General features: G+C 31.5%; 5 protein-coding genes across 5 annotated transcripts in view; 4 read left to right on the top strand and 1 right to left on the bottom strand.

Annotated features, from left to right (window-relative positions):
- The first annotated feature begins 301 nt into the window (after positions 1-301).
- Positions 302-2,990, top strand: LOC116129197. The gene is made up of 2 exons (XM_031414944.1): positions 302-1,126; positions 2,737-2,990. The coding sequence occupies exons 1-2, from the start codon at positions 332-334 to the stop codon at positions 2,758-2,760; spliced, it is 819 nt and encodes a 272-aa protein (XP_031270804.1). The 5' UTR covers positions 302-331; the 3' UTR covers positions 2,761-2,990.
- Positions 2,991-9,420: 6,430 nt separating this feature from the next.
- LOC116129190 (solanesyl diphosphate synthase 3, chloroplastic/mitochondrial) lies at positions 9,421-38,651 on the top strand. Its single transcript, XM_031414934.1, is given in 13 exon segments — positions 9,421-9,704; positions 10,799-10,891; positions 11,383-11,463; positions 11,606-11,677; positions 11,814-11,945; positions 12,075-12,161; positions 13,689-13,728; positions 13,731-13,759; positions 14,474-14,559; positions 37,024-37,156; positions 37,702-37,791; positions 37,997-38,095; positions 38,299-38,651. Coding segments are annotated over 13 exon segments (1,263 nt in total). The 5' UTR covers positions 9,421-9,563; the 3' UTR covers positions 38,479-38,651.
- Positions 23,578-26,382, top strand: LOC116129191 (plant cysteine oxidase 2-like). The gene is made up of 5 exons (XM_031414935.1): positions 23,578-24,141; positions 25,286-25,437; positions 25,622-25,778; positions 25,907-26,110; positions 26,221-26,382. The coding sequence occupies exons 1-5, from the start codon at positions 23,904-23,906 to the stop codon at positions 26,343-26,345; spliced, it is 876 nt and encodes a 291-aa protein (XP_031270795.1). The 5' UTR covers positions 23,578-23,903; the 3' UTR covers positions 26,346-26,382.
- A 7,797-nt stretch (positions 38,652-46,448) lies between the features above and the next one.
- Positions 46,449-47,450, top strand: LOC116129183 (plant cysteine oxidase 2-like). Its single transcript, XM_031414929.1, has 4 exons — positions 46,449-46,467; positions 46,575-46,802; positions 47,033-47,154; positions 47,310-47,450. The coding sequence occupies exons 1-4, from the start codon at positions 46,449-46,451 to the stop codon at positions 47,448-47,450; spliced, it is 510 nt and encodes a 169-aa protein (XP_031270789.1).
- A 17,593-nt stretch (positions 47,451-65,043) lies between these two features.
- The window catches only part of LOC116129182, an 8,389-nt gene continuing 3,470 nt past the window's right edge, over positions 65,044-69,962 (bottom strand). Inside the window, exons 4-6 of the mRNA XM_031414928.1 lie at positions 67,540-68,239; positions 66,779-67,265; positions 65,044-65,188 (exon numbers count right to left, since the gene is read on the bottom strand). Of these exons, the coding sequence (XP_031270788.1) occupies positions 65,044-65,188; positions 66,779-67,265; positions 67,540-68,239 (1,332 nt within the window). The remainder of the gene's footprint in view (positions 65,189-66,778; positions 67,266-67,539; positions 68,240-69,962) is intronic.

The raw sequence follows: 69,962 nt of genomic DNA, 5'->3' as shown, positions 1-69,962 counted from the left end.
ACTTCGGAAAATAAGCCTTCTTTTTTCCCAAAAACGATGAAAATGTTTGAATTTTATAAAGAAGAATAATTTTAAGTTTATGCAATATTGTTTAAGAGAGTTAAATTAACAAACTCTTTTTAACACATGTGAAAGAAACATGAGTTGTCAGATCAAAGTTTTTTGTTGTGCAACTTGTCATGAAAGCCCAAGCCCAATCAGTAATGCCAGACTCTTGTAAATTAATTTATTTTTTATTTTTTTTCTTGGTTTCAATTAGATTGAAATTTCAACTTGAATTTGACTTTGTTTGATTGATTTGTAGTTTAACGTCGATTGGGAGGAATTGCTAATGAGATCAGACAACGTGATGATATGGCAGTGTCTATTTCTAGAACACTTCTCTTTCAAAGGTACAATTGAGATCAAAGGTGATAAAGCAACAAATATTCTACTCGACATCCTTCAGAGATCCATTCATATAGAAAATCTCATATTAAGTGGAAGTTTATGCAAAGAAATATTCTCATGTGGTGAGAAAGACAAACATGCAGGGATATTGATGCAGATAAAAAGTTTAAAGTTGAGCCAGCTTTCTAAATTGAAGTGCATGTGGAAACAAGACTCCAAATTGGACTTTGTTCTTCAAAATCTTGGAGTTCTAAAAGTAACTGATTGTGACAGTTTGATTAGCTTGCTGCCATCCCATGCATCTTTCACAAACCTTACCGTTTTGAGAGTAGATCGGTGCTGGGGACTGATAAACTTATTTGTACCCTCAACAGTCAAAAGTCTGGTGCAATTGATGGAAATGAAAATAGAATACTGCAAATTGATAACTGAAATAATCTCTAACGAGGATGATGAAGATTTAAGAGTAGAAGATGAAATTGTTTTCAACAAACTAAAGTTGTTGTCTCTTAAAGATTTAGAAAGTCTCACATGTTTCTGCTTTGGGCGTTATAATTTTGAATTCCCAGTTTTGAAAGAATTAATTGTGAATGAATGCCCCAATATGAAGACTTTCTCTGAAACAGTCGTAAGTGTACCAAGTTTAAGGAAAGTAAAGTTTATTCAGGATGACAATGAAGAAGGGTGTTGGAAGGGTGACCTTAATACAACCATAAAACATCTACACAAAAATAAGGTATGTGTTCAATTAACAATTTCATTTCTCTAGATTTTTCTTTTCCTTTTATATTTTTTGAACTCTTCCTAATATTATTCTAAATACTTGGGGGGTAAAAAAAAGCAAGAACCCAAATATTATGTATAAAGAAATGCATAAAATATAGAAAGATAGAAGTTTAACTTTTAAAAGGAAAATTTATTGAAAATAATGAATATTAAATTCTTAAAATAACAAATATTCAACGCATTACCATTAAATGGATATCTTTTAGGATGACTGACATATACAACCTTAGAGGTTTCGCTTAATAACATAATGAAATTATAGGATCAAAGAAATAGAAATCTCTGGAAGCACTCAGCCAAGGTAGTCCAAGTATACCATTTTAGGTTGTAGAGACATTTTTACCCTAAAAAAATCTTTAAAATAATAGTTAAATATATTCCAAATATTGATGGAATCTGGGTTCCATTAACATAATGAATTATGTATTTACAATAAAGGAATTAACTGAAACATAGTTACATTAAAATAAATAAAAAAATTATAGTTAATATTAATTAAAAGGAAATTATCAAATTAGGGATAATGTTTTATTGAAATGCTAACAAAAAAAATACAAATTTCAAATCCTTTAATTCATGCAAGTTAATGGTTCAAGTTTATAGAAGTAACAGAACTGAAGCTTTTCTCATCCATAATAAAAGAAGCACTTTAGCCCCTTCACGACAAAAGCTGACGCAGACCCACAACTAAAGATGACAAACCCACAACTCACACCTCGCTCTGCATGACTCACCACTCACTCAGCACAACTCACCTCTCTCTACTTCATGAACGCCACTTGCACCTTAACTAGATACGATTGGGATAACAAGCTCCTCACACGTGTCATCATCAAATTAAAGAATGATTTTCTGTCGCAATCACAGCCGCCATTCTTGAGCATCCCAAAGTTATAGCTGCTAATAGCCTCTTAACAGTAAACAAAAAGATAGGTAGATTTAAAATAATAAATCAACAGAAAATCTTTGGCAAATCTAAGAGTTCTAAAGAGTATCTTGCTGCGGATTGATAAACTTATTCACACACTCAATCGCCAAAGCTTGATCAATTGGAAGAGATGAAAATAGAGTATTGCGTATTGCTGGTGCGGGATGATGATAGCAGTAGAAGATGAAATTGTTTTGAGCAAATTGTAAGTTGTTGTCCTTCTATATTTAGAAGATCTCACATGTTTTTGCCCATGGGATGAGGATGAAGGATATAAAGTATTACATCAAAGGCATGCAATTCCCTTGTTGCCTCCCCTGTAGCTGGCCCTGCTTGTTGCTTATTGAACCTTCATGGTATCTTTAATAGATAGAGGAATTAACTAGAGCTACACAAAGTTATACCAGTAATAGCCTCTTAACAGTAAAACCAAGACTGGGTGCGTAGATTTTAAGAACAAATAACAGAAATCTTAATTACAGCCACATTAGGATGACTCCTTAGTTTTTCTACAATAACAAATTTATGATTCTGTCTTTCTCTTTGTTCCTGTCAAGAATATATCTATTGCTACGATTGTGTAAACTTGTTTAAGGGAATATCTATTTTGACATGATTTATATGATTATCAGGTAAACTCCAATTCAGAAGAATGACGTAAGTGGAAAGGACTCCTGCCTCTGTGGCAAGACCCATACCAGAACATCATCAGTTTTGCCAAGTTAAGTTCTTGAGGTCATTAGGATGAATCAGCACACATTCCATTGAAATCTTCAAAGATTAGAATCTCAAAAAATTCATATTGAAGTAAGTTCATACGAAGAGATATTCTCGTGTGGAAAGGCTGAAAAACATGTTGGAATGCTCACACGATAAAAGTTAGAGCTTGGGGACTTTGATTTGAAGTACATGTGGAAACAAGACTCTCATTTGGACTCCATTCTTCAAATCTTGAAATGTCTAGACGTAAATTTTTGCCACAATTTGATTAATTAGCACCATCGTCAGCGACTTTTGAAAATCTAAACACTCTGGACTATGGCAGTGTCAGGGATTGATAACTTAGTATCATCCTCAACAGCCAAAGTCTGGTGGGACTTGAAACAATGTCAATTAGCCGATGTGAAATGATGATAGAAGTAGTATCAAATGAAGGAGATAAAAAAACGATGACATTGTTTTTGAAAAATTGAGTCTTTAAGACTTAAAGACTTAGAAAGTCTCATAACTTCTGCTCTGGGAATTACACTTTAATTCCCAACTTTGAAAGAATTAGTTTGTATGAATGCCCTAAGATGAAGACTTTTTCCGAAGGAGTATTAAGCGTACCAGTTTACAAAAGTAATGCAAGATTGGATGACGAAGAAGGGTACTGGAGGTGATCTTACTACTACTATCACATCGACACAAAAATCTGGTACGTATTCAGTTAAGATTACTCTCTGGATTTCTCATTTCCCTTGATATAAGTTTGTAAAAATACTTGTAACCATTGTTGTCGAAGCGAGTCAATGCATCCTCAGTCCTCGGGAAATTGTAACTTAGACAAAAGCTTTCATTGCTAAACTATCATCATTTGTAGATCAAAGTACTTTCCTTGCACTTCCATTTTTCAGTTTCAACGTGTTGTGCTTTATATTTACAGAAATTCAGATTTCTGAAAAGGTTCAGGTCAAACTTCAAGGAATCTCCAGAATAAGGGCAAGGGCACTTTTGTTGTAGTTGTGAGGCATTATTGCGGTTCCAATTCCCTATGTGGAGTGAGAAGTGGGAGGGCTTTTAATTCTCTAATATTCCAGTGTTCCACAACTTATTGTTGCGCTCGTGGAAATTATGCAGGCGATTTTTATGTATGGAAACGGTCAATATTATCTTTGATGTATTAAAGAAGTTTATAAACATTTGATTTTCTGTATATTGTGGCAATCGATTGATCTTGTCAAGTATTGTACCATCTATGTTCTTCAAAATTATGAGGCTGCAAAGAAACAGAGTTGTCTTGAAGTCATTTGAGCAAACGATCAAAATGTAAGTATTCATCTTGCATTTAAATGAAGTGATGCAACTATGTGAAAATAGCAATGATTTGTTTTTGTCAAACATATATTTTTTGAAACTAGTCCTTTGAATGTTTCTAGTTATGCCTCTCTATTGAGATTAGTTCATTATCTGAATGTGAAAATTCACAAATTAATTGTGAGAACAATTTGCTAATATTTGATAACTCATAATTAAACCGATTACCACATTGTTTAGATCTTGATATTGTTATCATTAAGTAATTGCATAGTATGTATTATATTATATAATGTTATTTGAATGTTGTATATATATATATAACATTGTATATTATTTTTTATATTATGTTATGCTTGGATTATAAATTATACAGTATAGTATTATTATTGTTCTTTAACAAAATATATATTTTCAATTATTATTCAACTTAAGTCACGTTCGGCTCATTGGAGCTACTGACCTCTCTAAACCCAACGTGTCTTTACAAAATTCCTTATGTGAAACTGTTTTACAAAGCATTATAGGTTTATAACAGTAGATTGCTCTGACCCCATTAACCATAATGGCACAAAAATATTCTTCTATATGTAATAGTTTAATCAATAAAAATTTACAAATAAATATTATTTCAAAAGTAAATGTTATAAAATTTATAAGAACCTAAAAATATAACTATATAATTATGAAAAAAATCAAAAACGCCTACGTTTTGGAAAGTCAGTTGGAGGCTAAATGTGACAATTTAATCCAGTTGCCCCCAGCAGTTTCGCAAATGCATCAAAATGCCCCTAAATTGTTACGGGTGAGCTGTTCGGGTACCCTGCATTTTCCGAGAACCAGAACCGGAACCGCACAGTGCAGGTTCTCAAAAAAAGGAACCGGAACTAGAACCGCACAGTGCAAGTTCTTCAATTCAAGAACCGGAACCTAAATGCAGGTTCCATTCCTTTCCGGGTACCCTGTAAAAATCAATTACCCCCTATTAGTTTAAAAAATAACAAAACACCTTATAATTTACAAATACACCCCTAACAAATTTTCATTATTCATTCATTTGTGTCCAATGTAACTCTAACCTGTATCTCTAACAACACTTGAATTGTTAATTATTTAATTAATATTGTAATATTGTTTATAATAGAATGTTATAATTATTAAATAATCATACCATAAATTTTAATATAATGTTATAATAATTTGATTAAGTATTGTGTAAATAGTAAATTACTAATGTTTAAATATAATGTCATATCAATTAAGTATCATTTAATTATGTAATGTTTATTAATTATATGACATACTATAATATATAATGTAATGTTATAATAATTAAGTAATCATATAAATCTATAATTTAATATTATAATTAATTAAATTTCAAATCATTTGATTATATACTATATTTATAATGAAATGTTATAATTGATTAAGTAATCATATTATAATATATAAGTAATGTTATATTAATTAAATTTTTAATCGTTTAATTAAGTAATGTAATAATAAGTAATTTAATACTAATGTTTATAATGTAATGTTATAAATTCATAACAATTATGTAATTATGTAATCATTTAACTATATACTATAATTAAGTAAGGTATCATATATATATGTAAATATAATATTATATTTTAATTGAGTAATTATTTACTTAATGTAATGCTTAATTAATGTTTATATGAAATGTTTATAAGGTAATGTTATGTTAATTAAATTTCTTATCATTTAATTAAGTATTATGTAATGTTTAGTAGTAAATTATTAATTACTATATTTATAATAGAATGATATAATCAATTAAGTAATTATTTAATTATGTAATGTTATAATTATTATAAATCATACTATAATGTAATGTTTAAGTGAATTAACTATTAAGTAATTATACTATAAATTTTTAATGTAAATTATAATTAATTAAATTTTTAATCATTTAATTAAGTTTGTACTATGTTTATAATAAAATGTTTAATGATTAAGTAATTATACTATAAACTATAACGTAATGCTATAATTAATTAAATTTCTAATTATAGTCAATTAATTAACTATTTAATTATGTTATAACTTATAAGTCAATTAATTAAGTAGTAATCAATTAATGTAATGCTATAATTAATTATACTAAAATCAATTAAGTAATGTTATAAATTATAATTAATTAAGTAATCATTTAATTATAATGTAATGTTATAATTGATTAAGTATGATATTTACTAGTAATTAAATTTATAATGTTTATCAATTTATCATATATTAATTAATACTAATTTATTATAGATATACTTAGAACTTGATAATTGAAGTAAATAACTAATATATTATTACTCAATTAAATATACTATTTTATTCAAAAATAATTTTTTTAATAACATTAAATGTAAAACACTTTTATTGGATCATAATTCTAATTATTTACTTAATTGATCAAAACTTTAATATTAATGTATTATAATATATTAAAGCTTTTAATATGGTGTAATTTATATGTAATAAGTATAATTGTATTCGTATATTTATTTAATTAGGTTATTCTAAAAATTTAACTTTTTCTATTTTAATTTTTTTTATATGTAAAATAATGAAACTCCCCCATTATTTACATTTCACAAATATTTCATTATAGTCCAGGTTCCAAAATAGGTTCTAAACAGGTTCAAAAACAGGTTCCAAACAGGTTCCAAAGCAGGTTCCAAATAGGTTCCAAAACAGATTCCAAACAGGTTCCCAAACAGGTTCCAAAACAGGTTCCAAAACAGGTTCCAAAACAGGTTCCAAACCGGGTACCCCCTACAGGTTCCAAATAGGGTACCCTTTTTACAGGTTCCAGTTCCTCCATATGCAAGAACCAGAACCGGAACCGGAACCGTACAGTAGCGGTTCCAAAAAATTGGAACCAGAACCTACCCGCATAGTGCAGGTTCTAAGTAGGTTCCAGTTTTGGTTCCAGTTCTTATCCCCCGTTCCGATTCTACCCGCTACCTGTGCTCACCCCTATAAATTGGTTACAGCTTTAACAAATGGTTTGGTCAAAATTCAAAAAGTGTAAAATTGTCCGGTTGACTTTTTGCATTGACCAAAAATATGAAGTTGTCCCCGAAATTCTTTTCGTCCCCCTCCTCTTTTCTTTTTCTCTTTCGCCCCTAAGTCTTTCTTTTTCCTCTCTTCCTCCCCCATTTATTTTTTTCTATTTTCCATTTCAGTTTCTTTTCTTCTCCTTTTTGCAGTTCATTTTATTTTCTCTTACATTCTTTATTTCTTCAAGTCAGTTTAATTGCTTCATCTCCCAACTTAATAATTCTTTAACTCAAACAACAAATACAAAAGTTACTTAAATTTTTTCTTTGATCCCAACTTAACTGGAAATTTTGTTTTCTAGAGCAACAAACATACTCTTTGCTTCCTTCACCTCCAACTTTATGATCCCCAAATCCTTCTTTCTTTTTACCATTCAGTTTCTGGAAAAAAAATAAAAGAATCCTTAAATCCTCAACTCAAAACTTAAAGGCAAACTTAAATTTACTGCACAAACCTCACCAATTCCACACATTCAGTTTCATATTTACTTAACATTCAAGCAACCCACATACGAACTCATAAACAACAAACTTATCTATGTAAACTTTGCAAACATTAGTTGATATGAATCCCAAATATTAGTTGATATGAATCCATTATAAATCATCTTATATTTTACTTCTCCTCCGAAAAAACAATGCCCATAAGAATAGATTGTAGTTTAGAGTAGAGGTTCTTCTTGTTCAACTGTATCAAACCTTTATGACAATTTTTTTTTTTCTTTTTAACAATAGTTATGGTATTTTCCAAAGTATTTGATAGTTTCCAAATAACGGTAAGGAACATTTTATTCAAAAAATGTTATATTATTGTGAATGTTATATTAATGGGAAGATATATTACCTTGAAAATTACTGACAATGTTATATTAAATATGTTTGGTTATATTGTAATAAATTGGTGGGTATGTTATATAAATTACTAAATTGTCCTTCCTTTTTAATATTATATAATAGTATTATTATTATTATTTGGATTATCTCTTTTAACCTCCTACTCTTGAGATTTTGCTAAAACACCCCAACCATAATAAAAGCTTAAAAATTAGCCAAAAACACCCCCAACCACCCAAGACGATTGCCGGCCACCACCACTGGCCACGATCGACAATCATTGAAAAAACGCGTGATCGATCGTATTTGGCCGGTCGTGTGTCAATCTGGCCGTTTTAGGCTAGATCCATGATTGTTAATGGCCAGATCCCCATAGATTTTGTCAGAAAGAAACAACCAGATCCATTCTTTAATATTGTATGATAGTATAAATTTTGTTTCTTGTTCTATTGCCCCATCAAAAGGTTTTATTAAAGAAAGTCATAAGAAAATCCTAGTGGATCTTCTACGTAACTATGTTAATTAAAGTTAGGAGTTGGGTATATTACCAAATGTGCAATCTTGATAACATTCTAAAATAAAAATGGAATAATTAGGAAATAATGGCTTAACTGCGATCAATAATTCAATTTTGTGCATGTAAATTAGTATGGGGTTTGTTTGTAATAATTAAAGTCCTTTTGGTTTAGTTGAAAAATTCATTGACAAGGAATCATTGTTAGGTTACAACAAAATCTATTGGTTGTGATTGATTCCACGTCAACAACCCGAACACCCCATGATTTTGGAAAGCCACCGCCACCGCCACCTTTTTCAATTTGGTACTGAACCCTAATTGCAAATTTAAAACACTGTTACTACTTCACTCTTTTTTAAAACACTCTTGCAAATTTAAAAATTTTATATTTTCTTAACCAAATTATTAACAATTTTTTCATAAAAATATATCTATTTTAATATATTTACTTTAATAAGCTCAACTTAAATATAACATATTTACCTCTCTTTTTATTGTCGATGACAATCCCGTTAATCACTAAATATGTTCTATGTTCAACTTTCAAGAGAAATAATAATCGGGTTTACTTAAAAAAAAAATAACATATCTAAAGAAGCCTTTTATTATATTAAATTTCATTTTCTTTGAAAATTCATGTCATAATTATCATTTTTTTTTTTTTAGTTTTTATCAGGGTCATAATTTTTTTAACATGAAATTATAAAAAAGCATTTAATTTTAAAAAATATTAAAACTTTAGAAAAAGAAAAAGAAAAGGAGGAGGCAGAGAAGGGAAAGTAGTTATAATAAGGTGCATCCTCTCACACCGTAACGCAAAATACGGGTAAGCATTAAACATTGACAAATCAAATCAAACCCAATACCAAACAGTCATTTGGTTCATCTTCTGTTTACGTCTGTTCTTCCACCTCTTTGCCGCCCCCCAACTCTCAACTCAACGCTCTCTCTCTCTCAAATCTCCTTTTCTCTCCACCCATTTAAATTATATAATCTTTATACCCAAATCATGTTATTTTCTCATGGACTTTCTCGGATTCAAAGAAATCCTAGAGCCTCCATGTTGACTTGCCGTTGGCTTCTCTCGCATTTAACCGACTCCCACAACTCTTCCACTTCTTCACACTCTCTCAGAGACTCTGCTCATAAGGTAAAAATCTTAACTTTAATCATATTTTTCTAAGTTTTCAATTTGTGAGTGAAATGAGTGTCGTTGGTTTCATCCTAATGTTGTATGCTTCTGGAAATAGAATGTGTTTGATTGGTTTTAAGATTTGGGTTTAATGAGCTTCATTTGCTGCTGAAGTTTCCTCCTTCCCAAGTTTGTGGGGTCAGTAGCCCCAGCTTAGTAGAGTTGCAGTTTTAATTTGGGCTTTTATTTTAAGTTTGCAAAGAATGATTGTTGAGTCAAATTAAGATGTTCTCATGTGAATTGAAGAGTTATTGTGGTGAGAAACGATTCCTGATGCAGAAGGTTCGGTAGTATTACTTTTTGAGGTAGCTCTGAGGTCTGTTTTGTGCTTCTTTAATGGAGATTGCTTAAGTGTTTAGATGGGAAGATTGTGAGTGGCGCAAGGCAAGTGAGTGCATTGAAGTTTTCTAAAATGATACCTAATCAAGGAGTAATGGATTATCCCTTGTTGTGATAGTTGTGTAAGTGTGAGTGTGATTTGTATGGTACTTTATCATTATGAACTTTCAGAAATATGAAGAAGTGACTAGGCTTTTTGAGCAGCAGTTGTCTTTTAAAGGAGATGGAAAGCCGAGATTTTCTGATACAGTGACTTTTCTAAGTGAGAATTTGTAGTAATTGGTAGGTTCGGTATTTTGTCCTCTGATAAATATTCCTGCATTAGCTTTAAAAAATGGAGGGAATCCTCTACAGTATATATATATATTTGGTTTCTGAAATTGAATAATACTTCTGTGAGTACACCACCATAACAGATAACATACTTTAGGGAAATGAGTAGGGGCAGTAACGTTTGAAATCCTATTGTCCTTATATTAGTTTAAAGTCGGAGGGACTGATAGCTTGTCCTAATATGGAAGGGTAAGAGATGTGTGTGAATTCAAATTGCTCTAGTTAACAAGTTTATAAACAATTTATAATATGGTACTACATATATATATATGGTGTACACATGCATGCATTTGACTTTGATTCTTGTATTGCTTTCAGTTTTGGTGATTAGTAGGTTTACCAAGTGTATTCTACTTGCTATTTTTTATGGTGATTGGTAGGTTTGGGGTTGCAGGGAAGCTTATACATGGAGTGTTCCTGCCTTGCATGGCTTTAGACATCAAATTCATCACCAGAGTAGCTCCATAATTGAGGTTAGGTGTACTGTCTTATTTTGTTGTCGATCTTCCCCACATACCTTTATCTTTAATTTGCTGAAATTTTCACATGCTAGTTTTCCATGAGATATATTGAGTGCCCTAGTCCAAGGGCCACTCGGTTTTAGTATTCTGCCTAATTTTCCTCACACTAGTGTATGGTCCTCTTTGTATGAAGCATAAATTTGATTCAATTGATGAATTTTTTATATTTGTGACTGTATTCTGACTTCATGATATGGTGTGGGTTGTCTAGGAAATGTTTTCACTAAAATTTAGGATTGTTGTGGGCTTCTTTTTGATTTTGTCATAACATATAGTAGTTTCTGTTTGAAATATCAATATTACTGATTGGCGCCAATCTCATTGCTCATTTGTTCCTGTTCATAATCCCTCACATACTTGCCTATTTAGTAATGATTTGGTTTTTTTCTTGTTATCTTGTGCTTGTTTATTGATTATACTGAGATAGGGTAATATTGTTTCAGGAGCAACTTGACCCATTTTCCCTTGTTGCTGATGAACTATCACTACTTGCCAACAAGCTTCGCTCCATGGTAGTTGCTGAGGTATCTTATAGTATTTCTTTTTGCATCTGTACTACTTGAGTAAGGAATACGGATGCTTTGAAGGATAGCAGAGTGATGTTTCTTTTATGATAGAGGTCCAATTGATGTCATGTGACCAAAGTTGGATTTACATATTATTTAGGTCCCTAAGCTTGCCTCAGCTGCTGAATATTTCTTCAAAATGGGAGTGGAAGGAAAGAGGTTCCGTCCCACGGTAATAACAATAATTTTATTTGTTTTGGATGGTTGCATTATTTTCTTCATAATTAGTTAGTCTTGCTTTGGCTAACTAGTCATTCTTTATTGCATATGAATTGCCCTGTATATTATAATGGACATCTTCTATGCAGGTTTTATTGTTGATGGCAACAGCCTTGAATGTGCGTGTACTTGAGCCACTTCCTGAAGGGGCAGGAGATGCTTTGATGACTGAGCTACGTACAAGACAACAATGTATTGCTGAGATTACTGAGATGATCCATGTCAGTTCTTAAGAATTTTGTATTTGTTTTAATAAAGTTTTTATTTGCCAGATATTCAATCTTTCTTCTCCTTCGAGAAACTTCTTCATAGCGCACATATTGACCAATGCATTAATTTCTTTTTCTTAGGTAGCAAGCCTTCTTCACGATGACGTTTTGGATGATGCAGATACTAGGCGTGGAATTGGTTCATTAAATTTAGTAATGGGAAATAAGGTGCTTGTGTTTTCTTATTCCTCTATAGTTGAGCTAATTTAATATGTCCTTGTCATTTATCTAAATTTTGGGATAAAAAGCTCTTTCTATAGTCTCTGAGGTTTTTATACTTATGTTATGGTTTTAATTTGTCTGAGTTGTGGGATCTGAAGCTAGTTTTGGGTTGGGAGGCATGGAAAATTCTTTCTTTATACTGTAACTTGTGTAATGAATTTTGGTAAAGGTATATCCACTAAGTTGGAAATTTTATCTATTCCGTTGCAAAGTTCTGAGGTGATTAAATTGTGATTAAGCTTTCCCTTAAGATAGGATAGTCAGGCATGTTATTTTCCTAATATTGTCTTGCTCCTTCTTAATGTCTTCTTTCTTTTCTTTTTTTTTTTTTTTTTTTTTTTAACCAAGTTTTCCAATTGATCATATATTTCAAATCTGCAAAATTGCTTCATCTATTTGGGCAGAGTTATGTAAACAGCAAGTATTTGCTGGCCAGCTCCTATCAGTTGTGATAATTTACTGATGGAGAACATTGTTGCATTTACAGAAATGAAAAAGGCCAAAACATTATGGGTCGTGTGCAACGTTGGCTTATTTTTGTGTGATTTGGCAAGAGAGAATGATTTTATTTTGAAGGAGTAATTGACGAGAGGTTAAGGGCAATGAGACTGAATTCATTTCTTGTGTTTTTGGACTTTTGAGATCAGGTGTTTGAAGAAATTCCTTTTCTTCATTAACTTGAAGAGAAAAGGGGTATTGGCTAATCTGTTTTTTGGAATTGTAATCTTTTAATTTTATTTAGGGGTGGTATAGTTGATACCGTGTAGTTTTTATTTTCTACACTGAGATTGCTTTTCGTGTGTGACCTCTCATGACGTTACCCTCCTAAATCCCTCTCAAGGGGACTAGTTAGACTAATTAGATTAGTTATTTTGGTATTTCCTTTTGTTCTTTATAAGTGGCATTCTTTTTAAAAGAATAATAACGGCATGAATATCCTTGTGGATCATATTGAGTCAAAATGTTAGTTATGTCCATGCGTGTGCACACATATATTGCTGGATATATACAACATTATGTATAATAGAAGCTGCCGATGTCATTTGTGAAATTATGAAACATGGTAGAAGAGATCCCATATTTGTTAATTTTTGTTTAAAAATGCCCTCATAGCCGTTTCATTCTTTCGTCTTTTATTTATTTTGGCCTTGCTTGGGTTTTGATATTTAAATTTTTTTGTCAATTTAATTGATTGATTATTTCCTAGGTTAGATCTTTTGGATACTGGTAAAAACATGTTTAGCCGTGCATTTTGGCATAAAAATCAATGACTTTATCCATATTTAATTAGGATCTGATGTTACCTACCACACCAGTACAGGATTTGAATCTCTTTTGTGAATTTATTTTAATTATTTATATTAATCAAATTGGTTACGTCTTCTGTAATGCTTAGAAGAGTCAAAGACTTGGACAATTGTAACTAAGGATCCTTCCTTGTCTTGCTGTTTTTTTTTTTTTTTTTTTTTGCAGTTAGCTGTATTAGCAGGAGATTTTCTTCTTTCTCGAGCTTGTTTGCCCTTGCTTCTTTGAAAAACACAGAGGTATAATTTTTTTTGGTGTTTTTAAATTGTGAAGTTGTAGATTTTTAATATTTGTTGGTTGTACTGAGGTCAAAGCTTTGTTTATGTATTTTCTTGGAAAAACAAGGATCTAATATAGGTTCTCAGTTATTTGCAATGAGAATGGTCGTTTAGAAACAATCCAGACTTTTAAAAACCTCTTTATTGTTCAAGTTTCTTCTTTTTTAATGTAATACATGGTGAGGTAATCTGCATCATGTATAGATACTTATAGTTTCTTGGGGTTTTTTGTACAGTCACTTGGGGGAGATCTAATCACTAGGATTTCTGATCCACTCTTTTATTTTTCTTTTTGCTCTTAATATATTCTCTTCCATTGCTATATATATATGCACTTAAATACTGTTGGATTCTTATGCCAATAATGCCTTGTTGCTTTAGCAATTATGTGACAGCTGATCAACTGAACTGTATGCTCTTCAGCATACTAAATTGGCTAATCATGGTGCCTAATGGATAATAACTTGTTATCAGTCAGGTAATTTAACACGCCATGGGATTGATACAATGAACTTAGAGCTAATAGCCACATCAATTCCTAAGTGTACTTTGCTCAAGTTTTTGAGATTATCAATTAATTTTCCTTTTCGCTGCTTGTTATGTGGTTTTGAGATTTGTGTAGAATCTATTACATTCTCTCTCCACTCATTGTCTGCATGTCTCTCGTGTTTGTAGGTTGTAACATTGCTGGCAACAGTGTAGAGCATCTTGTTACCGTGTGAAACAATGCAAATGACTACTTCATCTGACCAACGGTGTAGGTATGCTGTTTTTTCTTTTTCTGTATCATTTGAATAATGTTTCTTATGGGGTGATTTGCTCTTCATGAGTTTTTGGTACTGGATTACAAGTCTGTCATCACTCTTCTATTGCCTCTCATTAAATTGATTGTTTTATTAGGATGTCCTATAAAAATCCATTGGATGTCGTTTGCTATTATGCTGATAAGGTTTTTGTTCTAAACAAATATCTGATGGCCTTTACATACCTGCTGTGACAAGAAACTATTTGAGGTCACATGTGTGGTTGGTTGAGCACTGGAAGTCTCTTCCTACAAGTCCTTGTTCCCTATCTCTCAGTGGTGTAGCCATGCCCCATACTTGGCTCAGTTGCTGAAAACTAGTTTGTTGTTCAATCTAGGCATCTTGAAGAGAGTTGATGTTCCCACCCTGTGGTTTTCTGTGATTTCATTTAACCCTGTGGGATTTTTAGAAATCCATCAAACACTGCTCTGTTACTTTCCATCTAATAGAGTTAGGTCTGACACAAGCATTAACAATGTACAACATATGTATACACACAACACACCACACACACACAATATATATATTCAACTTGGTAGTGAAGTCAGCTATCTTACCATCAGCTTAAGTTTCTTAGTCATGTTACTTTCGGGATATATCAAGAATGAAAGTTTTTATGCAACCTTCCCCAGCATGAAATCCTGTTATTACTGGAAAATTTGTGGAAAAAAGTACAATTGTCGTAGAATATAACGATTGAAGCCCATACATATACTGGAATGCTTACCTTTGCCAGTCTTTTGAAATGGTGAAGGTATTTGTTTCAGAGAAAATCAGGTGGACAGATGGTCTGACAGAGTAATATCAGTCTCCTATAGTCAAATTAAAGAGTTAGACCTTCGTTCATAACTGTGAATGGGATCGGAGGAATTGTTACTTGTTTTAATCATATTGAACTTAGTTATAACCTTTAGGATTTTGAGTACCTTAACATACCTTGTCGCAGCTAACTATGTGAAATATTTCTAACAAATGCAGCAGGAATATTATATGCAAAAACATACTACAGACTGCATCGTTGATATCCATAGCTGCAAGGCAATGCCCTTCTTGCTGGACAATCGACAGAAGTTGCAATGTTGGCTTTTGAGTATGGAAAAATCTGGTTTGTACATTCCTTGAGGTTTATTCAAATCGGGAAAGTTCGTATTGGAGTCTTTGCATATGAATCAAGAAAATGGCGCCATTTATTTTTTCCCTTGTTGCACTCTTTGTCATGGTGTAGAAGGTTAGCCATAGTAAATATAGTCCAACCAAATAATATGACTATATCATGGTCATTCTGTTAGCTTTATTCAGACTGTATCTATCTCTGCCCTGCTCAAGGTTTTCTAAATGATCTTAAATTTAATTCTGCTGAAGAATACGAGTATAGCTAGCTAAGTGGTGTATTGCGATTGCTGAATGTTGCCAGCCACTAGATGGTTAATAAGTATAGAGGAATTTTGTTTATGGGTCAACTCACTTTTCTCCAAACTACCACCTACCATTATTAGCATTCCCCTATGAGTGGATGAGCCTGAAATTGCTGTTTTGTATGCAAAATACCATTTAGAAAATAGATATTACATTTTACGGTAGTTTATTTTCTCAATGTCTTTTCGCTTTCTTTCTTCTTACAAACTCTTCTTCCCTTTTCAGGGACTGGCCTATCAATTGATAGATGACGTTCTTGATTTCACAGCACATCAGCTTCCCTTGGAAAGGGATTTTATCTGACATACGGCATGTAATGTATCTATCCTTATGTCTCAAATTTTACTGGTTTATAGGGTTCTAGGCTTCTAAAGTTTTTAATTGTTGCCATACAGCATTTTCTGTGTGTGGATTTTCCTTCCTTACCATGAAGCATTACTTTTTTGCAAAGAACGATTATTGTTAGTAATTTTTTAATGTTGATACCTGATATGCCTTTGTTTTCTGGGTAGGGAATTGTAACGGCTCCATATTGTTTGCAATGGAAGAATTCCCCCAGTTGCGTGCAGTTGTTGATCAAGGTTTTGAAAATCCTTCGAATGTTGATATTGTAATACATATAAATGAGTGATAATTAAATAGAAATCGAGTGAATGATGTGGTAATTATACAATGTGTAGAAATAATTCATATGAAGATGTTTTATGGTAGTTTGTAAGTGTGATTATTTTCATCAAGGAATGTTCTTAGTAATAGCATTATTGTCTTGTAACATTCCTACTTAAAGTTATCTGGAAATACAGGCCCTTGAATACCTTGGGAAGAGTCGTGGAATTCAAAGGACAAGAGAGCTGCACGAACCATGCCAACCTTGCTGCGGCGGCAATTGATGCTCTACCCGAGACCGATGATGAAGAAGTAAGAAGTCAAGACGGGCACTTTTAGATCTAACTCAAAGAGTCATCACAAGATAAATAAAAAGAACATTAGTTAATGGCTAGCAACACATTGTACCAGAGTTTTTGGTTAATTATTTCAATCAATTGTTCCTGTAAGACGAGGGACAATCTTACCTCTCGATTTTCTCAATTTGTTTCCTTGAAATCAAATTCTTTGTTGTACAATCATAATAAAGATCCATATCTTGTAAATCATCAATATTGTTGGGAGTACATACTGAATGATATAATTATTTATGATTCCATTCAGATGTCATGTATGGTTTGAGAGATATAGGCACAATAGCACCCACATGTAAACATAAATACAAAGTTGTATTACAGGACGGGAGCCAGTTATTGCATAGCCTTGTTTTTGCTCTTGGAACTGTACATGCAGGTGTGAAGTTAATACTCTCTACTGTCTAGTGTTTACTATTAGAAAAATTTTCAGTGGGATGGATGCACGTGTGTTTAGAAATGGGTGAGGTACATATATCTGGCTTATTGAAGAAAATACTATTATCTCAATCACCTATCTATTGAATAACATGGTTATCTTTATCCCTTGTCTTATTGAAGGATAACACCAGTGTTTTAAAACATAGCCTATCTCAGTCGGTTCAACCAGACTTGGGGTTTTCACCTAGTTGGGTTTTCAATTTGTTTATTACTGAAAACCATAAGATTAGGACGACGTTCGACGAACAATTGAAGGCTATATGTGGGGTTTTGAAGAGGAAGGGTGGTGAGTGCATAGGTGGCGATGGAAATGATTTCTGGTGAGTGAATCGTTCGGAAATTGCAAACTAAATCGCTATTGTCAACAATTAGTGAGACAATTGGGGGAATGTGAGATGAGTTTTGGTGGGGAGTGTTTTTGTTAGATTTTAAACTTTGGAGACTTAACTTGCTGAGTTTCACTTCAGGTTGCTATTAAAACATTGGATAACACTATTATCTTCATCGCCTATTTATGTAGCATGACACTATTATCTTCATCGCCAGTTTTATTGCGGAATGACACTATTAGTATCATCGCACTTATAAGTACATGTACCCACTTAAGAGTTGATGTGAGTTTCTTGTGTTTCTCTCATGGATAATAGTTAGCCTCATTTGCTCTTGAATGGTTGATTTTACAACCTCTGCACTCTTAACTTAGACCATCTTTGCTTAAAATCAAAAGGGTGAAAGTGAATTCAATTGTAAGAGCCATCTGTCGGGGACGTTTTGAAGGTGGAGGCACGGGCACCTCAATGACCATGCCGCTTGATGTATGTGTTGGTGCGGATAACAAGAAGCTGCAATGATTTTGGTGGCTCCATCACTTATTTTTAACAATGTACGGGAACTTGTCACTTTCACCCGAGTTTGATTGATCCACTTCTGTAAAAGGTACATCGGACCATCTCTATATTAAGTTTATTTCCACATACAATTTCTACATGAAAAATGAAAACAAACAAATTGACCTGTAAATTCGACAGTTACAAGAAGCTGCTTGGAGGAGCAGGATTTAAGAATATTGAAATGGAGTTAGTCCAATAATGAATTTCTTTTTATTGTTTCATTGAAAAATATTATATATTTTAGGGACAATAATAAGTTCTCGGTTACATGACTTTGACATATTTTAAAGAAAAGATTGTAGTACCAAATTTAACCATTAGTCATAAAATGGTAAGGATTTTTGTTTTGTTATTTCAAGAAATTTCTTAAAATAAAATGAAATGAAAAAGAATACGCGTTCAAAGATTAGAGCCCTATATATAAGAATATAAAAAGAAGAATGGGTGAAGGTGATAAGGTGAGAGTTAGATCGGTGCAAGTAAAGATCGACACGTGCCTTATGCCTCTCTTCTGAGGCAAGCCACTCTCCCCATGTGGATGCCACGTGAACTTGTGACTATCCATCTTCTACTTGAAATTCCCAAACTGCCCCTTCTACAAATTTCTTGCATTGTACTTAAAGAAGTGAAGTTAAGATTTTCTTTAAATAATTGTTATTACCATTACTAGTTTAGTTGGTTTTGATTTAGCAAATTTACTTAAATGGGTAATTAATAATAAAAATTACATTACTGATACTGGGTTTATGTAAATTGAAGAAAATTGTTAATGATATATTCTATTACAAAGCTTTTATAATAATATCAAAGGAGGAATTCTGCTAGGTTATTTCTTGTGATTGGATTTAAATAATAATTGCATAAATATATATATCCCAAATATGTTATGATATATGGTATTATTCACCAAATTATCGTTTTATTATATCTCAATACCGCATAGATTAGATAGGGGATTTTGAATAGCTTTCAGATTTGTACGAACTAATAAAAGAAAGAAAGTTGATTGGGAATTAGAGAAAAAGTTGGAAATATGAAAATAAAGAAGAAAGAAGAATTCAATGTACTATGATCCTTTTGGGACACATCAATCCGTACAGTGGGCTCCAACTAAGTGATTAGCAATACCACACATACAGCTTTGATATGACAAATCCATGGCTCATCACCTCCTCCTGCAACTTAATCAACTACAGCTTTCTATATAAATATATATGGTGCCGTTATCGCTAATTTTCTTTATAAATTTGATAGACTAGTTCATAATTGATTTTGATAAATTCATGGATAAAAAAATTTATCAAAAATTAATTGCAAGCTACCGTATTAGATTTATAAAAAGTTTATGAGATTGGATTGTGAATTAATTTTATTGAAAATTTTATATGCACTTTTATAACTTAATAATAATACTAAAAAATGCTTCAATAATTTTTTTTGGGGTATTTTTTAAGAGTATTTATACTTTGAAAAATGGTGGACCATTGTGGTTATTAAATATACTCAAGAACAAAGATAGGTTGACAACATTTCTCATAAACTTTCCCACTAACACTGACGTGGTAGATCGCATTTGGTCAGACAGAATCTATTATTGGGCAAGCATGACCTATAGTGAGCTGACCAATTACGAACTGTCATGTCAGCGTTATTGAGAGAAGTTTGTAAGAAATATTTGTGAGTGTAGTATTACTGATTAGTCAAAGAATAAATAAAACTAATGAATAAACAATTTTTTAAAATTTATTTAGTATTTTTCTATTTAAAATGATTTTTTTTTTTAGAGATTAAGATGGGAAAATAAGTTTTTGTTTTTTCATTTTTCACTTAATGAAAATTATAATTATGTTATTAATTCGACAGTATTATATTTGTTAAAATGAACAAATACATTTCTACTCATTTAAATAACCTTTATCTACTTCTTGGTACATTACAAATTGACAATATTATTTTACTTCTAGAGCATTTCTAATAGTGATTTTTATTTTAAATAGTATCTTTCGTATAAATAAAGAGTATTTTCATTAATTTCTAACTATAAAAAAAAAAATTTTTATTCAAATTCAATAAACTTTTAAATTTTAATTCTTTATTTTACATTTTCCCACAAAACATTTATGATTTTTATTTTTTTCCTCCCTTTTCTCTTTCCTAAATTTCCCTCTTTATATTTCATCACTATCCCTTTTTTCTTTAAGTTAAACAGTTATAATTCAATTCCATCTTCTCCTGCCAATCTTTCCACCTCTTTTCCTTTCTATTAGTTTAGTCGATGTTATTCTTGATGATCGGTGAAAATAGATATATCATCAGAGTTTGAAAATTGGGTTGAAAATTGAGAATTTTCAACGAAACCAATAACAAATTTACATTACTACCAGTTTGAAAATTCATGTTTAGAGAAAAGAAAATAGAGCATGAATATATAGACAACTAAAAAGACTATTGTAGGGAGGAAAAACGTTTTTTTTAAGAAAGAAAATTAATAGAGAGAGATTAAAAACAAAATGTATAGAAAATATAATTATTAATTAAAATAGAATAGAGAATAAAATTTGATTCTTTAGATAAAGAGAATCAAACTCACTCTTTAATTTATATTTACAGAATAAGAAATTTGTTGGATCTTGTTTTATGGATAAACTCTTTAGATAAAGAATTTAGGTCATATAAAAGTTATTTAGAGATGCTCTAAAGTCTATGTATTTCTTATCTCGTTAAATTCCTTCATTAAAATGTACTTATCAATTCTTTTAAGAAAAATTAAAAACCCTTTAAAATATATTAAAAAAAAAAAACTATTAAAAACCCACTAATAGCTGATAGAGGTATTTAATATTTTTGAATAAACAATAAGTAATACTACACGATCTGATAGGAAAAGAGTAAATTAAACCCAAGTTTTTACCTTCAAACTTAAAAGAGTCTTTAGATAAATATATAAACATTATTCAGATTTCTAATAAAAAAGTAAAAGCCGAGAAATATAAAGTTTAATGATATAATACAAAAAAAAAAAAAAAAAAACATATATTTTTAATTTTGTATAAAAAATAAAATTTAAATGTAATCCTTAAAAGTGCATGTTAACAAAACCTTTTTTTTTTTTTTTTTTTCTGTTAACATGTTTGGGAAATTCCCATTTAAATAATCTTACTACAATAATATCTTGATAATATAAAGTTATAATGAATTTAACATGAATATCATTATCATTAATATGGAATTGCCCTATATTCGTCTAATCGTGCTATATAGTTATAAGAAAATAGGATGAAATCACCAATTGAACACAAACTTTAATTAAATACTAAAATAACCCCTGTCCTTTTCCGTATGTCTATTTTTTCATTCTCCAATCTTTCACCAAACTAACGTTGACGGTTTTTGAGGCATATGATATCAGTGATTTTATATCATTTTTACATGTAAAAATTATTATATTTATGATTTATAATAAAAAAAAAAATCATTTGATTTGATGCAACTGTGTTAGATTTTTTTTTTTTTTGGGTCAAAATATGGGATGAAAATAATGTTTTCCATGTTACTACGCATTTTGGACGTGAAATTTCTGTTTTTTATTACTAACATATAGATATTTATGAACCAAAAAAAAAAAAAAAAAAATTCTCTTAATTTTTTTAAAAAATGACGAGATTCCTTGTTATATGTTAAGATTCTCGTATTTTTTACAAAAACTTTTTGAGATTCTTGTAATTTTCATAAATTTGTTGTTGTAGGTATTTTCATAATATTTTGGCCAAATAATAGTTAGCATTTATGAGGTCATTATTATAAGTTTATAAGGGCTATTTAAAATTTTTTGAGAGGTATGTTGTAATTTAAAAATGTCTCTTCTGAAATTTTACGAGTCTCTCCTAAATTTTATCAACTAATTTTTTTATTTTTTATTATTATTATTTTTTTTTAAGATCTATATCTAACCTAAAAATGTAAGTTTTTAAAATATAAATTACAAGACTGTTTGCCTATATGGATTATTGTAAATTTCCTAATTAATATGAGAGAGACACTTTAGAGTTTGTCATTTTTTTATTAAGACCCTCAGATATGGTTATTTCATCAATTTTCGTAGTTATAATACGATATATTATTACAAGGACAATTCTTAAGAACTTTTAATGCCAATATAAATTGTTGAAGTATCACAAAGTCGATCTTCTATTGTTATTATGGTGAATGATATTTTTCACATTATTATGAACAATATTATCAAATGATATTTTTTTATTAACTTACATTTTAAAACTTCATCATATAACATTTTCCAATTACATAGCCTCATATATATATTTGCTATTTTTCAAATGGTTATTGAATAGTAACTAAACATATGAGGCATCTGATTTTAGATTTTAAAATAATATTTGTACTTATATTATATCATTTATATAGTATAATATTAAAAATATGACTTTTTATTTATTATATAAATATTTTATATTCCCAAACTGTTTTTAACATTATATAAAATATATTTTCTTAAAATTTCTCTTTTTAAAAAAAATTATAAAAATAAACATTTGAAACTTAGCGACATTTTTTAGTATGAAATTAATTCATCGTAGTAGTAGTAATAATAATAATAATAGTTGGAATCAATTTTTCAAATGAAAGTTAAAAAAAGAAAAAGGGACCGACACCAAATGTATGATTGTAGTAATATGATAGGGTCTTTGTGTATATTAAGTTAATTTCTTTAAACTAAATTATAGAAAAATCTTATGAATTTTTTTATGCAGAGGATATATTATAGAATTATCGTTAACTTTGAAATCCGATTTTATGCGATACATTAAATTAGAAATATATATCTTTAACATTTTATCTTGCAAAGGATGTGCAAAAGTAATTTAAAATTCATTTTTTAATTTCTAAAGTGGTCCCTAATGTTCATTTTATTATTTATTAATTCTTCAACTCTGTTGTCATAATCTTCCCCCAATTTGGTTAAAATAAGATAATAATTGATTGTCTCTATCATTTACCTTTATTTACAAGAAAAATACAATATTATTTAGACCTTAATTATAATTAAGGAAGAAATTGTGTAATTCTCAACATTACTAAATTAATCAATCACGTGTTTTTACATTTTCCTTTTTTATTTACTTTTATAATTAAGTGAAGCAAAACAAGACAAGTTGCCAACAGTTTTCGAGAGGCAAATCAGTAATTTCACATCCTTGTTTGGAATACCAGGGTCGCGATTAGGCAGTTTCAACACACAAACTAGGGGGCGGGAATTGCAAAACAAATGAAAACTGCTTTTGCTTTCCATTGTTTTAGGTTGTTTTCTCAAAACAATAAACACTTTCTCTTCTCCATGGCCCCTGGTTTTGCCCTTTGTCCATTTCTTTATATATATCAATATCCATCTGCCCCTTCCGTTTCTTCCATCAACAACTCTCTCAAAATCTTGTCTTTCTCATCGTCTCCACGCCAACTTTCGATTTTTCTTGTGGCGTTTCTGTGTTTTGCTTGTTTTTAATCTCAACTAACTGTACATACTTGAAGGAGACATTGGTTGAATTGGTGTGTTGGTTTTGGTTTACTATATAGAGTTGTGATGACGATGGAGGGCGGCGTGGTTGAGCAAAGAAGAGAAAGAGTTGAGCATGTGAAGAAGGTTGGATATGCTCCTAAAGCTATCAAAAAGAAGAGATGTAGAAACAAAATTCAAAGATGTGTAGAGCCGAAGGTTCCTCGAGCGCTGCAAGAATTGTTTGTTGCGTGCAGAGATGTGTTCAAAGGCCCCGGCTCTGTGCCTGCTCCTTGTGATGTCAACAAGTTGTGCAAAATTCTTGGTAAATTTTTTGTTTTTGTTTTCAAGTCTTTTGTTTGATTTCATTTCGTTTTGAGTTGTTGGTTTTGTGATTTTTTGTGTTCTGTTATTGCATTTGCATGTGTTTTGAAATTGCCATGCATACTTTGATATATTTATAGTATTTTGAGCCTTTTCCTGTGTAAAGCTTGAAGTCAACGATTGTCACATTTGGTATAGAAATTTGAAATACTTGAATCTGAGAATAATTTTATAAAATTAGATTTTGATATTTGAAATTCTACTAAGCAATCAAAATTCTTGGTTAAGTGGTTCTAAGTTGTTGATCAGATGGTTAAATTGTTAGCTAATTTGCCAAATCTTAGCTACTTATGTGTTAACTAAAACCAATTCAGTCGCGTTTTCATGTTCTACTTGAACTCTTCCATTATTTTTTCCTAAATTATTTTAGATCATTCCTTTTTACCAAATATCGATGGATTCAACCACTCGATATTATAATAAGAGCTAGTAATCTTTCTCTATCAACCCTTTTAGCCTCATTCTTTAAGGATCAGAAAAATCCATTTCAAGTTAGATTTTGTTACTTCAAAATCTTGTTTCTTCTACTTCATTTTTAATCATGTAGGCGTTTATTTTATAAGAATTAATGGCTTGGAGCTATATAACAATGAAATGGATAATGACTTGGTAAATTCTGATGGCTATAAGCTTAACGTTGGGCCATTAAAATTATCCCTTGAAGTTTCTATTAATCTGGTTACTGTGGATCTGGGGAGTACTTTGTCGTTTCTCATTTGTTGTTTACTTTCCAAGTGCTATTTAAACAATTAAATTGGATATAGATGTAATGAATAGTTGGAGGAAGACAAGAGGGTGCAATTAAACAATTACTGTGGGTATGAATTCAGATTTATGCCTGCTGGTATTGACAGATGGCACCTATTAATAGATTCCTTGGGCCAAGTGTTAAGCAACAATACATATGGGTATTTTTTTAATCTTTGCTTTAGTTTATGTTTTTCTACTATTCAGTGGGGTCCAAATCGCACTTAACTTTGCATTAAAGCAATGGGATACATTATAATATGGTTCAGTAATGTTAACTGATACTCTAACATCAACCAAAGTGTGGAGTATTTTAGCTGATATATATTATCCTGTAGATGATATGAAGCCAGAGGATGTTGGGCTAAGCAATAGGCTGCAGAAGATCTTCAGTGCTCAAGATGCAGCTAAAGGGCATCTAATGGAAGATGGAGTTAAAGGGTCTCCAATTGTGACATACACAACCATATACAAGTGTTCGAAATTTTCGGTAAGACTAGATAGTTCTCATTGGTTAATAAGTCAGTCTGTGGTTTTAAACATAATGAAATGGCCCTTTTACAGTTCTAAATAGGATGAGCTGAAATTTGAATGTTCTTTTTGTAGTTTTATCAAAGTATTTTTCCAAATTCTGCTTATGTAATTAGCTTTCTTTTTGTTACTTCTTTGTGCAGCTATGTCTTTTCTTTCTTCCTGCAACTGCTGTTATCCCTTTGCATAACCATCCTGAAATGACTGTGTTTAGCAAACTCCTCCTGGGAACAATGCACATAAAATCTTATGATTTGGTTGATCCTGTGAGGTCCCATGACACTCCGCCACATTCACAACGTAAGTAGTCCTTACACAATCAGAGTTTGCACACGCACACACACACACACACTTCACTCGTTACTCATACTAACTTGAATGAGGTAGAGAGGGATCATTTATGTGCCAATATTGCGATGAATTTGCAGCTAGATTGGCAAGGTTGGTAGCGGACAATGATTTCACAGCGCCTTGCGACACTTCTGTATTGTATCCAACCACCGGCGGCAATATCCACGAATTCACAGCTATTACAACGTGTGCAGTGCTCGATGTGCTTGGACCTCCCTATTCGAAAGCTGATGGTCGAGACTGCTCACACTACAGGGAGTTTCCATTCTCTGCTTTCTCAAGTAAGTGAAACTTGACAATCTAAAGATATTAAACTAATCTCTCTTATCCAATTTGAAGTTATGAAGAAAATTTGTAAATCATTCCTCACTTGTGAATCTTATATATGCAGATGGAGAAAATTCAGTGAATGCGGAGGAGGGTGAGTGTTATAGGTGGTTGGAAGAGATTGAAGTGCCAGAGAATTCACAGATGGATGAAATTGAGTACTTAGGTCCACAGATCGATGATAAATAGTAACTAGCTATCTCATTTTTCAAAGTTTCACACTATAATCTCTCTCTCTCTCTCTCTCTCTCTTTTTTTTTTTTTTCGTCTTAAGATAATGTTCTTTTTGTATTTATATGTAATACACAGATTATCTTTTTGTTGGGTTGAAATTTCACCGTGTTGATAGTAAAGTATCTTTTCATGTTTTTGATGTACAACACGATACGCTTTTGTTGACAAAGAAAACAATGGCCATTTTAGGTCTCAACTAGACCATTCAAGTTGTAGTTGATTATTTTTATTGGTTTTGAACAAAAAGATAAGATTGATACAAATTAGAAATAAGGAGTCAATTAACCTTTGAATAAGTCATGGGAGGCAACTTCTCCCATCTTTTTCAGCCTTCATTTCTAATATTAATTCAGTCATTGAAAACGACCATTCTTGAGTATCATTAAATGCCCTTTAAGTTTTCTAAACAGCTTCGTCAATATTATACATACATATAGTCCACAAGAAGTTTGTTTTTCGAAGTCAAATTGAACAAAATGACTAATCTTATTCATATAATATTAATTCTAGCAGAACCTTGCTTTTGTAAGTCAATGACTTGGGTGAAGACATGTAAAAAATGGGCTGTCCATCATATTTTCTAGGCCCATTTGGTCGATTGTGCTGTACCAACTTAAAATTCGGAGTTGTTTTCCACTAAACTACTGATTCTTAAATAGTTTACCAATGGGGTTTCACAGTGTATGGAACTTTAGGCTTTTATTCGGTGTGAAAATGAATCATCATCAAATATTAAACTATTTTTTGGGTAATATTATTAAGAATAAAAAATACAACCTAAAAAAGAGATTACCCTTAAACACAGGAACCTTGGGCCAAGAACTAAAGAAAAAAACACACTAGTGTCTACCACGGGCACAAGCAAAAAAAGAGCCTGAGTGTTCCATCAATCACCTGAAAAGTGTGTACAAAAAACTAACCTGTCCATCACCAAGAAAAGGATGGCTGGAGTAAAAAAAAAAAATTAGGTGAAAGTAAATGTAAAGTGAACAATCAGTAATACTACACTCATAAATCATTTTTACTAACTTTTTCTCATAAAAACGACGCATCAGCTAATAATTGGTCAGTATGCAATAGGTCCTGTTTGCCCAACAATGGATCCCATTTTATCAAATGTAAACTGACCAATTACAAACTACCAAGTTAATATTCGTGAAAAAAAGTTATAAGAAGTATTTATCAACCTATCTTTATTAATGAACAAAACAAAATCTATAGACTGACCTCTACAGCTACAGCTACCAAACAAACCACGAAGAGAAATACCCACATTCCTATTGTCAGAAACCTTGCAATTACCGAAACAGACAATCCAGCTACCAGCCAAACCAAGTCAGAACACAAACCCCCTAAGCAGCCAGGAAAATGTCCCATAATCCTGGATAAAAACTCCCCAAAACCTACAATGTCAAATGCAAAAATAACTCCTGAAAAGGAAATAGCAGGTACATAAGTTAAGCATCTAGTGTCCACGTAGCCTCATCTGCCAGACCATAAGGAAAGAAAACAACCTCCTGATAGGCCTGCAAACACCAGCAAATTCCTACAAATGACCTCCCAAAACACTCCAGAAAAAAGCCATGGGCATAAAGAAGAGGTAGGCAGCAAGTAAGGAAACTGACAGGGAGCAAGTGTAGGCTAAGACATGTTAGGAAACGACCCAGTTACGTAGCAGAAAACAAAAACATAAACTCTATGGATCATTCCTTAGAACCAAGATCTGGGTACAAAAATCACAGTTTATATAAAATAATCAAATCTGCAAAAAAAATCAGTTCAAGGTTTAAGAAACCATACCAATACTCTCTACTGTCTAGTTACTATTAGAAAAATTTTCAGTGGGATGGATGCACGTGTGTTTAAGAAATGGGTGAGGTACATATATCGGCTTATTGAAGAATAATACTATTATCTCAATCACCTCTTATTGAAGAATAACATGGTTATCTTTATCCTTGTCTATTGAAGGATAACACCAGTGTTTTAAAACATAGCCTATCCAGTCGGTTAACCAAGACTTGGGGTTTTCACCTAGTTGGGTTTTCAATGTTATACTGAAAACCAAAAGATTAGGACGACGTTCGACGAACAATTGAAGGCTATAATGTTGGGGGTTTTGAAGAGGAAGGGTCGGGGAGTGCAATAGTGGCGATGGAAATGATTTCTGGTGAGTGAATCGTTCGGAAATTGAAAACTAAATCGGCTATTGTCAACAATTAGTGAGACAATTGGGGGAATGTGAGATGAGTTTTGGTGGGGAGTGTTTTTGTTAGATTTTAAACTTTTGGAGACTTAACTTTGGGCGTTCACTCAGGTTGGCTATTAAAACATTGGATAACACTATTATCTTCATCGCCTATTTTATTGTAGCATGCACATTATCTTCATCGCCAGTTTTATTGCGGAATGACACTATTGTACATCGCACTTTATAAGTACATGTACCACCTTAAGAGTTGATGTGAGTTCTTGGTTCTCTCATGGGATAATAGTTAGCCTCATTGCTCTTGAATGGTTGATTTTACAACCCTGCACTCTTAACTTAGAGCCATCTTTGCTTAAATCAAAAGGGTGAAAGTGAATTCAATTGTAAGAGCCATCTGTCGGGGACGTTTGAAGGTGGAGGACCGGGCCATCAATGACCATGCGCGCTTGTATGTGTTGGTGCGGATAACAAGAAGCTGCAATGATTTTGGTGGCTCCATCACTTATTTTTAACAATGTACGTGGGAACTTGGTCACTTTCACCCGAGTTTGATTGATCCACTTCTGGAAAAGGTACATCGGACCCCATCTCTATATATAGTTTATTTCCACATACAATTTCTACATGAAAAATGAAAACAAACAAATTGACCTGTAAATTCGACAGTTACAAGAAGTCTGCTTGGAGGAGCAGGATTTAAAGAAATTGAAATGGAGTTAGTCCAATATGAATTCCTTTTATTGTTTCATTGAAAATATTATATTTTAGGACTAATAATAGTTCTCGGTTACATGACTTTGACATATTTTAAAGAAAAGATTGTAGTACCAAATTTAAACCAATTAGTCATTAAAATGGTAAGGATTTTTGTTTTGTTATTTCAGAAATTTCTTAAATAAAAATGAATGAAAGAATACGCGTTCAAAGATTAGAGCCCTATATATAAGAATATAAAAAGAAGAATAGGGTGAAGGTGATAAGGTGAGAGTTAGATCGGTGCAAGTAAAGATCGACACGTGCCTTATGCCTTCTTTCTGAGGCAAGCCACTTCCCATGGGGATGCCACGTGAACTTGTGACTATCCTCATCTTCTACTTGAAATTCCCAAACTGCCCCTTCTACAATTTCTGCATTGTATAAAGAAGTGAAGTTAAGATTTTCTTTAAATAATTGTTAATTACCATTACTAGTTTAGTTGGTTTTGATTTAGCAAATTTTACTTAAATGGGTAATTTATATATAAAATTACATTACTGATACTGGGTTTATGTAAATTGAGAAAATTGTTAATGATATACTATTACAAAGTTTTATAATAATATCAAAGGAGGAATTCTGCTAGGTTATTTCTTGTGATTGGATTTAAATATAATTGCATAAATATTATATATCCCAAAATATGTTATGATATATGGTATTATTCACCAAATTATCGTTTTATATATTCTCCATACCGCATAGAGTTAGATAGGGGAATTTTGATAGCTTTCAGATTTGTAAACGTAATAATAAGAAGAAAAGTTGATTGGGAATTAGAGAAAAAGTTGGAAATATGAAAAATAAGAGAAGAAAGATCAATGTACTATGATCCTTTGGGACACATCAATCCGTACAGTGGGCTCCAACTAAGTGATTAGCAATACCAACAAATACAGCTTTGATATGACAAATCCATGGCTCCATCACCTCCTCCTGCAACTTAATCAACTACAGCTTTCTATATAATATATATGGTTGCCGTTATGCTAATTTTCTTTATAAATTTGATAGACTAGTTCATATTGATTTTTGATAAATTCATGGATAAAAAAATTTATCAAAAATTAATGCAAGCTACCGTATTAGATTTATAAAAAAGTTTATGAGATGGATTGTGAATTAATTTTATTGAAAATTTATATATGCACTTTTAATTAACTTAATAATACTTAACTAAAAATGTTCATAATTTTTTTGGGGTATTTTTTAAGAGTATTTATACTTTGAAAAAATGGTTGGACCATTGTGGTTATTAAATATTACTCAAGAACAAAGATAGGTTGACAAACATTTCTCATAAACTTTCCACTAACAATGACGTGGTAGATCGCATTTGGTCAGACAGAATCTTTATTGGGCAAGCATGACCTATAGGGAGCTGACCAATTACGAACTGTCATGTCAGCGTTATTGAGAGAGTTTGTAAGAAATATTTGTGAGTGTAGTATTACTGATTAGTCAAAGAATAAATAAAACTAATGAAATAAACAATTTTTTTAAATTCTATTAGTATTTTTCTATAAAAATGATTTTTTTAGAGATTAAGATGGGAAAATAAGTTTTTGTTTTTTCATTTTTCACTAATGAAATTATAATTATGTTAATAATCGACAGTATTATATTTGTTTAAAGAACAAATACATTTCTACTCATTTAAATAACCTTTATCTAATCTTGGTACATTACAAATTGACAATATTATTTTACTTCTAAGAGCATTTCTAATAGTTATTTTTTATTTTAAATAGTAATTTCGTATAAATAAAGAGTATTTTCATAATTTCTACTATAAAAAACAAAATTTTTATTCAAATTCAATAAACTTTTTAAATTTTAATTCTTTATTTACATTTTCCACAAAACATTTAGATTTTATTTTTTTCCTCCCTTTCTCTTTCCTAAATTTCCCTCTTAATTTTCACATAACCCTTTTTTCTTATAATTAAACAGTTATATTCAATTCCACTTCTCCTGCACAATCTTTCCACCTCTTTTCCTTTCTATTAGTTTAGTCGATGTTATTTTGATGATCGGTGAAAATAGATATATCATCAGAGTTTGAAAATTGGGTGTGAAATTGAGAATTTTCAACGAAACCAAAACAAATTTACATTACTACCAGTTTGAAAATTCTGTTTTAGAGAAAAGAAAATAAGCATGAATATATAGACAACTAAAAAGACTATTGTAGGAGGAAAAAAGTTTTTTTAAGAAAGAAATTTAATAAGAGAGAGATTAAAAAACAAAATGTATAGAAAATTATAATTTATAAAAAAATTAGAATAGAGAATAAATTTGATTCTTTAGATAAAGAGAATCAAACTCACTCTTTAATTTATTTACAGAATAGAAATTTGTTGGACTCTTGTTTATGGATAAACTCTTTATGATAAGAATTTAGGGCATATAAAAAGTTATAGAGTGCTTAAAGTCTATGTATTTCTATCTCAAATTCCTTCAAAAATTGTACTTTCAACTTCTTTTAAGAAAATATTAACACCTTTAAAAATATTAAAAAAAACATATAAAAACCCACTAATAGCTGATAGAGGTATTTAATATTTTTGAATAAAACAAATAAGTTTAATACTACCGATCTGATAGGAAAAGAGTAAATTAAACCCAAGTTTTTACCTTCAAAACTTAAAAGAGTCTTTAGATAAAATTATATAAACATTATTCAGATTTCAATAAAAAAGTAAAAGCCGAGCAAATTATAAAGTTTTAATGATATTAATACCAAAAAAAAAAAAAAAAAAAACATATATTTTAATTTGTATAAAAAAATAAAATTTAAATGTATATCCTTAAAAGTGCATGTTAACAAACCTTTTTTTTTTTTTTTTTTCTGTTAACATGTTTGGGGAAATTCCCATTTAAATATCTTCTACAAAAAATCTTGATAATATATAAGTTATAAGAATTAACATTGAATATCATTCATAATATGGAATTGCCCTATATTCGTCTAATCGTGCTATATAGTTATAAGGAAAATAGGATGAAATCACCAAATTGAACACTAAATTTAATTAAATACAAAATAACCCCTGTCTTTTCCGTATGTCTATTTTTCATTCTCCAATCTTCACCAAAACTAACAGTTGACGGTTTGAGCATATGATAATCAGTGATTTTATATCATTTTTACATGTAAAAAATTTATTATGTTTATATTTATAATAAAAAAAAAATCATTTGATTTGATGCAACTGTGTGTAGATTTTTTTTTTTGGGTCAAATATGGGATGAAAATAGTTTTCCATGGTACTACGCATTTTGGACGTGAAATTTCTGTTTTTTATTAACTAACATATAGATATTTATGAACCAAAAAAAAAAAAAAAAAAAATTCTCTAATTTTTTTTAAAAAATGACGAGATTCCTTGTAATGTTAAGATTTCGTATTTTTTACAAAACTTTTTGAGATTCTTGTAATTTCAAAATTGTTGTGTAGGTATTTTCATAATATTTTGGCCAAATAATAGTTAGCATTTATGAGGTCATTATTATAAGTTTATAAGGGTATTTAAAATTTTGAGAGGTATGTTGTAATTTAAAAATGTCTCTTCTGAAATTTTACGAGTCTCTCCTAAATTTTATCAACTATTTTTTTTTTTTATTATTATTTTTTTTTAAGATCTATATCTAACCTAAAAATGTAAGTTTTTAAAATATAAATTACAAGACTGTTTGCCTATATGGATTATTGTAAATTTCCTAATTATAATGAGAGAGACACTTAGAGTTTGTCATTTTTTTATTAAGACCCTCAGATATGGTTATTCATCAATTTTCGTGTTATATATGATATATATTACAAGGACAACTTAAGAACTTTTAATGCCAATATAAATTGTTGAAGTATCACAAAGTCGATCTTCTATTGTATTATGGTGAATGATTTTTTCACATATTATGAAAAATATTATCAAATGAATTTTATTAACTTACATTTTAAAACTTCATCATATAACATTTTCCAATTACATAGCCTCATAATATATTTGCTATTTTTCAAATGGTTATTGAATAGTAACTAAACATATGAGGATCTGATTTTAGTTTAAAATATATTGTACTATTCTTATATATTATATAGTATATATTAAAAATATGACTTTTTATTTATATATAAATATTTATATTCCCAAACTGTTTTTAACATTATATAAATATATTTTTAAAATTCTCTTTTTAAAAAAATTATAAAAATAACATGAAACTTAGCGACATTTTTAGTATGAAATTATCATCGTAGTAGTAGTAATAATAATAATAATAGTTGGAATCAATTTTTCAAATGAAAGTTAAAAAAAGAAAAAGGGACCGACACCAAATGTATGATTGTAGTAATATGATAGGGTCTTTGTGTATATTAAGTTAATTTCTTAAACTAAATTATAGAAAAATCTAGAATTTTTTATGCAAGGATATATTATAGAATTATCGTTAACTTTGAAATCCGATTTTATGCGATACATTAAATTAGAAATATATATCTTTAACATTTTATCTTGCAAAGGATGTGCAAAAGTAATTTAAAATTCATTTTTTAATTTCTAAAGTGGTCCCTAATGTTCATTTATTATTATTAATCTTTCAACTCTGTTGTCATAATCTTCCCCCATTTGGTTAAAATAAGATAATAATTGATTGTCTCTATCATTTACCTTATTTACAAGAAAATACAAATATATTAGACCTTAATTATAATAAGGAAGAAATTGTGTAATTCTCAACATTACTAAATTAATCAATCACGTGTTTTTACATTTTCCTTTTTATTTACTTTTATAATTAAGTGAAGCAAAACAAGACAAGTTGCCAACAGTTTTCGAGAGGCAATCAGTAATTTCACATCCTTGTTTGGAATACCAGGGTCGCGATTAGGCAGTTTCAACACACAAACTAGGGGCGGGAATTGCAAACAAATGAAAACTGCTTTTGCTTTCCATTAGTTTTAGGTTGTTTTCTCAAAACATACACACTTTTCTTCTCCATGGCCCCTGGTTTTGCCCTTTGTCCATTTCTTATATATATCCATATCCATCTACCTCTCCGTTTCTTCCATCAACAACTCTCTCAAAATCTTGTCTTTCTCATCGTCTCCACGCCAACTTTCGATTTTTCTTGTGGCGTTTCTGTGTTTTGCTTGTTTTTAATCTCAACTAACTGTAAATACTTGAAGGAGACATGGTTGAATTGGTGTGTGGTTTTGGTTTACTATATAGAGTTGTGATGACGATGGAGGGCGGCGTGATTGAGCAAAGAAGAGAAAGAGTTGAGCATGTGAAGAAGGTTGGATATGCTCCTAAAGCTATCAAAAAGAAGAGATGTAGAAACAAAATTCAAAGATGTGTAGAGCCGAAGGTCCTCGAGCGCTGCAGAATTGTTTGTTGGTGCAGAGATGTGTTCAAAGGCCCGGCTCTGTGCCCGCTCTGTGATGTCAGCAAGTTGTGCAAAATTATTGGTAAATTTTTTGTTTTTGTTTTCAAGTCTTTTGTTGATTTCATTTCGTTTTGAGTTGTTGGTTTTGTGATTTTTTGTGTTCTGTTATTGCTTGCATGTGTTTTGAAATTGCCATGCATACTTTGATATATTTATAGTATTTTGAGCCTTTTCCTGTGTAAAGTTGAAGTCAACGATGTCACATTTGGTATAGAAATTTGAAAATGAATCTGAGAATAATTTATAAAATTAGATTTGATATTTGAATCTACTAAGAATCAAAATTCTTGGTTAAGTGGTTCTAAGTGTTGATAGATGGTTAAATTGTTAGTAATTGCCAAACTTTAGCTACTTATGTGTTAACTAAAACCAATTCAGTCGCGTTTTCATGTTCTACTGAACTCTTCCATTATTTTTTCCTAAATTATTTTAGATCATTCCTTTTACCAATATCGATGGATTCAACCACTCGATATTATAATAAGAGCTAGTAATCTTTTCTATCAACCTTTTAGCCTCATTCTTTAAGGATCAGAAAAATCCATTTCAAGTTAGATTTTGTTACTTCAAAATCTTGTTTCTTCTACTCATTTTAATCATGTAGGCGTTTATTTAAGAATTAATGGCTTGGAGCTATATAACAATGAAATGGATAATGACTTGGTAAATTCTGATGGCTATAAGCTTAACGTTGGGCCATTAAAATTATCCCTTGAAGTTTCTATTAATCTGGTTACTGTGGATTGGGGAGTACTTTGTCGTTTCTCATGTGTGTTTACTTTCCAAGTGCATTTAAACAATAAATTGGATATAGATGTAATGAATAGTGGAGGAAGACAAGAGGGTGCAATTAAACAATTACTGTGGGTATGAATAGATTATAGCTGCTGGTATTGACAGATGGCACTATTAATAGATTCCTTGGGCCAAGGTTAAGCAACAATACATATGGGTATTTTTTTAATCTTTGCTTTAGTTATGTTTTTCTACTATTCAGTGGGGTCCAAATCGCACTTAACTTTGCATTAAAGCAATGGGATACATTTAATAAGTGCAGTAATGTAACTGATACTCTAACATCAACCAAAGTGTGGAGTATTTTAGCTGATATATATTATCCTGTAGATGATATGAAGCCAGAGGATGTTGGGCTAAGCAATAGGCTGCAGAAGATCTTCCAGTGCTCAAGATGCAGCTAAAGGGCATCTAATGGAAGATGGAGTTAAGGGTCTCCAATTGTGACATACACAACCATATACAAGTGTTCGAAATTTTCGGTAAGACTAGATGTTCTCATTGGTTAATAAGTCAGTCTGTGGTTTTAAACATAATGAAATGGCCCTTTTACAGTTCTAAATAGGATGAGCTGAAATTTGAATGTTCTTTTTGTAGTTTTATCAAAGTATTTTTCCAAATTCTGCTATGTAATTAGCTTTCTTTTTGTTCTTCTTTGTGCAGCTATGTCTTTCTTTCTTCCTGCAACTGCGTTATCCCTTTGCATAACCATCGAAATGACTGTGTTTAGCCCAGAACTCCCTCCCCCCCCAACACAAACAAAGAGACTGTTGATGTTTCCCACCCTGTGGTTTTCTGTGATTTCATTTAACCCTGTGTGATTTTAGAAATCCATCAAACACTGCTCTGTTACTTTTCCATCTAATAGAGTTAGGTCTGACACAAGCATTTAACAAACGTACAACATATGTATACACACACACACACACACACACACACACACATATATATATTCAACTTGGTAGTGAAGTCAGCTATCTTACCATCAGCTTAAGTTTTCTTAGTCATGTTTACTTTTTGGGTATATAATCAAGAATGAAAGTTTTATATGCAACCTTCCCCAGCATGAAATCCTGTTATTACTGGAAAATTTGTGAAAAAAAGTACAATTGTCGTAGAATATAAACGATTGAAGCCCATACATATACTGGAATGCTTACCTTTGCCAGTCTTTTGAAATGGTGAAGGTATTTGTTTCGGAAGAAAATCAGGTGGACAGATGGGTCTGACAGAGTAATATCAGTCTCCTATAGTCAAAATTAAAGAGTTAGACCTTCGTTCATAACTGTGAATGGGATCGGATGGAATTGTTACTTGTTTTAATCATATTGAACTTAGTTATAACCTTTCAGGATTTTTAAGTACCTTAACATACCTTGTCTGCAGCTAACTATGTGAAATATTTTCTAACAAATGCAGCATGGAATATTATATGCAAAAAACATACTACAAGACTGCATCGTTGATATCCAATAGCTGCAAGGCAATTGCCCTTCTTGCTGGACAATCGACAGAAGTTGCAATGTTGGCTTTTGAGTATGGAAAAAATCTGGTTTGTACATTCCTTGAGGTTTATTCAAATCGGGAAAGTTCGTATTGGAGTCTTTGCATATGAATCAAGAAAATGGCGCCATTTAATTTTTTCCCTTGTTGCACTCTTTGTCATGGTGTAGAAGGTTAGCCATAGTAAATATAGTCCAACCAAATAATATGACTATATCATGGTCATTTCTGTTAGCTTTATTCAGACTGTATCTATCTCTGCCCTGCTCAAGGTTTTCTAAATGATCTTAAATTTAATTCTGCTGAAGAATACGAGTATAGCTAGCTAAGTGGTGTATTGCGATTGCTGAATGTTGCCAGCCACTAGATGGTTAATAAAGTATAGAGGAATTTTGTTTTATGGGTCTAACTCACTTTTTCTCCAAACTACCACATACCATTATTAGCATTCCCCTATGAGTGGATGAGCCTGAAATTGCTGTTTTGTATGCAAAATACCATTTTAGAAAATAGATATTACATTTTACGGTAGTTTATTTTCTCAATGTCTTTTTCAGCTTTCTTTCTTCTTACAAACTCTTCTTCCCTTTTCAGGGACTGGCCTATCAATTGATAGATGACGTTCTTGATTTCACAGGCACATCAGCTTCCCTTGGAAAGGGATCTTTATCTGACATACGGCATGTAATGTATCTATCCTTTATGTCTCAATATTTTACTGGTATTATAGGGTTCTAGGCTTCTAAAGTTTTTAATTGTTGCCATACAGCATTTTCTGTGTGTGGATTTTCCTTCCTTACCATGAAGCATTACTTTTTTGCAAAGAACGATTATTGTTCAGTAATTTGTTAATGTTGATACCTGATATGCCTTTTTTTTTCTGGTGTAGGGAATTGTAACGGCTCCAATATTGTTTGCAATGGAAGAATTCCCCCAGTTGCGTGCAGTTGTTGATCAAGGTTTTGAAAATCCTTCGAATGTTGATATTGTAAGTACATATAAGTGAGTGATAACTAAATAGAAATTGAGTGATATGATGTGGTAATTATACAATAGTGTAGAAATAATTCATATGAAGATGTTTTTATGGTAGTTTGTAAGTGTGATATTTTTCATCAAGGAATGTTCTTAGTAATAAGCATTATTGTCTTGTCAAACATTCCATACTTAAAAGTTTATCTGGAAATACAGGCCCTTGAATACCTTGGGAAGAGTCGTGGAATTCAAAGGACAAGAGAGCTAGCCACGAACCATGCCAACCTTGCTGCGGCGGCAATTGATGCTCTACCGGAGACCGATGATGAAGAAGTAAGGAAGTCAAGACGGGCACTTTTAGATCTAACTCAAAGAGTCATCACAAGAAATAAATAAAAAGAACATTAGTTAATGGCTAGCAACACATTGTACCAGAGTTTTTGGTTAATTATTTCAATCAATTGTTCCTGTAAGACGAGGGACAATCTTACCTCTCGATTTTCTCAATTTGTTTCCTTGAAATCAAATTCTTTGTTGTACAATCATAATAAAGATCCATATCTTGTAAATCATCAATATTGTTGTGGAGTACATACTGAATGATATATAATTATTTATTGATTCCATTCAGATGTCATGTATGGTTTGAGAGATATAGGCCAAATAGCACCCACATGTAAACAGTTAAATACAAAGTTGTATTACAGGAGGGGAGCCAGTTATTGCATAGCCTTGTTTTTGCTCTTGGAACTGTACATGCAGGGTGTGAAGTTAATACTCTCTACTGTCTAGTTTACTATTAGAAAAATTTTCAGTGGGATGGATGCACGTGTGTTTATGAAATGGGTGAGGTACATATATCTGGCTTATTGAAGAATAATACTATTATCTCAATCACCTATCTTATTGAAGAATAACATGGTTATCTTTATCCCTTGTCTTATTGAAGGATAACACCAGTGTTTTAAAACATAGCCTATCTCAGTCGGTTCAACCAAGACTTGGGGTTTTCACCTAGTTGGGTTTTCAATTTTTTTATTACTGAAAACCATAAAGATTAGGACGACGTTCGACGAACAATTGAAGGCTATAATGTTGGGGGTTTTGAAGAGGAAGGGTCGGTGAGTGCAATAGTGGCGATGGAAATGATTTCTGGTGAGTGAATCGTTCGGAAATTGCAAAACTAAATCGGCTATTGTCAACAATTAGTGAGACAATTGGGGGAAATGTGAGATGAGTTTTGGTGGGGAGTGTTTTTGTTAGATTTTAAACTTTTGGAGACTTAACTTTGCTGAGTTTCACTTCAGGTTGGCTATTAAAACATTGGATAACACTATTATCTTCATCGCCTATTTTATTGTAGCATGACACTATTATCTTCATCGCCAGTTTTATTGCGGAATGACACTATTAGTATCATCGCACTTTATAAGTACATGTGCCCACCTTAAGAGTTGATGTGAGTTTCTTGTGTTTCTCTCATGGGATAATAGTTAGCCTCATTTGCTCTTGAATGGTTGATTTTACAACCTCTGCACTCTTAACTTAGAGCCATCTTTGCTTAAAATCAAAAGGGTGAAAGTGAATTCAATTGTAAGAGCCATCTGTCGGGGACGTTTTGAAGGTGGAGGCACGGGCACCTCAATGACCATGCCGCTTGATGTATGTGTTGGTGCGGATAACAAGAAGCTGCAATGATTTTGGTGGCTCCATCACTTATTTTTAACAATGTACGTGGGAACTTGTCACTTTCACCCGAGTTTGATTGATCCACTTCTGTAAAAGGTACATCGGACCCCATCTCTATATATAGTTTATTTCCACATACAATTTCTACATGAAAAATGAAAACAAACAAATTGACCTGTAAATTCGACAGTTACAAGAAGTCTGCTTGGAGGAGCAGGATTTAAAGAATATTGAAATGGAGTTAGTCCAATAATGAATTTCCTTTTTATTGTTTCATTGAAAAATATTATATATTTTAGGGACTAATAATAAGTTCTCGGTTACATGACTTTGACATATTTTAAAGAAAAGATTGTAGTACCAAATTTAAACCAATTAGTCATTAAAATGGTAAGGATTTTTGTTTTGTTATTTCAAGAAATTTCTTAAAATAAAAATGAAAATGAAAAAGAATACGCGTTCAAAGATTAGAGCCCTTATATATAAGAATATAAAAAGAAGAATAGGGTGAAGGTGATAAGGTGAGAGTTAGATCGGTGCAAGTAAAGATCGACACGTGCCTTATGCCTTCTCTTCTGAGGCAAGCCACTCTCCCCCATGTGGATGCCACGTGAACTTATGACTATCCTCATCTTCTACTTGAAATTCCCAAACTGCCCCTTCTACAAATTTCTTGCATTGTACTTAAAGAAGTGAAGTTAAGATTTTCTTTAAATAATTGTTAATTTACCATTACTAGTTTAGTTGGTTTTGATTTAGCAAATTTTACTTAAATGGGTAATTTAATAATAAAAATTACATTACTGATACTGGGTTTATGTAAATTGAAGAAAATTGTTAATGATATATTCTATTACAAAGTTTTTATAATAATATCAAAGGAGGAATTCTGCTAGGTTATTTCTTGTGATTGGATTTAAATAATAATTGCATAAATATTATATATCCCAAAATATGTTATGATATATGGTATTATTCACCAAATTATCGTTTTATTTATATTCTCAATACCGCATAGGATTGGATATAGTTTGGTAGGAGAATTTTTGAATAGCTTTCAGATTTGTAAACGTAATAATAAAAGAAGAAAAGTTGATTGGGAATTAGAGAAAAAGTTGGAAATATGAAAATAAAGAAGAAAGAAGAATTCAATGTACTATGATCCTTTTGGGACACATCAATCCGTACAGTGGGCTCCAACTAAGTGATTAGCAATACCAACACATACAGCTTTGATATGACAAATCCATGGCTCCATCCTCCTGCAACTTAATCAACCACAGCTTTCTATATAAATATATATGGTTGCCGTTATCGCTAATTTTCTTTTATAAATTTGATAGACTAGTTCATAATTGATTTTTGATAAATTCATCAGATAAAAAAAATTTATCAAAAATTAATTGCAAGCTACCGTATTAGATTTATAAAAAAGTTTATGAGATTGGATTGTGAATTAATTTTTATTGAAAGTTTATATATGCACTTTTAATTAACTTAATAATACTTAACTAAAAAATGCTTCAATAATTTTTTTTGGGGTATTTTTTAAGAGTATTTATACTTTGAAAAAATGGTTGGACTATTGTGGTTATTAAATATTACTCAAGAACAAAGATAGGTTGACAAACATTTCTCATAAACTTTCTCACTAACACTGACGTGGTAGATCGCATTTGGTCAGACAGAATCTATTATTGGGCAAGCATGACCTATAGTGAGTTGACCAATTACGAACTGTCATGTCAGTGTTATTGAGAAAAGTTTGTAAGAAATGTTTATGAGTGTAGTATTACTGATTAGTCAAAGAATAAATAAAACTAATGAAATAAACAATTTTTTAAAAATTCTTATTTAGTATTTTTCTATTTAAAAATGATTTTTTTTAGAGATTAAGATGGGAAAATAAGTTTTTGTTTTTTCATTTTTCACTTAATGAAAATTATAATTATTTTTAATTAAATCGACAGTATTATATTTGTTTAAAATGAACAAATACATTTCTACTCATTTAAATAACCTTTATCTACTTCTTGGTACATTACAAATTGACAATATTATTTTACTTCTAAGAGCATTTCTAATAGTGATTTTTTATTTTAAATAGTATCTTTCGTATAAATAAAGAGTATTTTCATTAATTTCTAACTATAAAAAACAAAATTTTTATTCAAATTCAATAAACTTTTTAAATTTTAATTCTTTATTTTACATTTTCCCACAAAACATTTATGATTTTTATTTTTTTCCTCCCTTTTCTCTTTCCTAAATTTCCCTCTTTATATTTCATCACTATCCCTTTTTTTCTTTATAAGTTAAACAGTTATATTCAATTCCATCTTCTCCTGCACAATCTTTCCACCTCTTTTCCTTTTTATTAGTTTAGTCGATGTTATTCTTGATGATCGGTGAAAATAGATATATCATCAGAGTTTGAAAATTGGGTTGAAAATTGAGAATTTTCAACGAAACCAATAAACAAATTTACATTACTACCAGTTTGAAAATTCATGTTTTAGAGAAAAGAAAATTAGAGCATGAATATATAGACAACTAAAAAGACTATTGTAGGAGGAAAAAAGTTTTTTTAAGAAAGAAATTTAATAAGAGAGAGATTAAAAAACAAAATGTATAGAAAATTATAATTTATAAAAAAATTAGAATAGAGAATAAAATTTGATTCTTTAGATAAAGAGAATCAAACTCACTCTTTAATTATATTTACAGAATAGAAATTTGTTGGACTCTTGTTTATGGATAAACTCTTTATGATAAAGAATTTAGGCATATAAAAAGTTATTTAGAGTGCTTAAAGTCTATGTATTTCTATCTCAAATTCCTTCAAAAATTGTACTTATCAACTTCTTTTAAGAAAATATTAAAACCTTTAAAAATATTAAAAAAAAATATAAAAAACCCACTAATAGCTGATAGAGGTATTTAATATTTTTGAATAAAACAAATAAGTTTAATACTACCGATCTGATAGGAAAAGAGTAAATTAAACCCAAGTTTTTACCTTCAAAACTTAAAAAGTCTTTAGATAAAATTATATAAACATTATTCAGATTTCAATAAAAAAGTAAAAGCCGAGCAAATTATAAAGTTTTAATGATATTAATACCAAAAAAAAAAAAAAAAAAAACATATATTTTAATTTTATAAAAAAATAAAATTTAAATGTATATCCTTAAAAGTGCATGTTAACAAACCTTTTTTTTTTTTTTTTTTTCTGTTAACATGTTTGGGGAAATTCCCATTTAAATATCTTCTACAAAAAAATCTTGATAATATATAAGTTATAAGAATTAACATTGAATATCATTATCATTAATATGGAATTGCCCTATATTCGTCTAATCGTGCTATATAGTTATAAGGAAAATAGGATGAAATCACCAAATTGAACACTAAACTTTAATTAAATACAAAATAACCCCTGTCTTTTCCGTATGTCTATTTTTCATTCTCCAATCTTCACCAAAACTAACAGTTGACGGTTTGAGCATATGATAATCATGATTTTATATCATTTTTACATGTAAAAATATTATTTATGTTTATATTTATAATAAAAAAAAAATCATTTGATTTGATGCAACTGGTGTAGATTTTTTTTTTTGGGTCAATATGGGATGAAAATAGTTTTCCATGTGTACTACGCTTTTGGACGTGAAATTTCTGTTTTTTATTACTAACATATAGATATTTATGAACCAAAAAAAAAAAAAAAAAAAATTCTCTAATTTTTTTAAAAAATGACGAGATTCCTTGTAATGTTAAGATTTCGTATTTTTTACAAAACTTTTTGAGATTCTTGTAATTTCAAAATTGTTTGTAGGTATTTTCATAATATTTTGGCCAAATAATAGTTAGCATTTATAGGTCATTATTATAAGTTTATAAGGGCTATTTAAAATTTTGAGAGGTATGTTGTAATTTAAAAATGTCTCTTCTGAAATTTTACGAGTCTCTCCTAAATTTTATCAACTATTTTTTTTTTTTATTATTATTTTTTTTTAAGATCTATATCTAACCTAAAAATGTAAGTTTTTAAAATATAAATTACAAGACTTTTGCCTATATGGTTATTGTAAATTTCCTAATTATAATGAGAGAGACACTTAGAGTTTGTCATTTTTTTATTAAGACCCTCAGATATGGTTATTTCATCAATTTTCGTGTTATATATGATATATATTACAAGGACAACTTAAGAACTTTTAATGCCAATATAAATTGTTAAGTATCACAAAGTCGATCTTCTATGTGTATTATGGTGAATGATTTTTTCACATATTATGAAAAATATTATCAAATGAATTTTATTAACTTAATTTTAAAACTTCATCATATAACATTTTCCAATTACATAGCTCATAATATATTTGCTATTTTTCAAATGGTTATTGAATAGTAACTAAACATATGAGGATCTGATTTTAGTTTAAAATATATTGTACTATTTATATATTATATAGTATATATTAAAAATATGACTTTTTATTTATATATAAATATTTATATCCCAACTGTTTTTAACATTATATAAATATATTTTTAAAATTCTCTTTTTAAAAAAATTATAAAAATAACATGAAACTTAGCGACATTTTTAGTATGAAATTATCATCGTAGTATAGTAATAATAATAATAATAGTTGGAATCAATTTTTAAATGAAAGTTAAAAAAAAGAAAAAGGGACCGACACCAAATGTATGATTGTAGTAATATATAGGGTCTTTGTGTATATTAAGTTAATTTCTTAAACTAAATTATAGAAAAATCTTAGAATTTTTTATGCAAGGATATATTATAGAATTATCGTTAACTTGAAATCCGATTTTATGCGATACATTAAATTAGAAATATATATCTTTAACATTTTATCTGCAAAGGATGTGCAAAAGTAATTTAAAATTCATTTTTTAATTTCTAAAGTGGTCCCTAATGTTCATTTATTATTATTAATCTTTCAACTCTGTTGTCATAATCTTCCCCATTTGGTTAAAATAAGATAATAATTGATGTCTCTATCATTTACCTTTATTTACAAGAAAATACAAATATATTAGACCTTAATTATAATAAGGAAGAAATTGTGTAATTCTCAACATTACTAAATTAATCAATCACGTGTTTTTACATTTTCCTTTTTATTTACTTTTATAATTAAGTGAAGCAAAACAAGACAAGTTGCCAACAGTTTTCGAGAGGCAATCAGTAATTTCACATCCTTGTTTGGAAACCAGGGTCGCGATTAGGCAGTTTCAACACACAAACTAGGGGCGGGAATTGCAAACAAATGAAAACTGCTTTTGCTTTCCATGTTTTAGGTTGTTTTCTCAAAACATACACACTTTTCTTCTCCATGGCCCCTGGTTTTGCCCTTTGTCCATTTCTTATTATATCCATATCCATCTACCTCTCCGTTTCTTCCATCAACAACTCTCTCAAAATCTTGTCTTTCTCATCGTCTCCACGCCAACTTTCGATTTTTCTTGTGGCGTTTCTGCGTTTTGCTTGTTTTTAATCTCAACTAACTGTAAAATTGAAGGAGACATGGTGAATTGGTGTTGTGGTTTTGGTTTACTATAGAGTTGTGATGACGATGGAGGGCGGCGTGAGTTGAGCAAAGAAGAGAAAGAGTTGAGCATGTGAAGAAGGTTGGATATGCTCCTAAAGCTATCAAAAAGAAGAGATGTGAAACAAAATTCAAAGATGTGTAGAGCCGAAGGTCCTCGAGCGCTGCAGAATTGTTTGTTGGTGCAGAGATGTGTTCAAAGGCCCGGCTCTGTGCCCGCTCTGTGATGTCAGCAAGTTGTGCAAAATTATTGGTAAATTTTTTGTTTTTGTTTTCAAGTCTTTTGTTGATTTCATTTCGTTTTGAGTTGTTGGTTTTGTGATTTTTTGTGTTCTGTTATTGCTTGCATGTGTTTTGAAATTGCCATGCATACTTTGATATATTTATAGTATTTTGAGCCTTTTCCTGTGTAAAGTTGAAGTCAACGATTGTCACATTTGGTATAGAAATTTGAAAATTGAATCGAGAATAATTTATAAAATTAGATTTGATATTTGAATCTACTAAGATCAAAATTCTTGGTTAAGTGGTTCTAAGTGTTGATCAATGTTAAATTGTTAGTAATTGCCAAACTTTAGCTACTTATGTGTTAACTAAAACCAATTCAGTCGCGTTTTCATGTTCTACTGAACTCTTCCATTATTTTTTCCTAAATTATTTTAGATCATTCCTTTACCAAATCGATGGATTCAACACTCGATATTATAATAAGAGCTAGTAATCTTTTCTATCAACCTTTTAGCCTCATTCTTTAAGGATCAGAAAAATCCATTTCAAGTTAGATTTTGTTACTTCAAAATCTTGTTTCTTCTACTCATTTTAATCATGTAGGCGTTTATTTAAGAATTAATGGCTTGGAGCTATATAACAATGAAATGGATAATGCTTGGTAAATTCTGAGGCTATAAGCTTAACGTTGGGCCATTAAAATTATCCCTTGAAGTTTCTATTAATCTGGTTACTTGGATTGGGGAGTACTTTGTCGTTTCTCATTGTGTTTACTTTCCAAGTGCATTTAAACAATAAATTGGATATAGATGTAATGAATAGTGGAGGAAGACAAGAGGGTGCAATTAAACAATTACTGTGGGTATGAATAGATTTGCTGCTGGTATTGACAGATGGCACTATTAATAGATTCCTTGGGCCAAGTGTTAAGCAACAATACATATGGGTATTTTTTTAATCTTTGCTTTAGTTATGTTTTCTACTATTCAGGGGTCCAAATCGCACTTAACTTTGCATTAAAGCAATGGGATACATTTAATAAGTGCAGTAATGTAACTGATACTCTAACATCAACCAAAGTGTGGAGTATTTTAGCTGATATATATTATCCTGTAGATGATATGAAGCCAGAGGATGTTGGGCTAAGCAATAGGCTGCAGAAGATCTTCAGTGCTCAAGATGCAGCTAAAGGGCATCTAATGGAAGATGGAGTTAAGGGTCTCCAATTGTGACATACACAACCATATACAAGTGTTCGAAATTTTCGGTAAGACTAGATGTTCTCATTGGTTAATAAGTCAGTCTGTGGTTTTAAACATAATGAAATGGCCCTTTTACAGTTCTAAATAGGATGAGCTGAAATTTGAATGTTCTTTTTGTAGTTTTATCAAAGTATTTTTCCAAATTCTGCTATGTAATTAGCTTTCTTTTTGTTCTTCTTTGTGCAGCTATGTCTTTTCTTTCTTCCTGCAACTGCGTTATCCCTTTGCATAACCATCCTGAAATGACTGTGTTTAGCAAACTCCTCCTGGGAACAATGCACATAAAATCTTATGATTTGGTTGATCCTGTGAGTCCCATGACACTCCGCCACATTCACAACTGAAGTAGTCCTTAACAATCAGAGTTTGCACACGCACACACACACACACTTCACCGTACTCATACTAACTTGAATGAGGTAGAGAGGGATCATTTATGTGCCAATATTGCGATGATTTGCAGCTAGATTGGCAGGTTGGTAGCGGACAAGATTTCACAGCGCCTTGCGACACTTCTGTATTGTATCCAACCCCGGCGGCAATATCCACGAATTCACAGCTATACACGTGTGCAGTGCTCGATGTGCTTGGACCTCCCTATTGAAAGCTGGGTCGAGACGCTCCACATACAGGAGTTTCCATTCTCTGCTTTCTCAAGTAAGTGAAACTTGACAATCAAAGTATTAAACTAATCTCTCTTATCAATTTGAAGTTATGAAGAAAATTTGTAAATCATTCCTCACTTGTGAATCTTATAGTATGCAGATGGGAAAATTCAGTGAATGCGGAGGAGGGTGAGTGTTATAGGTGGTTGGAAGAGATTGAAGTGCCAGAGAATTCACAGATGGATGAAATTGAGTACTTAGGTCCACAGATCGATGATAAATAGTAACTAGCTATCTCATTTTTCAAAGTTTCACACTATAATCTCTCTCTCTCTCTCTCTCTCTTTTTTTTTTTTTTTCGTCTTAAGATAATGTTCTTTTGTATTTATATGTAATACACAGATTATCTTTTTGTTGGGTTGAAATTTCACCGTGTTGATGTAAAGTATCTTTTCATGTTTTTGATGTACAACCGATACGCTTTTGTTGACAAAGAAAACAATGGCCATTTTAGGTCTCAACTGACCATTCAAGTTGTAGTTGATTATTTTTATTGGTTTTGAACAAAAAGATAAGATTGATACAAATTAGAAATAAGGAGTCAATTAACCTTTGAATAAGTCATGGGAGGCAACTTCTCCCATCTTTTTCAGCCTCATTTCTAATATTAATTCATCATTGAAAACGACCATTCTTGAGTATCATTAAATGCCCTTTAAGTTTTAAACAGCTTCGTCAATATTAACATACAATAGTCCACAAGAGTTTGTTTTTCGAAGTCAATTGAACAAAATGACTAATCTTATTCATTATTATAATTTCTAGCAGAACCTTGCTTTTGTAAGTCAATGACTTGGTGAAGACATGTAAAAAATGGGCTGTCCATCATATTTTCTAGGCCCATTTGGTCGATGTGCTGTACCAACTAAAATTCGGAGTTGTTTTCCACTAAACTACTGATTCTTAAATAGTTTACCAATGGGGTTTCACAGTGTATGGAACTTTAGGCTTTTATTCGGTGTGAAAATGAATCATCATCAAATATAAACTATTTTTTGGGTAATATTATTAAGAATAAAAAATACAACCTAAAAGAGTTACCCTTAAACACAGAAACTTGGGCCAAGCAACTAAAGAAAAAAAAAACACTAGTGTCTACCACGGGCACAAGCAAAAAAAGAGCCTGAGTGTTCCATCAATCACCTGAAAAGTGTACAAAAAATAACCTGTCCATCACCAAGAAAGATGGCTGGAGTAAAAAAAAAAAAATTAGGTGAAGTAAATGTAAAGTGAACAATCGTAATACTACACTATAAATCATTTTTACTAACTTTTTCTCATAAAACGACGATCAGCTAAGTAATGGCAGTATGCAAAGGTCCTGTTGCCCAACAATGGATCCATTTTATCAAATGTAACTGACCAATTACAAACTATCAAGTTAATATTCGTGAAAAAAAGTTATAAGAAGTATTATCAACCTATCTTTATTAATGAACAAAACAAAATCTAAGACTGACCTTACAGCTACAGCTACCAAACAACCACGAAGAGAATACCCACATTCCTATTGTCAGAAACCTTGCAATTACCGAAACAGACAATCCAGCTACCAGCCAAACCAAGTCAGAACCACAAACCCCTAAGCAGCCAGGAAAATGTCCATAATCCTGGATAAAAACTCCCCAAAACCTACAATGTCAAATGCAAAAAAACTCCTGAAAAGGAATAAGCAGGTACATAAGTTAAGCATCTAGTGTCCACGTAGCCTCATCTGCCAGACCTAAGGAAAGAAAACAACCTCCTGATGGCCTGCAAACACCAGCAAATTCCTACAAATGCACCTCCAAAACAACTCAGAAAAAAGCCATGGGCATAAAGAAGAGGTAGGCAGCAAGTAAAAACTGACAGGGGCAAGTGTAGGCTAAGACATGTTAGGAAACGACCCAGTTACGTAGCAGAAACAAAAACATAAACTCTATGGATCCTTAGAACCAAGATCTGGGTACAAAAATCACAGTTTATATAAAATAATCAAATCTGCAAAAAAAATCAGTTCAAGGTTTAAGAAAACCATACCCACGTTTGGAGGCTCCACCATATTGTTCAAAACGTGTTTGCTACCGATCCAAGTTAGGATCGAACCGTAGAGGTCCACACGAAGACAATCAACAAGAACCAAAGAGGGATTTGCTAGATCCTCATTGGCCTTAAGAAATCAAGAAGAAAACAAAAGGTATTTGATTTTGGCAAAAACAAAACCTGGCGTAGGAGAGTATTTTGGGGCTGAAGTTTTCTCTTTTCAATGAAAAAAAAAAAAAAAAAAAAAACACTTATCATTTTCAACTAAAACATTTTCTTTATAGTGTTATTTAAGTTGCCCTATTCCTATAGGAATGGACTTAGGCTAAACCCAAATACCCATGTTGCCAAACACTCCCAATTAGATATTTATTTAATTCATCATTATCTTTAATTAAATTAATTAATATTTAATTAACATTTAACAATAATGATGATTTAATTAAATATGTGCGAACACACATTAACCGTAATTTCACTTATTTAATTTTTCTAACAAATTAAATAAGGCTACGACCTCAGCAAATTTAATTGCACTGTGAAATTACCAAATACCCTTTTGCCTTAAAAGACGAAAACGCGTTTCTTCTTCCTGAGTCTTAAATTATCTTCTATGGTGTGACCCATAGGCTCCTCATCATACCGGTAGTGTATAGCATCGCGATTAACACCAATTAATCGTCTCACTTATCAAGACCAAGATTGGCCCCTAGCAAGGCATCATGGCCACGATAGATTCGGATTCAGCAAAGTAGTTACTTGTCAACCGATATGGTTACCGTACAATTCGATCATTTCATCATCGTTATCTCGACGAGACGAAGGTATAGAAATAGTGTCAACCTCCGGTTACTCTCGATATTATGTATTCAGTTTCTGGACCAATGACCTGTATCATAATTCGGATAGAGCAACAACTCAATCTCACTGTGGCCACAGTTTTAGTGTCATTGCCATATACTGAATTGCGCCGTGAGATAACTTCTCCCGTACTCGGGAGTGATGAATCCTCTGTTTATCCACCATAGTCTTGATACACTCCTCGATGCAACCAATCACCACCGTATTGACAGCTTTGAAAAGAACTGCGTTAGGCTAGTGTAAACTGCAGCAATCGGTGCACAGACGCTCGGGATATCACGTCTAAGGATCACATGCATCACCATTCGTTAGAGGATTTGTTCCATAGACACTGGAGTTACCATCCATATAGAATCCTCTGGTGGGTCAGTCCAGTGAACTTGCTGCGGTGTAATCGCTTACAGTAAGCATCCATGTGTTGCACCAGGTTGTCACCAAACAACTTTGACAAGTGAGATCAGTCACTTCCTTTCGACATGGTCGTTCAACACTATGATAGCCTTACCATATTATCTGTGCCCTTACTTCAGAATAATACTGGGGCTACGGACGTTTCTAGAATGGCTACCATATGTGCTCATAGGGTTCTCACTATCAAGATTTGAAACACTTGATACCCTCGTCACGGTTCTACCATTCTAAGGACATATATCAATACATATTACAATAATAATGATTTATGCGATATAGAATAAAATGCCTTTTATTATTGATTAATGAACATTATTACAAAGAGTCAATTCTACAACAATTGATTGGCTCTAGGGTATCTACTCTAACAAGACATTCTACAAGCCTCCATAAAAGCAGTAGCAAAAAGGGATAGAACCCCCCATCTGAGAATTTACAAAAGCAGTAGGGAGATGGAAAATAAGGAACCTACACATGTACACACTAACAATAATGCTATTCAAATCTAAACACCCAGTAACCGCAGAGGGGGAGCTTGTAATCACGGGTGTCAGCAAGACACGTCCCTCATGGAAAAGAGAGCAATTAGAAAGAGAATACCAGCAAAGTGTCAAGAGATCGCAAAGCAGAAAATATACATTTGAGATAAATAATATAAGATTAAAATTGCACCACATAAAGAGGCACGATATTTATGTGATTCGGCATAATTTATCTACATCCATAAATGAGAGAAATCCATTATAGTTTTATGAACACGATATACAATAGTACATAACACCATAAACCCGGTACATAAAACAAAGCGAAAACAATTCTAGTTTCTAACCACGTTTAACCCAGTAGCTAGAGTGGAAACAATCTTAGTTTCTAATACACTACCCATGGTGTTTAATAACCCTTATATTAAATACCTTGTGTTCTCATATTCTCTCGTAACCTTGAATTGGTTCTCACCTATCATATGTGATATTCTTTTCCTAATATGATTCATATTTCAATTCCTATTAAGACTCCTAAAATTCTATTCCTGTTTACTATTGTATTTTTTATTAAATAGTTTTCCTAAAGATATACAATTTCACATGAGAACAAATAGAAAAGCGAGTCACAATATCCCATAAAAAAGGACCATAGCGACAGCAACAGAAAAACCAGTTTCCTTTTGGAGCCAACTACCATCCCAAGACCTGTCTTCAATGTAGGCTGCTATGCCCACCCTATAAGGGTCTTTGGAACCCTTCCAAACACATAGGAACCAACTGCTAATGAAGACATACAAGAAGAAAAAAGATTAGTTACCAGACTTGATACAGCTCAGCAGAAATATTAGTTACCAAATATTAAACTTGCTATGATGGAACTTGAGAAATTCGCAAGCAACATTTATCACACATGAAAAGATCAATACACAATCTTATTTGGAGCCATAAGCCAAATAGTATTATCTATACAGTAAAACAAACCCATAACATTAAAACAAACCCATAACCAGACACATTTATGTTCATGATTCAGTTTTCGGTTACTTGTGTGACATAAATCCGCTCTCACAAAGGAGGATTACAGACAACGCTAAGGAAAAAAAAAAAAAAAAAAAAATTGGGGGCGGCATCCCAAGTTCAGCTTCATTTCCTTCTGGAAAATGCACCAACATGCCCAATAGAACCTAAAAGATCTGCACAAAAGTGAAACAAGCATAATTTTAGATTCATCGAGTGCTAATTTTTTTTCCGAGGCCTTGATAATCGAAATGAAAATTTGTCATGTACACAAACAGAAATAATAATCATTTAACACCAAGGAGAGTAGAAAAGTCTAAACTGTTCTGAAACTGTTATTTTGTAATAAACATGGATTACCAATCAAATACAAGAACTATCTAATTAGTAAGCAGTTACTAAATAAATCCAATTAACATGTCATAGACCTTCCAAACTGAGCTAAATAAATATCAAACAAGTATGTTACAATAGTAAAGCTCAATAACCAACATGATCATTAAATTGTGTAACCGAATGTAAAAGAATATATTTGATCTTTGTGAAAGTTAAAGATGTAACCAATTTGATACATGTGTGATCATTGTGACATTCAAAGACAATAAAATAATTTGGAACAAACATTCTCGGCAAACTGCCAAAACTCATTCAAGTCTCTTTTCTAAGTCCAATTATGCAGCTATATATACAAGCATACTTCAGTCCTTAAGGTCTAATCAGAATTACATAGATAAATTAAACATACTGAAAATTCGGAGGATAGACTTGGTTTTTTCCTTAGTGGCATTGGATATTATGAGATGATATAGTATAGTCTATCTCATGCTATGCTTTCTGAGATTTCTCATTATGAAGCTTGTTATGATATATGCACATATTCTATGGTTTCTATCTAGCTACTTTAAAAAAATGCTACACAAAAATCATTCAAAGGAATAGGCCATTTGGTCAGGCTTGTCCTAATTGGCTTTTTCCTCAAATTCCAAATCCGTTCTCCCATTTCGCAAATCAAGGTCAATTTCAGACTTACACAAGATTGATGATTGATATTTATATAGATATCCTAGTGCAAACAAGTTATATATGAAGATCAAGAAGAAACAAACAAAAGTAATTAAAACACAAGAACCACAATCAGATGTTGAATCAAGATCAAGTTATTGTCAGTCATGTACATCTAAACCATGATTGCAATGAAATAAAAATATGTAGATAACGAATTGCCACAAAGATCAAGTTATTGTAGACATATGTAGTACATCACAATAAAAGAATAAAGTAAAGAAAACAAACAAAAGATGTAGCATGCTGGATACCTCGTTCAAAGGAAAAACTATTAGGATATTGCAGAAGATCATATATTCCTTATTTATAATATCCTAACATTGTGTAAACTGTCTGTGCAACAGTCGAAGCAAGTGCTATTATCGCAGCAAGGAAAGCAATCGCACTCCAGGGGCTTCGGAAATATTCGTGAATAAATTGAGCCATCCAAGTCATTAATTTGTTGTCATAGCGTCTTTGGATTTTCCTTTTGACATCTCCATATATATTGGGATTTGACACTAAGTCTGTGCCTATCTCATTAAAGAGTTTAGCCACTTTTTCATCACTACCCAGAAAATTATGGAGTATTTGCTTATCTCGCAACTCTTTAACATCTTGGGCTTGGTCAATGAGCATATCGAGAAATGCTACATAAGAGGAGACCCCAAAGTCATTTAGAAAATCTGGACACATTTCGTAAGCGATCAAGTTCAAGAACTTGGATGCAGTTGAGTCGTCCACTTGAATAGAAGGAAGCCTCAAAGTTCCAAATTCAAAAGTAATGTCTTTCAAACAAACCGTATCACTAGGCCTGAACCGAATCCCTGCTGCTTTAAGCTCCTCAACGTTACGAAAAAACTGCAAATCATTCTCAATTGGTTGTCCAACTATGGCGCATGACATTTGGTTTTCCTTCTCATCAAATTGGAGTAGTCCTGTTCGCAAAAGATCCAGAAGATGTATTGGATTTTCTTTTTGCAACAACTTAAGTTCCGATTGCTCATGCTTCTTTCTTGGGGCCTTGATGGTATCAAAGATGAACTTCTCAATTGATATTATCATCAGCCTTTGGTCAATCATACTCATGCAGCTTATTAATAATACGAGGACACTATAAGGAAGTTGGTTCTCCAATAAGAACAGATCTTGCTCTACATGTACCAGGTAGTCAATTTTAATACCTTTTTCTTTGAACTCCTCAATCCTGGTATCTTTCATTTTAATACCTTTTTTTTTGACCTCCTCATTCCTGGTATCTTCCTCATCAGTCAGTACAGCAAATTCTATGTAATGAAGTAGTGCACATCCATCCACAAGAAACATACATGCAAGGTAATCATCATCAGGGAATGGTGCGGTTGCCTCCTCCTCATAGCATTCCCTCAGATCTTTGATCTCTCTCCTAACTTTGGAATATAATTCTTCTTCCTTCAAAGTATGATTTTTGATGAATAGAGAAGCTAATTTGAGTTTTAGCTTTTCTGTGTTCTTCAAATTTAGATTATTATGATGGTAAGGACCGATTGCTATCATCCTTGGCTCATAGTGCTTGGTAAAATTCTTGTTGTCAAGCAAGATAGATGGAACTTTTTGCATCTTTTGAGAACAATTCACTTGCACTATGGCATCATCCAAAGACTTGAACTTCTCCACAACACTACTAGTAATGTTTGACCAGACTTCCTCCTCAGTGATGTTGATTACATAGCTCAGATCCACCATCTCCTCGTCTCTGTCATTACTTGTTTCATAACTTTCAAGCAACTCTCCGTGAGAGTCCCACTCCTAAAACAAATATTATAGATTAGGCTTAATATTGAAGACAATGATATTGATATCGTAATTTGATCCCTTTTTCTAAATAAAGAAATATTAAGCCACGCATAATGATATTGACACCGTAATTTCCTAAAACTCTTTATTTATAGAAAAGAGAAAGTTAATATTTTAAAAGTTGGAAAGAATTATTTGAGTTCTTATTTCATATGGAATATTTATTTTTGAGATTTCTGGAATATGCGCTTTTGGACCTATAAAAAAAACTATGATTATCCAATTAAAATAGGCATACATAAGAAGTGGTTTTAGCTGTGAAAAAAGGAGTTAAAGAGAGATAATAAATGGAGAACTAGTGAAAAATAGAGTTTTTTAAGGGAATTGAAAGTGTTAGTTGAGAGAAGCGTTGAGAGGTAGGATTAGATTTTTTTTTTTTTTTTTTTTTTTTTTTTTTTTTTTTTTTTTTTTTTTTTTTTTTAAACTTGAGTTTGTTAGACTGTACAAATTAATTAACCATATTTGGTGTAAGAGTATATGTAAGAATAGTTGGCTAACCACATAAACGCTCGTTTGATTAATTTTTCTTAAGTCAAATATTAATTATCTCTAATATTCCATTGCATTATAGTATTTCTTTTACATTATGTGAGTTTCAATTATTTTTAATTTTATATTTTTTGTATTGAAGTTTTATTAGTCTTCTGATTTTTTTTTCGTCTATTACTTCTAATTTGACATAAAATTCAATGAATTTTAACCGATTTGCCCACAATCATGATTCAATTTTTCCTTTACTCTCCTTAGAATTAGTTAATTGTTATCTCCATTGTTACTGTAAAAAATAAATTTAAGGAATTCTTAATAAGCAATAATAATTGTTATCTCTTTATATGAATTTTTAGTTTTCAAGTTTGACAATTATATTGTATATTTTGAATATTAATATTCTTAATTACGGTGTTACTTCACACAAATTTCAGGATTCATCAGTATATATAATTATTTTAATTACATGTGAGGAGAAGCTGCTCATGATTTATAATACCTCAAGATCTTACCAATGTTTTCGGAAGCCATAATAGAAATCACAATTCATATAAAGAGACAACACTTATTATAGCTTGCCACATGTTTGTCTATACTATGACCAAATTATTTTTCTATTTTACTATTACGTGTTACTTTTTGATTTTAGTTGCTGTAAATTAGAGTTTTTAAAATAAAAAATAATCTTTTGATTTAAAACAAAATTAAGGAATATGAACTTCTTTTTCTGTTTTTAGAGCCCACGTGTCTCTAAGGGTTCTTTCCAGTTTCTTTAGACTATCTCCAACCCATTGTACCAATTTGGTATAAGTTTTGCACCAAATTGATGCAAGTTTTGGTGTAAAATACTATTGCATCTCCAACCCACTATACCAAATATTACACCAAAAAGAATATTCCTTAGAATATTCTCTTTATTTTTCTTTTATTGTAATAATCAACAATTAATATATTTCACTCATTATTTTTGTATAAATTAATTAAATATTGGGAATGATATTTTTATTAAATAATAATTATTTTGAAAATTATACTAATTTAATAAAATTAAACATTTATTTAATCAAATAAACATTACATTTAATATAGAAAAATATTACATCTAATATAAAATGATACAAAAAAAAAAAAAGTATTGTCCATTCAAGCTTTTGAGATTTGTGGCTTATTCAAAAAGATGTATTGTCCATTCAAGCTTTTGAGATTTGTGGCTTATTCAAAAAGATGTATTGTCCATTCAAGCATTTTAGATTTGTAGCTTATTTCAAAAAATGTATTGTTCATTCAAGCTCAAAAAGATGTGTTGTTCATTCAAGCTTTCAATTCAAACTTATGTTATAAAAGAGCATACAACACATTAGTTTTGAACACATCTCTTCTATTTCCTCTTAGAAAAAAAAAAAAAGCATATATCTTCTTCATTCGTGTTACAAAATGACTACACAACAAAGTTCTTCGTACACAAATGAAGAAGACATGCATCTATGTCATATTTATCTTGATATTTCTCAAAACCCGATTTTAGGTATAAACCAATCTAGTGATCAATTCTGGTCTCGAGTTAAGCTTGACTACAATAGTTCCAAACCTGTGTTTCTCACCTAGGTTCGAAACAAAAGATCTTTGCAATGTCGAATGCAACTGATCTTTAAAGCTATTGGCAAATTGAAGGGATGCGTACGTCAAATTGAAAATATGAATCCAAGTGGTGTTTCTGAGCAAGATATTGTGAGTATTTGTTACATTTAATTAATTTTTTTTTATCTAATTGATTTTAACGTTATATGTTTATTGTTTTGTAGATGATTCAAGCCAAAATGTTACTAGCACAAGATAAAAGTTACAAGAAAGGATTCAAATTTGATCATATGTGGCCTATACTTAAGGATATTGAAACATTTACAGATAATGTTAACGCCGCAGAAGTATTTCAAAGGCAAACCGGTAGGTTTGAATCACAAGAATCAGAGACTCCCACTTCAGATTCTCCCCAATCGATGCCTTGTGACATGTTACCAAATTCTCTAAACATAAGTGATGACAATATTGGGGGTAGTTCAGCTCAACGACCCATTGGGGTGAAGAAAGCAAAATTTAAAAGGAAAAATGATAAAGAAGTTTTAAACAGTTTTGAAACTATTCAAGAAGAAAATCGACAGCTCGTTGCTATTTTCAATCGGGGCAACTCAGCTAAGACACAAAATTATGAAATCCAAATGAAAAAATTGGCTTTGGCAGAATATCGAGAAGATAACAAAATTTTATTCAAGGATTTGAATTCTATAACCGATCCAAGCCTACGTGAGTTTTTTCAAAATGAGCAATCAAGAATTATGCAAAAAAAAGCTCAACAACAAGGTCAAGGATCTCAAAATAACTCTAGTTCTTTTCAATATTTTGATGATCTTACTGGATCCGGAACTAATCTATCGGAATACTAAATTGTTATTTTAGTTTATGTTGTATTTTCTTTTAATTTTAGTGTTTTTAAATTAATGTTAATTTTTATTTTGAGTTATTGTAGTTTAATATTTGCATTGAATAAAGTTTTATTTTTAATTTTTCATCATTTTTTGAATTATATCATTATTATGAATATATTATAATAACTAATAATCAAATTAAATTAAATACAAATAATCAAATTTGGTATGATTTTTAGTGTAAAATTTAATACTCAAATTAACTTAACAAAATTAAAAAAAAGAAAAGAAAATTAAAACAAGAAAAAAAAAATAATGGTGTGGCGCTTAGCATTGGGTTGGAGCCCAAACCCACGCCATTTTGGTGTTTTTTACACCAAAATGGCGTGGGTTGGAGATGCCCTTACCAGATTGTCCAGTATCAAATCTCCCTTTTACAAATAGATTACTACCATTTCGTTTTTGAATTTTCAATTTAATTCCCTAGATTTTAGCCTAGAAACTATCAAATCCACACTAAGTACTATTCCACTATACTGTATGACATTCTTTACAACTAGGTACTCTTTTGGTAGAGAATTCAACAAAATCATGGCAAGGCTGAAATCTCCTAGTTCTTGGCCAGTACCTTTTAGGGGTAGGGTCATCTTTAGGAATTCATCTAAATATTTTGCTAAGTCTATTTTATATGAAAACAATGCACCTTTTAAGAAAGTTAAATTAGGAGTAGACTTAAGAGCATATAAAGATTCGAGTTCACCCCAGAGAGGAATTGAAGATTCCATGCCATCCACCTTTCGTAGCACGGTGTCGGACAAGTTCATGATGATCAGATTATAAGCTTCTTTGTCAACCTCTGCCTTCTTCTTTAGCTTTTCCTCGGGCCATTTGGTGTTATCCTTCTCTAGTGCAATTCCCACCTTATTGTAGGATAAGACGACCTTCATCTTCTTTTTCCAGATGTTGAAATCAATCTTTCCATCATATTGGGAGATTTCTATGCGTGTAATACTCATAATTTGAGTTTGACAATAAACCCTAAGTAATCAAGATTATGATTATGGACTCGAAACTCTGAGATTTTTGGAAATTCTTGTTGTATTTGGAACCCTAGGACTCTTGGAACTACTTAATTGAAAAAGCCTCAAATTTTGGAAACCCTAGAAAATTTCCCAAATCACAAAAACCCTAGAATATTAAATTCGAGGAACCCTAACTCAACTCTGATACCACTTTTGTAAAATCAAGTCACCTAACCAATCAAGATTACATACAACCAAACCAAGATCAAATGAAAACAGAAAATAGAAAACAGGGAAGAACATGCGATCTTTACTGTGGTTCACTTGTTCAAGATTGAACAAGTTACGTCTACGTTGAACTCCAGAATATGGAGGCTCGCTGCACTATTATTACTCACTCCAATGATTACAGATTACATAATCACACTCCCTCTCTTACTTACAAGAATCACAATAGCTTCTCTCTTATACCGTAAATCAAATAATCCTAACAAGAATTCTACCCTGATCCTTTACCCACAAAGAACCGCAACTCAAATGGGTGGATTAAGCCACAGATTTACACAGACAAAAGCACTCCAAAAAATAGAACCCTAACAGAGCAAAACAGACTTCTATCGAGCGAGAGAGAGAGAGAGAGAGAGTAACATTTGGGGAATCCTTTAGCTTATATATCGTTGACCAGCGGGTGAATTTCAACCGTTGGATTGCTTGGAGATTAATGGCCAGAATTGCAAGATGCATTATAACTGAAACGTCAGCGTATAAGGCTTCACTTTAAATAACACAAGGTAATCATCGTTAGGGAATGGTGCGGTTGCCTCCTCCTCATAGCACTCCCTCAGATCTTTGATCTCTATCCTAGCTTTGGAATAAATTTCTTCTCTATTCAAAGTATGCTTTTTGATGAATAAAGAAGCTAATTTAAGTTTTAGCTTTTCTGTATTCTTCAAATTTGGATTTTTATGATGGTAAGGACCGATTGCTATCATTCTTGGCTCACAGTGCTTGGTAAAATTGTTGTTGTCACGCAAGATAGATGGAACTTTTTGTATCTTTTGAGGACAATTCACTTGCACTATGGCATCATCCAAAGATTTGAACTTCTCCACAACACTATTATTATTGTTTGACCTGATTTCCGCCCTAGTGATGTCGATTACATAGCTCAGATACTCATCCTCCATCTTCTTGTCACTAAACATCGAATTGAAAGACTCCCGGTCCTAAAGTGAATAGTATAGATTAGGCTTGATATTGAAGACAATGATATTGATATCGTAATTTGATCCCTTTTTCTAAATAAAGAAGTATCAAGCCACGTATAATGATATTGATATCGTAATTTGATCCCTTTTTCTAAATAAAGAAATATTAAGCCACGTATAATGATATTGATATCGTAATTTGATCCCTTTTTCTAAATAAAGAAGTATCAAGCCACGCATAAATGAGTAGCAAAATTCTTTATTTATAGACAAGAGAAGGTTAATATGTTAAGAGATGGCCAGAATTAATTGAATTCTTATTTGATATGGAATACTGACTTTTGTGATTGGAAACCAAAGTTCTGGAATATGCACTTTTGGACCTATAAAACAGCTATGATTATCCAATTAAAATAGGTTTAGGTGTGAAAAAAGGAGTGAAAGAGAGATAATAAATGGAGAAATAGAGTTTCTTTTAAGGGAATTGAAAGTTTGAGTTGAGAGAAGTTGTATGAGAGCTGGGATTTAGATTTATTTATTTGTTTAAACTTGAGTTGGTTAGAATTGTACAAATTAACTAACCATATTTGACGTATGAGTGTATGTAAGAATAGTTGTGTACAATCACGTAAATTCTCGTTTGATTAATTTTCTTAAAGTCAAATATTAATTATCTCTAATATTTCATTGCATTTGTATGTATTTTATAATTTATATTATGTGAGTTTCAATTTATTTTTAATTTTATTATTTTTTGTATTGAAGTTTTATTAGTATTCTGATATTTTTTTCCTTGTATTACTTTTAGGGGGTGTTTGTCTGAGCTTATGAAAATTAGCTTATAAGCAACAATTACTTATAAGCAAAAATTAACTTATAAGCATTTGAAATTTTAAGCAATTACGTTTTTGGTTAAAGTACTTATAAGTGACTGATAAGTAATTGACGTGTTTGGTAAAATGTGGCTTATAAGTATATTTTATTGTAAAATTACTAAAAAAGGTACTACATTAAACAAGGACATACTATGAAATTTTAAAATTAAACAAGGATAATGTGGTAATATACTTGGTCAAACTAGCTTATAAACAAAGTGCTTATAAGCCAAAAAAAAAAAAAGTACCTCCCCCCAACTTATTTTTTTTTTGCTTATAAGCTCAACTTATAAGCTCAAAAAAGCTATAAACAAACAGGTCAGCTTAATTTTAGAGCTTATAAGCAAGTTTGACCAGCTTATAAGCTTAGACAAACACCCCCTTAATTTGACATAAAATTCAATTAATTTTAACTGATTTGCCAACAATCATGATCCAATTTTCCCTTTTTAATTTTCTTAGCTTTACTCTTCTTAGAATTAATTGATAGTTATCTCAATTGTTACTATAAAAAATAAATTTAAAGAATTCTTAATTAGCAATAATAAATGTTCTCTCTTTATATGAATTTTTAGTTTTCATGTGAGAATTTATAATACCTTAAGCACAGGGCCGGCCCAAGGGGTAGGCAGGTAAGGCACCTGCCTAGTGCCCAAAAAAAAAAAGTGTCTAAAATTATTTTAAAATTTTTTTTAAATAGATTTACAGAAATACTATTGGATCTAAAAAAATTTATAATTTTTTATCAGAACTAGTCCAAAGGTCCCCACAAAAGCCAGAAAAGCCCAAATTTATTATACTTTTTTTTACATAAATTTACAAAAAAACCATATTTCATATTTTCCATTCACACACATAAATTAACTAAACTAGTTATTTAAATGTCTAAAATTTCAAAACACCCATTCGATCCTTAAAATGATGAAAACATTATATCTCCACCCCTCTACACCGCCATAGACATTGAAGTGATGATTCCGGTCAATTTTCTCACCAAAATTAATCGGATTCATCACTTAATCATTTCCGAAACGTTTTCACAGCCTTGACAACCCCCAATTTGGTCGATTTTTGCTGATTTTCACAGCCCATTTTCATTCTTCACCGCGTGAGACAGTTCCGGCACGTATCTAATATCGTTGACCTTCCCCAACACCAACATCTTCGTTCCCTCAGCCCCCTCCCCAAAACCCCTCACTTACCTGATCCCGGTAGCCCGCTGTCCACCTCTCGCCCTCACAAGAAAGATTAGGTAATTTGGCTATATTATCAATTGAAAAAAATTTGGTTTTTAAACTTGAATATAAAAATTTAATTAGTGATTTTGCATCTTAAAAGAAAAGAAAAATAAATTTGAAATAATTTTTTAATATATGCTTATATTATTAAAAGGGCCCCAAAATAACTCTTGTCTAGGGTCACAAATGTTCTTGAAACGACCCTGCTCAAGATCTTACTAATGTTTTCATAAGCCATAATAGAAATCACAATTCATATAAAGAGAGAACCCTTAATATAGCTTGCCACATGTTTGTCTATATAACCAAATTATTTTTCTATTTTACTATTACGTGTTACATTTTGATCTTAGTAGCTGTAACGAAATTCTCAGCAACTGTAAATTAGAGTTTTTAAAATAAAAAACAATCTTTTGATATGTAAAAAAAAAAAAAAAAAATGGAATATAAACTCTTTTTCTTATTACTCAATATCATAAAATGAATATAGAAATTTAACTCATAATTATATATGAACCAGTCAAGTAAGGCCGCAACTGAATAATTGGTCTTACAATAGATTGTGATCTTAGCGTTATGGTTGCCATTATAGCAGTAATTATTTGGTCGCCTCCAGCTATTTCTTCTTTTCGCTTCCCAGAACCTTGCTTGATATAATAGATCCAAGAATGTTTAAACGTAGTGAGCAATGGTGTGTTTGCACAGCATGCTGTAGTGTTTTGACAGTTGATTACCGCCGTCTGAGGGATTCTAACAAAAGTAACGAGGGCGTAGCGGAGATGGTTTAAGTGGGCTGAAGTTTTTAAAATCTATGGCCATAAGAAAAGTTTCCAATTTATTATTTGAGTGGAAAGCTACTTCTATTACATTTGATGAGTTTGAAGGACAATATGTTGATGGCCAAATAGGCTCTACCCCTTTTACTTTGCCAATACAAAGCTCCCAATTTCATGCTTCGCTTGTGTTGTGTTATTCTTCCTCCTCCTTCCTTTTTTTTTTTTTTATCACTTTAATAATTCTCTTCAACTCTTTAAGCTATAATATAATAAATATGTTAAACATAAAAGTCATAGGAGTAGACATGGCAATTGGGGAGGGGGGCTGGTGGGGGCGGGGGCCGGGGATCTCATTTACTGTATCCATCCTCACCCTCGCCCCATCCCTATTACGGGGATGACAGGAATTCTCCTTCCCCAGCCCACAGGGGAATGTTGGAGACCCGTCTCCGCCCCATTAATTTTACATAAACATAAATTAATTTGAGCATTACCAAACACAATAGTTAATTCTCGTCCACATAAAAACATTTAGATTAATCGTTTGGCGGTCAGGGAGGTTTGCGCCTTTTATTGAATGTCTAGGTTCAAACTTAGGGTCATTTTACCTAGTCTTTTGGACTTGTAAGGTGTTCAATAGATTCTAAAAATTAGTTAAAATGCGTGCAAACTGGTAAACCTAGAACATATCAAAAACATGGTGGCAGAGGAATTCAAAAAAGGAGAAGGAAATTTCAATTAAAGTTGTGGAAATCTATGGCCATAATAAAAGCTTCCGTTCTATGTTATTAAAGAAACACTCATATCTTATCTTTTGATGATGAAATCTTCTATTCTAGCAATAAGATTCGAATAATGAGGAGTTTGAAGTTTCAAATAGGAAAATTTTAATAATTTAGTTTGAAAGAGAAAGTAAAGAAAAGGACAATTTGGTGATGGCCAAATGGGCTCTACCACTTTTAAATACCCTTTACAAATTAAAGCTCTCAATTTCCTGTTGAGTTTGTGCTTCTTCTATTCTTTACTTCATGTTTTATATCACTTTACTTATTGTCTCTTCTACTCTTAAAACTTTCCTGCTCACACTCATTCTAATGAAATTGCTTTCCCTATTCACAACTTTTTTTTTTTTTTTGCACCGACAGATTCTTGAAAATTTATTGTGCCAAGGAATTAATTAAGTGGCTTTGGGGTCTTAATAATCTTATAGATCTATGAAAATAGGGGATAACGACAATTTCCCACCAAAGGTTTGGCGTTACTCAGTTTTCGCACCCACTAAGTTTGAGAAAAACAATTTTACACCCATCATTAAGATCCGTTAGTGAGATCTGTTAACTAACATGGTATAATCATTGTAAAAACAAAAATATCATTTACTATTTGAATCCAAATCCAAATCCATACTCGTTCCCAAACCTGAACCAAAAACCATGGCTCTTGTCTGGCTCTTCTCATCATTTGAATGCTTACATAAATTTTGTGCAAGGTAAATAGAAAGATCTTTGTGTTTACAATTAACTACTAAATCATCAAATTTTGTAAACTCTGATATAGTTTCTAATACTCATAGGGTTATAATATTTCATTTTTGTGGTTGATTGTACTTTATGTTCTCACGTTCTCTCATAACTTTGAATTGGTTCTCACCTTTGTATTTATAGGTATTATATGCAATATTCTTTTTTTTAATAGGATTCATATTTCAATTCTTATTAGGACTCTTCAAATTCTATTCCAATTTACTATTGTATTTTTTATTAAATAGTTTTCCTAAAGATGTACAATTTCACATGAGTATAAATAGGAAAGCGAGCTATAATATCTAAACAAAAAGGACCACAGCTACAGCAACAGAAAAACCAGTTTCCTTTGGGAGCCACCTACCTTCCCAGGACCTGTCTTCATTGTAGGCTGCTATGCCCACCCTATAAGGGTCTTTGGAACCCTTCCGAACACATAGGAACCAACTGCTAATGAAAACATACAAGAAGAAAACCGATTAGTTACCAGACTGGATACAGCTCAGCAGAAATATTAGTTACCAAATATTTAACTTGCTATGATGGAACTGGAGAAAGTCGCAAGCAACATTTATCACACATGAAAAGATCAATACACAATCTTTTTTGGAGCCATCAGCCAAATAGTATATATATATAGTAAAACAAACCCATAACCAGACACATTTATGTTCATGATTCAGTTTTCGGTTACTTGTGTGACATAAATCCGCTCTCACAAAGGAGGATTACAGGCAACGCTAAGGAAAAAAAAAAAAATTGGGGGCGACATCCCAAGACCAGCTTCATTTCCTTTTGGAAAATGCACCAGCATGCCCAATAGAACCTAAAAGATCTGCACAAAAGTGAAACAAGCATAATTTCAGATTCATCGAGTGCTAAATTTTTTTCCGAGGCCTTGATAATCGAAATGAAAATTTGTCATGTACACAAACAGAAATAATAATCATTTAACACAAAGGAGAGTAGAAAAGTCTAAACTGTTCTGAAACTGTTCTTCTGTAATAAACATGGATTACCAAGTAAATACAAGAACTATCTAATCAGTAAGCAGTTACTAAATAAATCCAATTAAGATGTCATAGACCTTCCAAACTGAACTAAATAAATATCAAACAAGTATGTTACAATAGTAAAGCTCAATAATCAACATGATCATTAAAATGTGTAACCGAATGCAAAAGAATATATTTGATCTTTGTGAAAGTTAAAGATGTAACCAATTTAATACATGTGTGATAATTGTGACATTCAAAGACAATAAAATAATTTGGAACAAACATTCTCGGCAAACTGCCAAAACTCATTCACGTCTCTTTTCTAAGTCCAATTATGCATCCATATATACAAGCATACTTCAGTCCTTAAGGTCTAGTCAGAATTACACATATAAATTAAACATACTAGAAATTCGGAGAATAGACTTGGTTTTTTCCTTAGTACGTAGTATGATATGATATGGTATAGTCTATCTCATGCTATGCTTTCTGAGATTTCTCATTATGAAGCTTGTTATGATATATGCATATATGGTATGGTTTCTATCTAGATGCTTTCAAAAAATGATACACAAAAATCTTTCAAAGGAATAGGCCATTTGGTCAGGCTTGTCCTAATTGGCTTTTTCCTCAAATTCCAAATCCGTTCTCCCATTTCACAAATCAAGGTCAATTTCAGACTTACACAAGATTGATGATTGATATTTATATAGATATCCTAGTGCAAACAAGTTATATATGAAGATCAAGAAGAAACAAACCAAAGTAATTATAACACAAGAACCACAATCAGATCTTGAATCAAGATCAAGTTATTGTCAGTCATGTACACCTAAACCATGACTGCAATGAAATACAAATATGCAGATTAAGAATTGCCACAAAGATCAAGTTATTGTAGACATATGTAGTACATCACAATAAAAGAAGTAAGTAAAGAAAACAAACAAAAGATGTAGCATGCTGGATACCTCATTCAAAGGAAAAACTATTAGGATATTGCAGAAGATCATATATTCCTTATTTATAATATCCTAACATTGTGTAAACTGTCTGTGCAACAGTCGAAGCAAGTGCTATTATCGCAGCAAGGAAAGCAATCGCACTCCAGGGGCTTCGGAAATATTCGTGAATAAATTGAGCCATCGAAGTCATTAATTTGTTGTCATAGCGTCTTTGGATTTTACTTTTGACATCTCGATATATATTAGGATTTGACACTAAGTCTGTGCCTATCTCATTAAAGAGTTTAGCCACTTCTTCGTCACTACCCAGAAAATTATGGAGTATTTGCTTATCTCGCAACTCTTTAACATCTTGGGCTTGATCAATGAGTATATCGAGAAATGCTACATAAGAGGAGACCCCAAAGTCATTTAGAAAATCTGGACACATTTCGTAAGCGATCAAGTTCAAGAACTTGGATGCAGTTGAGTCGTCCACTTGAATAGAAGGAAGCCTCAAAGTTCCAAGATTAAAAGTAATGTCTCTCAAACAACCCGTGCCACTAGGCCTCAACCGAATCCCTGCTGCTCAAATCATGTACTTGTGTACATGAACAACAATTCTCAATTGGCTTAACAATGCACTCCATCAAGTTCTTAACTTTTTCAAGCGGCTCAGTTATGTATTCGGAAAATTTCTTAATTAGTTGTCGAACTATGGCGCATGACATTTGGTTTTCCTTGTCATCAAATCGGAGTAGTCTTCTTCGCAAAAGGTCCAGAAGATGTATTGGATTTTCTTTTTGCAACAACTTAAGTTCCAATTGCTCATGCTTCTTTCTTGGGGCCTTGATACCAAAGATGAACTTCTCAATTGATAGTTTCATCGGCATTTGGTTTCCCATGCAGCTTATTAATGATACGAGGACTCGATAAGGAAGTTGGTTCTCCAATAAGAACAGATCTTGCTGCGCATATACCAAGTAGTCAATTTTAATACCTTTTTCTTTGAACTCCTTAATCATGGTATCTTCCTTATCAGTCACAGCAAAATCTATATAATGAAGTAGTGCACATCCATCCACAAAAAACATCCATGCAAGGTAATCATCATCAGGGAATAGTGCGGTTGCCTCCTCCTCATAGCACTCCCTCAGATCTTTGATCTCTCTCCTAACTTTGGAATATAATACTTCTCTATTCAAAGTATGCTTTTTGATGAATAGAGAAGCTAATTTGAGTTTTAGCTTTTCTGTGTTCTTCAAATTTGGATTATTATGATGGTAAGGACCGATTGCTATCATCCTTGGCACATAGTGCTTGGTAAAATTGTTGTTGTCACGCAAGATAGATGGAACTTTTTGTATCTTTTGAGGACAATTCACTTGCACTATGGCATCATCCAAAGATTTGAACTTCTCCACAACACTATTAGTAATGTTTGACCTGACTTCCTCCTCAGTGATGTTGATTACATAGCTCAGATCCACCATCTCCTCGTCTCTGTCATTACTTGTTTCATAACTTTCAAGCAACTCTCCGTGAGAGTCCCACTCCTAAAACAAATATTATAGATTAGGCTTAATATTGAAGACAATGATATTGATATCGTAATTTGATCCCTTTTTCTAAATAAAGAAATATTAAGCCACGCATAATGATATTGACACCGTAATTTCCTAAAACTCTTTATTTATAGAAAAGAGAAAGTTAATATTTTAAAAGTTGGAAAGAATTATTTGAGTTCTTATTTCATATGGAATATTTATTTTTGAGATTTCTGGAATATGCGCTTTTGGACCTATAAAAAAAACTATGATTATCCAATTAAAATAGGCATACATAAGAAGGGTTCAGGTGTGAAAAAAGGAGTTAAAGAGAGATAATAAATGGAGAACTAGAGAGAAATATAGAGTTTCTTTTAAGGGAATTGAAAGTGTGAGTTGAGAGAAGGCGACAGGATATCCTTTTATTACTTTTAATTTGACATAAAATTCAATGAATTTTAACCGATTTGCCCACAATCATGATTCAATTTTTCCTTTACTCTCCTTAGAATTAGTTAATTGTTATCTCCATTGTTACTATAAAAAATAAATTTAAGGAATTCTTAATGAGCAATAATAATTGTATCTCTTTATATGAATTTTTAGTTTTCAAGTTTGACAATTATATTGTATATTTTGAATATTAATATTCTTAATTACGGTGTTACTTCACACAAATTTCAGGATTCATCAGTATATATAATTATTTTAATTACATGTGAGGAGAAGTTGCTCATGATTTATAATACCTCAAGATCTTACCAATGTTTTCGGAAGCCATAATAGAAATCACAATTCATATAAAGAGACAACACTTATTACTTTTTAAAAACTCTAATTTATAGTTGCTCTACGCAATTCTTAGAAACTGTAAATTAGAGTTTTTAAAATAAAAAATAATCTTTTGATTTAAAACAAAATCAAGGAATATAAACTCTTTTTCTTATTACTCAATATCATATAGAAATTTAACTCATAATTAAATATTAACCAGTCAAGTAAGGCCGCAACTGAATAATTGGTCTTACCACACGTTCAGCTTTATTTTCCATTATAGTCGGTAATTACTTGATCGCCTCCAACTGTTCCGCTTTTTCGTTTCCCAGAACCTTAGTTGATGTAGATCTAAGAATGTTTAAACGTACTGAGCGATGGTGTGTTTGCACAGCATGCAGTAGTGTTTTGACTGTTGATTACCGCCATCTTAGGGTTTTTAATACTAACAAAAGTGGCAAGGGCGTAACGGAGGTGGTTTAAGTGGGCTAAGTTTTTAAAATCTATGGACATAAGAAAAGTTTCCAAGTTATTATTTGAGGGGAAAGCCACTTCTATTATGTCATATATGAATGGGTTTTGATTGTGAAGAGTTTGAAGGACAACGTGTTAAAGAAACACTCGTATCTTACTTGATGATGAAATCTTCTATTCCAACAATAAGTTTCGAATAATGAGGAGTTTGAAGTTTCGAATTTTTCATGGAAAATCTTAATAATTTACTTTGAAAGAGAAAGCAAAGAAAAGGACAATTTGGTGATGGCCAAGTGGGCTCTGCCACTTTTAAATACCCATTTCAAATTAAAGCTCTCAATTTCATGTTGAGTTTGTGCTTCTTCGATTCTTTATCACTTCAATAATTGTCTCTTCCACTCTTAGAACTTTCCTATCCATACTTATTCTAATAAAATTGCTTTCCCTATTCACAACTTTTTCTTTTTGGTTTGCTCCGACAGAT

The sequence above is a fragment of the Pistacia vera genome, unplaced genomic scaffold (genome assembly GCF_008641045.1).
Source record: "Pistacia vera cultivar Batoury unplaced genomic scaffold, PisVer_v2 Contig209, whole genome shotgun sequence".
Lineage (NCBI taxonomy): Eukaryota > Viridiplantae > Streptophyta > Magnoliopsida > Sapindales > Anacardiaceae > Pistacia > Pistacia vera.
This window is presented reverse-complemented; position numbering and strand designations above follow the sequence as displayed.

Bases quoted from the DNA above. Each gene is read 5' to 3' on its own strand.
- LOC116129183 (XM_031414929.1), top strand. The intron at 46,803-47,032 runs GTCTCCAATTGT...TTCTTTGTGCAG, and splicing joins AATGGAAGATGGAGTTAAGG to CTATGTCTTTTCTTTCTTCC. The intron at 47,155-47,309 runs GTGAGTCCCATG...GATGATTTGCAG, and splicing joins CTTATGATTTGGTTGATCCT to CTAGATTGGCAGGTTGGTAG.
- LOC116129191 (XM_031414935.1), top strand. From the start codon at position 23,904: ATGACGATGGAGGGCGGCGTGGTTGAGCAAAGAAGAGAAAGAGTTGAG. The intron at 24,142-25,285 runs GTAAATTTTTTG...ATTATCCTGTAG, and splicing joins CAAGTTGTGCAAAATTCTTG to ATGATATGAAGCCAGAGGAT. The intron at 26,111-26,220 runs GTAAGTGAAACT...TTATATATGCAG, and splicing joins TCCATTCTCTGCTTTCTCAA to ATGGAGAAAATTCAGTGAAT.
- LOC116129197 (XM_031414944.1), top strand. From the start codon at position 332: ATGAGATCAGACAACGTGATGATATGGCAGTGTCTATTTCTAGAACAC. The intron at 1,127-2,736 runs GTATGTGTTCAA...TATGATTATCAG, and splicing joins AACATCTACACAAAAATAAG to GTAAACTCCAATTCAGAAGA.